Source organism: Leiobunum rupestre, chromosome 3, assembly GCF_980474605.1.
Source record: "Leiobunum rupestre chromosome 3, qqLeiRupe1.1.hap1, whole genome shotgun sequence".
In the NCBI taxonomy this organism is placed as follows: domain Eukaryota; kingdom Metazoa; phylum Arthropoda; class Arachnida; order Opiliones; family Sclerosomatidae; genus Leiobunum; species Leiobunum rupestre.
Genome location: NC_143386.1, coordinates 34,891,345 through 34,963,433, shown reverse-complemented (window position 1 = coordinate 34,963,433; position 72,089 = coordinate 34,891,345). Strand labels below are relative to the sequence as shown.

General features: G+C 36.9%; 3 protein-coding genes across 3 annotated transcripts; all 3 read left to right on the top strand.

Annotated features, from left to right (window-relative positions):
• Window positions 1-26,044: 26,044 nt before the first annotated feature.
• On the top strand, window positions 26,045-30,037 carry LOC149951588 (uncharacterized). Its single transcript, XM_090169599.1, has 3 exons — window positions 26,045-26,543; window positions 26,644-27,998; window positions 28,100-30,037. Exons 1-3 carry the CDS (start codon window positions 26,045-26,047, stop codon window positions 30,035-30,037), a joined length of 3,792 nt encoding a protein of 1,263 aa, XP_090025725.1.
• A 264-nt stretch (window positions 30,038-30,301) lies between these two features.
• LOC149951587 (uncharacterized) lies at window positions 30,302-30,880 on the top strand. Its single transcript, XM_090169598.1, has one exon. The coding sequence runs from the start codon at window positions 30,302-30,304 to the stop codon at window positions 30,878-30,880; it is 579 nt and encodes a 192-aa protein (XP_090025724.1).
• A 50-nt stretch (window positions 30,881-30,930) lies between these two features.
• Window positions 30,931-31,413, top strand: LOC149951586 (uncharacterized). Its single transcript, XM_090169597.1, has one exon. The coding sequence runs from the start codon at window positions 30,931-30,933 to the stop codon at window positions 31,411-31,413; it is 483 nt and encodes a 160-aa protein (XP_090025723.1).
• Window positions 31,414-72,089: the final 40,676 nt, after the last annotated feature.

Genomic DNA, 72,089 nt, shown 5'->3' with positions numbered 1-72,089 from the left:
TTAATCAAGTGTTTTCGTTAAGACAGTTTCTTAATTTTGCTGAACCCTTTTTTGGCCATTGCCAATTTTCTGAAACTTAAATTTCCACCCATAAAAGTAATTTAGATAAATATGGAAAATTTTCATAATTATTTGGGTTTTGTGCGTACTAGTAAATATTATCGAAAACCTTTTCTCATTCAACCTTTCTAGTTTGGCTGAACACATTAAATGTCAATGAAAACCCGTGCTCTAGAATTTTGGATTTTATTTAAAATTTAAAATTATTTAACTTACATAAAACTCAAAAATTAATCTTTCCCAAAATTTATAGATTTCACTTTCCTTAAAGTGACAAATTAAGTTTGTGTCTTGAAAGTGATATAACTTTAATTGTTTACAGAATGAATTTTTATTGGTCCATATAGAAATCGAATTTTTATCATATCCAAAAAAAGATAATTTAACGTTTCTAGTCGAAGTTTTAAATTTTGTAAAAAATATTTTAAATTGAAATTAGTAATTTAATGGTTTTCACGTGTGTTTTTGTAAAAGCCAAAAAGTATGGCAAATTCGTGATTTTTAATAGTACTTTATCTACTACGCGAGATTAAACAACACAATTTTTATATCGTAAATATAATAGGTTTAATCTGGCTTTAAGAAATAATTTAAAACCTCTGATCATTAACAATTATGCAGTTGCTCCATATCAAATTGTATTGTGTTTATCGTTGGGTGAGTTTTGACAGTTTAAGTAACAGTCTAGGCTTATAATTTTTGATCAAAAGTCCATCAATGTGTGTACCTTCGTTTGATTGAATCCATGGTGTCTATAGTTCAGTAATGTGATATGAAATTAGTTGCTCCATTACCAAAGGATCTTCAGTGAAATAGTCAGTGGCATTATCAATAATAAATATTGTTGGAAGAGCAGCAGCGTTATTTAACTTTAAAGAAAGTTTTATTACGACGCTATACCAGTAAAAGAAACGCTTGTCCCGCAATTAATCAGATTTTATGTTGATTTGTAAATAGCGCTTTCTATTGAAAATAAACAGAAGCTGGTTAAAAGTACCAAATAATGCTGGGGTTGATAAATAAAGAATAATGAAATTAATATTTAAATTTAATTATAAACTTGAAAATAAACAAATATGGTTCTCTTTACTTCATATAAGTAACAAAGTAAATAAGAAGGTTATTAGCCCTACGGACAAACCTTCAAAATTCGAACTTTATCTTTAGGGAAAACAAGATGAGCCCATTTTTTTAACTTTGGCAATCAAATAATTAATTTTCTTAAACTATTATAACGACAGTTTTTAATAACCCAGCTAGGCATTTTCAGCCAAATTGATCGATGAAGACAATTGCACTTCCTACAAAGTCACCGCTTCTGGAGTTGCACAAAAACCCTCCAATAGTTTTTACTTCGTCCTAAATGAGAACACCCTCTTTAGGAAGATTATGATATTCTGGATGTTTAGCTAAATTGTTGGGGTGTGCTAGGTAAATGCCCTTTTTACTTGGGAGTTCGTGAAGCGTAGCTTGTAACGTACGTGAACACTGGGTTCCTAATGTAGTCAACGTTCACATATCTGATCACATCAGACATTTACTCATGATGTGTAACGTTAAGTGTCGAATCTAACAAAATATGTATTTTATTTATTTCACAAATCGAAAAGTTTCTTATTTTTTCACCTAGAAGATGGATAAATTATTTCTGAATATTTGGTGACCAAAACGAAACCATATTTGGATTTCCCTCAGCATTTCTCTGATGGTTTACTAAAAGCCGATTGTATTTAGAAACTAGCTTTAAGAGGATTAGAAAAATGCCCAAATTTTCTTCGATAGTAATATTTTCTACATAACCGCTCAAAGGCAAATTTTGAGTCACTAAGAATCTAATGCAAGTGAGTATTCTCTACACCACATTTTGCCATCTCCGTATCTTATTTTGAATCTGGACTTCTTATTCTTCATCAATTCCTTTTCCCGTGATTCATTTTCATTCTGCTTCTTTCCACGATGTAAATTCTACGAGGTGGCTAGTGCTGTTTCCATGCTGGTTGATTCTTTCATGTTCTATTCATTAAGTGAAGCCTGAGGATATTTCCAATGATGATCGATCTCGAAAACTAAATGCAGCAAAAACAATGAGCAGCTTTTATTGATGGTAAAAAATAAATACGTTCTACCAACTTCCATTCCTTGTTCGTTCACGAGTCTTCGCGTAAACAATCATGCAACTATACAGGGTGTCCACTAAAAACGATCCAGGGCGAATATCTCAGAAACCGTTTTCTCTAGGAATTTAAAATTTGTATGTTAAGTAGCACGTGCAGGGGGCCAAAGAAGATTGATATCCTCGATGACCTTGAACCATGTCTTCAAGGTCATCCAGAAACTATCTCGAGAACCGTAAGTGTTAGAAAGGTGGTTTCAATTAGAAAATCTTTCCCCGTCACGTTTTATGCCTACATAGCGTGAACATGATCGGATTCGACCAATAGTAAGTCGAGAAAATTGGCACCAAAATCACAAAGGTCGTAAAAGGGAAAATTGCAAGACAGCGCTATCAAGGTCATACTAAAATTATCTCGAGAGCAAAAATTCCGAGGGGTTCGTCACTCCACGAACTCGGTGTACACTGTCGTACCTCTGTCTTTGCTAATAAGAGTTCGTGAACTCTTTAAAATCCGTACCTTTAACAGTACTAAGTACGCGAACTCGGTGTGCAGGTCATCCGAGTGTGACTTACACCTCGAAAAATTCCAATTATAAAGTATAATTTAAAGTTATTAATACATAAAATGTGGCGAAGAACAACTTTCGATTTCGAATTTTTGCTCTAAACGTAATGGTTCTCGAGATAATTTTAGTATGACCTTGAAGACAATGGTTCAAGGTCATTCAATTTTCCAAATATTAAAATCTCCTACCATGATGCGATTGTCTAGCAAATTTCGATAATGTAGCACGACTTGTTTTGGAGTTATTAGCTCTATCTTGCAATTTTCACTTTTACGACCTTTGTGATTTTGGTAAATCATTTCTCGACTTACTATTGGTCGAATCCGATCATGTTCACGCTATGTAAGCATAAAACGTGACGGGGAACACTTTTCTAATTGGAACCAACTTTCTAACACTTACGGTTCTCGAGATAGTTTTTGGATGACCTTGAAGACATGGTTCAAGGTCATCGAGGTTATCATTCTTCTTTGCCTCCTGCACGTGCTACGTAACATTAAAAAAAATTAAATTCCTAGAGAAAACGGTTTCTGAGATATTCGCCCTGGATCGTTTTTTAGTGGACACCCTGTATATTGAACGCCTACACTATTATTAAAAAAGGGGGTGCGCGCTAGGTTTAAACGTGTACCTCGGGGTGAAATATGGAACCATTGATGGTTTAATCCTAGAAAAAGGTTCAACCTTCTACCATCTAGATTTTAAATAAATGAAGGGTACAAATTGGAACCATACGAGGTGTATTTTAAAATGTTCATATAGGAACAACAAGTTTTTTTAAACAGCTTAAATGGGAACTCTAAAGGGTATTTCTTAAAATAAAATTGTTTCTACCGAATACTGGCTAGATATATCACAACTTGCGTTATTTTGAAAATCCTTAGATATATTTTAAATATCCACAATATCCAAAATTGATTCAAAGTGGCATAAAATGGTAATATATCAAAACGTTACACTTTAACCCAGATTTTTAAAACATTTTCTAAATTTCTAACATTCAAAAATTTTAAAAATCAAAACGGTCCCTTTACCGAGTAAAATAACCGCTGCTCAGGCGATATATCACGCTCAATGCTATACAAATTGCGTAGAACAATCAAGGCTTAACATTCAGTAGAAATTGCTTTATTAAAAAAAATTCTGAAAATAAACACATTTTGGTTCAAAGTGGTTTCTTCTTTATTCTTTGCGATTTTAAGTTAATATTTTATCGTGTATAGAAGGGCGTTTCTTCACAGTTGTTTTGACAGAATATACAAAATATTTGAACCTTTAATAAAAATCTCTTTTAAAACAATGAATCATTTCAACGTATAGACGAACCATTCGTTTTGGAATTCATTTAAAAGAAACGTTTGAAAGAAACTAACGTGATATTTTCTCATGGCAATAATAAAATTTGACCGCAAAGTAAATGGTCAGGCTCTGTTCACTTACCACCTGCGCTTGGTCGGAATTTGGTATGGCAGAAAAAAAGGAAGGTATTCGCCTTATTTTTGGATTCCGCTGATGACTTGGGTTATCTTCTTATATTTGAACAACGTGACTGAAAGTAGAATAAATTTCATCAAATTCGTACGACAAAACAAACGCCGTATCCAACAAATGAAGTCTAGTTTTGACCAAGACAACTACACCTCTGTCGTAATAAGAGTTACTTCCGGGATTGCATTCTTCCTGTTTGCGATTGTATACGATCTGTTCTTATGGATAACATTTTATCGAAACAGGAGTTTCATAAGCCATTTGACTCAAGAGCTAAAGCTGCTTGGTATCGAAGTAAAGCTGAATGAGAACCAATTACTGAAGCCAGCATTAATTTACCATTCTCTGATTATCATTCTTATCGCAATCTTATCGTTAGTATCGTATAATATTTATTCGCAATTTACGGCATTATTCGGACAGTATTGGCTGGTCCAAGTGTTTCTAGTTAAATTTTATTTAATTTTGCATGGCGTTATTTCCGCGACAGCTCTGGAAGGAATCTTTGCTTTTTATTCGATAATTTTTCAACAAATCATTAAACGATACAACAAAGACTTAAGGCAGTTTTTGTTTGACGGCAGTATCCATCTATCAAACCAAGACATCCAGAACCACAGTCTACCAAAGAGTGAAACAATTGAACAGAAAAAAATTATTTTTCTAAAAATTAACAAAATATTTGGCAAAGCTGCGATGCTTTTATCACCCTTAATTACATTAAACTTGGTTTTTAAGGCCGTTGGTGCTTTGAGTTCCGTAGTTATTATAAACGTTCTACGGAAAAGTGCGTTACCGACTCATAACTATGTAATGTCGTTGATTATTTGCATCTCAAAAGTTACCTTCATTTGTCTCTTTTCTGAAATTATTCACAATGAGGCAAGTTTGTATTAAGATATGGTTCAGATTGTTCGCATTTTATATTTAAAGTTCTGTGAATTATTTAAATTTATATATTTTATTTTCAATTAAAAACTCACTCTTCTGTTATAAATTTTTTATATCACATTTTCTTTTTCTCGTTTCTTGTTTTATCTAGGTCATGGATACGTATAAAATAGTTTCTGAATTCCAAAGCCTGTCAGGGTTTTCCCAATCGCATTTGAAGAATCAAGAGGTAAGAACAATATCTACAGAGTAAGCATTACATAATTTACTCGAAGATTAATGAAACCAACCAAATAAAGTCAACCAATTTAATATTTTTTGATACATCACTGTATTTAAGTTGCAGATACTCAATCCTACTTCATTTCTAATAATTACCGTTTTTCACAAAGTTACAGACACTTTTGTTCTTGTCTTTAAAGAATGTTTTATCCTTTCGTTTTTCGGCGTCTGGATTTTCCGAAATCACGAAGTCCCTTCTTCTGACAGTAAGGCTTAAACATAATTTTTCTATTGACCGGTAATCTTTGTTAACCTTTCAATTTGTTAACAGCTACTTGGTGTTCTTGTAACATACAGTGTTCTTCTACTTCAAAATTGATATGTACTTAAAAGCAATGTAAATGAAAATAGAAAACCTTAAATGCAATTGTTATCAGCAAAATTATAATTAGAGCTAGTACCACAGGAATTTCTGTAACAATATACTCGTCGTTCGAATAAAATAATATTCACCGTTGTTGAAATACGAAATATTTTACTCCAAATCTCTTTTGAGATATTACAGGTTGACAGTGCTTCCGATTTTACTTTTCAAATATAAATATTTGTACATCCATTACGGTGAGATAATATAGAACAAAGGTTAAAAAAAAGGTTTTTCACATGGTGAGGAATTGATGCTAGATCAATGTTAAAGAAACGTACAAAATGAGAAGACAACGGAAGTTTTCTTGATTTGTGTGGGAGTTGAGACGAAGCACTTTGATGATGTGCTGCCAATGTTTCATTAACGGAATTCTTATAGCTTTATCTCACAAATCCTCACACCCGTATTAAATGAACTCAACGGAAAAAGTTCTATATTTCTCGAAATATTTTCAAATTGTCCCTTTTTGAAATTGAATTCCCATTGAAAGGAGTTTCAAACTGGAGGATCTAGACCACTGCTTTTTCCAAGACAGAATTGAGTCCTTTATATCCTGTCAAACATGTTTGCAAGTGAAAGGGTTTTTGTGGACCGTTTATGAACACAACGAGCTTGAAAATTCCCAATAATTTTCGATTATATTGAATTAAAATAAACTAAAATTAATTTAAATGGCCAAAGGTCTAACAAAAAGTACCCTTCTCAGTTAAAATTCCCTTTGTACCACGGAGCAACACTTCTTTGGTCCTTCTGGAGGGATGAAAATTACCCTGTAAGTGAGGCTGCTAAACAGATACTAGGGTGTTGATTTGGACAGATGAATGGCGTAGTAGCGCAGAGGAAGGGGAAGATAAAGGCATAAAGGGACTCTGAATAAATGGTGGTAACAATAGTGAACTCTGTCAGTGACTGATCGCCAAAATCCCTGAATTAAATTTAAAGAAGAAATAACTTAAAAATTTTAAAATTATTGTTAAGCCAAAATATCATATAGAACTCAAAATTCTTTCAACGATCATTTTTGAACAGTGATTTTTTCCTAGTCTATTCTTTTTCAGTTGTCAAAAATAACGTGTTCGAGTAGTTTTCCGTAAAATATTTTAAATTTCTGCGCCCTTAACAAAGAGGGACTATTATTTAAATAGCATCTACCATTTTCTCCTCAAAACGCGCTTTCATTTAAGAAAGCGTATGTACGATAACAAATTCGTATCTAAAAATGCTCAAATACAGTGTGGCAAACGGTTTTTTTAATTAAAAATTCCATAACCAAGCACAACAAATCGGCTAATTTCAAAAATTAGCATAGCATAGAAAACTCAGTTTTTAAAAGTCAAATTTTGAAGAAAAGCAAAGCAAATTCAGTTTTTTGACGAAATATGCAATCAGTGGTGTAGGAACGAGGGTTGCAATAGAGCAATTAACCCATTATAATTTCAAAGGCGCCTGAAACGCGGCTGAGTAGCGATACAAATTATTATTTTAGGAAACAGAAATTCGAATATTTTTAAATCTGAAATGATGGTTTGTTATTAATTATTATTGTTTTATATACAATAACGATTATCATTTGGTGGACTGAAACAAATAATTTGATAATTTTTTATTTACATTAATCTTAATAATAATAATGGTTTATTTCGTGCAAATAAACAGTATATAAAGGCCGACAAGTATTTACACGCGTAAGAAGAGAATTAAGTACTATTGTACTTCGTTTAGGGTTTTAACTTAAAAGGGGGAAGTATGTACAAAAGTTAAAACACTAACAATTATTATAATAAATCTATAGCATTTAAACATATCTTTTTGTTCTCGAATAAATCCAGATTTTTACCAAATCTATTAAAATTATCCATGATGCGACTCAATGGCTGTTACATATTTCTGTATGGTTTATTTTTTTTTAATTTGAATCCAAGTTTTTTTATTAGGAATATTGAAGCGTATTTGTTTAAGTTAATCACTACAGTCAATATTGTTATTGATTAATTTAAAAAAATCATGTCTAACTTAATAAGAGTGTCTTTAATCTAATCCATTGATAATAATTTAAGAGTAGATTTGTATTTATATGCTTTTTTTCGAATCAAATAATAATTTGCCAATTTCTTTTGTACTCTTTCAAGCTTGGTTATCTGGTTAACACTGGAACCGCTGAAAACCAAAGCTCCAATTAAAAGTTTTGGTTTTATTAATGTTAGGTATAACTTCTTCAAACACATTGGAGAATTAATATTTCGAGAAATCTTGAGGGCTAAGCATAGAGTTCGAAAACAATTTCGTTTTTCATCAAAAATAACTCCAAGGTCACGAATACTATTTTCACGCTTAAGCATGTTTCCATTTAGTTTATAGGGAAATGTAATTTTATTTTTCTTGCGAGTATAGGATATAACATAAGTTTTATCCTCGTTGATTGGAATGTTAATTAGGATGCACCAGTTCTGAAGACTCAATAGATCATCATTTAGCTTTTTGCAATGGTTTTCATTTTTAATGTAATTGCCTAGCTTATTATCATCAGCAAATAAGTATTTTTCCAAGTTTTGAATTTGCGAGGGTATATCATAAGTATAGATGATGAAAAATAGCGGACCTAAGGATGAACCCTGAGGTATACCACAAGTAACTTTATATCTTGTTTTCAATATTTCGACAGTAATTATTAGGATATTTTTTCGGTCTCCAAGATAGCTAACAGCCCAATCCAAAAGTTGACCTGAAAGTCCGTAATATTTGAGTTTTTGAATATGAATTTGATGAGAAAGTCTATCAAATGCCTCGTGTCTTTCCTTCAAATATAATTTTCAGTTCTATAAAATATTTATTTAAACTTTGGAGATTCTTTCTCAAAAGTTCTTTCTTTTTATTTAATTACTGTGGTCAAAAGAAATTAGCGCTCGTAAACGCAACATTTTTGTGAAGCATCCTAGTGATGCTTAGCTTAGAGTCATGCACCAAATCCAAAAGCCTAGGACCTCATTTAGGTACTCGGCCAATACCCATTAAAGTTGTTTTACATTTGCTTAATATAAATGCGTCAGTTTTACGGGTGAGTTTGTGGTCAAACAAATGAGACCGACTGCCAAAAGCTAGGGTAGCCCAAGACAAAACTGATCGACTGTCAACCTCGTACGCGATCGCCTGTCAAACTCGTACGCGATCGTATGTCAAACTCGTACGCGATCGCCTGTCAAACTCGTACGCGATCGCCTGTCAAACTCGTACGCGATCGTATGTCAAACTCATACGCGATCGCCTGTCAAACTCGTACGCGATCGTAGGTCAAACTCGTACGCGATCACCTGTCAAACTCGAACGTGATCACCTGTCAAACTCGTACGTGATCACCTGTCAAACTCGTACGCGATCGTATGTCAAACTCGTACGCGACCGTATGTCAAACTCGTACGCGATCACCTGTCAAACTCGTACGCGATCACCTGTCAAACTCGTACGCGATCGTAGGTCAAACTCGTACGTGATCACCTGTCAAACTCGTACGCGATCACCTGTCAAACTCGTACGCGATCGTAGGTCAAACTCGTACGCGATCACCTGTCAAACTCGAACGTGATCACCTGTCAAACTCGTACATGATCACCTGTCAAACTCGTACGCGATCGTATGTCAAACTCGTACGCGATCGTATGTCAAACTCGTACGCGATCACCTGTCAAACTCGTACGCGATCACCTGTCAAACTCGTACGCGATCGTAGGTCAAACTCGTACGCGATCACCTGTCAAACTCGTACGCGATCGTATGTCAAACTCGTACGCGATCGCCTGTCAAACTCGAACGCGATCGCCTGTCAAACTCGTACGCGATCGTATGTCAAACTCGTACGCGATCGCCTGTCAAACTCGTACGCGATCTTATGTCAAACTCGTACGCGATCACCTGTCAAACTCGTACGCGATCGTAGGTCAAACTCGTACGCGATCGCCTGTCAAACTCGTACGTGATCACCTGTCAAACTCGTACGCGATCGCCTGTCAAATTCGTACGCGATCGCCTGTCAAATTCGTACGTGATCGCCTGTCAAACTCGTACGCGATCGTATGTCAAACTCGTACGCGATCGTATGTCAAACTCGTACGCGATCGTATGTCAAACTCGTACGCGATCGTATGTCAAACTCGTACGCGATCGCCTGTCAAACTCGTACGCGATCGCCTGTCAAACTCGTACGCGATCGTAGGTCAAACTCGTACGCGATCACCTGTCAAACTCGTACGCGATCACCTGTCAAACTCGTACGCGATCGTAGGTCAAACTCGTACGCGATCACCTGTCAAACTCGTACGCGATCGTAGGTCAAACTCGTACGCGATCACCTGTCAAACTCGTACGTGATCACCTGTCAAACTCGTACGCGATCGTAGTTCAAACTCGTACGCGATCACCTGTCAAACTCGTACGCGATCGCCTGTCAAACTCGTACGCGATCGTAGGTCAAACTCGTACGCGATCACCTGTCAAACTCATAGGTGATCACCTGTGAAACTCGTACGCGATCGTATGTCAAACTCGTACGCGATCACCTGTCAAACTCGTACGCGATCGCCTGTCAAACTCGTACGCGATCGTATGTCAAGCTCGTACGCGATCGCCTGTCAAACTCGTACGCGATCGTATGTCAAACTCGTACGCGATCGTATGTCAAACTCGTACGCGATCGCCTGTCAAACTCGTACGCGATCGCCTGTCAAACTCGTACGCGATCGTATGTCAAACTCGTACGCGATCGCCTGTCAAACTCGTACGCGTTCGTATGTCAAACTCGTACGCGATCACCTGTCAAACTCGTACGCGATCGTAGGTCAAACTCGTACGCGATCGCCTGTCAAACTCGTACGCGATCACCTGTCAAACTCGTACGCGATCGTATGTCAAACTCGTACGCGATCGCCTGTCAAACTCGTACGCGATCACCTGTCAAACTCGTACGCGATCGTAGGTCAAACTCGTACGCGATCGCCTGTCAAACTCGTACCTGATCACCTGTCAAACTCGTACGCGATCGTATGTCAAACTCGTACGCGATCGCCTGTCAAATTCGTACGTGATCGCCTGTCAAACTCGTACGCGATCGTATGTCAAACTCGTACGCGATCGTATGTCAAACTCGTACGCGATCGTATGTCAAACTCGTACGCGATCGTATGTCAAACTCGTACGCGATCGCCTGTCAAACTCGTACGCGATCGCCTGTCAAACTCGTACGCGATCGTAGGTCAAACTCGTACGCGATCACCTGTCAAACTCGTACGCGATCACCTGTCAAACTCGTACGCGATCGTAGGTCAAACTCGTACGCGATCACCTGTCAAACTCGTACGCGATCGTAGGTCAAACTCGTACGCGATCACCTGTCAAACTCGTACGTGATCACCTGTCAAACTCGTACGCGATCGTAGTTCAAACTCGTACGCGATCACCTGTCAAACTCGTACGCGATCGCCTGTCAAACTCGTACGCGATCGTAGGTCAAACTCGTACGCGATCACCTGTCAAACTCGTAGGTGATCACCTGTGAAACTCGTACGCGATCGTATGTCAAACTCGTACGCGATCACCTGTCAAACTCGTACGCGATCGCCTGTCAAACTCGTACGCGATCGTATGTCAAGCTCGTACGCGATCGCCTGTCAAACTCGTACGCGATCGTATGTCAAACTCGTACGCGATCGTATGTCAAACTCGTACGCGATCGCCTGTCAAACTCGTACGCGATCGCCTGTCAAACTCGTACGCGATCGTATGTCAAACTCGTACGCGATCGCCTGTCAAACTCGTACGCGTTCGTATGTCAAACTCGTACGCGATCACCTGTCAAACTCGTACGCGATCGTAGGTCAAACTCGTACGCGATCGTATGTCAAACTCGTACGCGATCGCCTGTCAAACTCGTACGCGATCGCCTGTCAAACTCGTACGCGATCGTATGTCAAACTCGTACGCGATCGCCTGTCAAACTCGTACGCGGTCACCTGTCAAACTCGTACGTGCTCGAATGTGAAACTAAACAGAGCTTTAGGGACGGAATCAAGTTCTTCGCTAGAACGGGTAGTTATTCTAAGCCAAAGTTGCGCTGCTTTCGAACTGGCAAATAAAACTAAGACAATGGAGTATTATATCGTAAGTTTTATTTTTTAGTTACATTTAAATTTTTTTGGTTTATATCACCTTATGAAAGCTTGATCATTAAATTTGTAATTCCCACTGACACCTTGCAGCAATCCATTATGAAGACAATTTTTATTCTAAAGTACGCGCTAAGCGTCTGCAATATTCGTAATAAAAACCAAAAAAAAATCGGCCATTATCCATCGCTTCAGTGTTTTGCAAAACCATATTTTTTCAATTGAAAGACGTTTTGTCTTTGTAAATAATAACAGGCGTCACTGGAACTTTTTTTGTGAAAATAATTAAAAATAAACTTGGAGTAATGCAACTTAGATTTAATAAAATAGCTATTTGCTTAGCTAGAGAAGTTCAACTTACATCTTCAAAAACGAAAGGAGTTCGCTACTGCTCTAACGTGCCGCGAGGTTTTTCTCGAATGGTGGAATTTTTTATATAATATCCATTTAAACTTCGAGAGCACTGTTGGATCACATGTAATCATAAATAATTTTATCAACATGAATATCCAACTGGCATAACCCATGCCGGATCTCGCGCGCCGCAGAGCGGAGTCAAATCGAGGAGTGAAATAGAAATATTTCAGCCCGTAGCTTTTTCCATACATTGCCGACATTGTGTGTGGATTTTTCAATAAGGAAAAGCATTAGTAACGTCGTCTAAGGTGGGACTGAAATTGCTCTCCTGAAGAAATTGATTGTTACAAAATCAGGCTCGGGTGCGTGTAAAGCGAGAGACGACTCTGCCCTTTGAAGAGCCAGTGCGTACTGTACGGAAAGCTAGAGATGGATATTCATTGGACTTCTAAGGTTAAAATATCAAGAATTTCAATAGACTTCTAAGGTTAAAATGCGACAAAGGCGAAATATCAACCCCCAGATTTAACACTTCAGACACTTCAACTGCTACAGGTCCAGGAGACGGGCCCCGAAGCTGTGAAACAAGACTCGCCACCGGAACAGAGGCTTGTGACCCCTCAGAAACATGGCCAGCAGGAGCAGTTGAAATGGGCGTAGTTGGAGACGCATGTAGGCCTCAGCGTCAGGGTGGGCACAATTTTGCCAATGATGGAAAACAACTCGGTTTTTTCTTAAAAAAACGGGTGGAAAAAACTATATTTTTCCGTGGTTTTTTCCACCTATTGTTTCTGTTAAAAACCGTGTGTAAAATCGTACTTCTATGGTTTTTTCAACCTCTAGTGGCCAAATTCAATAAAATATAAATTATAAAAGCAGTATATTCTTCTATTCTATTCACCAAATTAGTCACTTTATAGATATGTCAATGATTAATTTAGCATGAAAAGAGTTTTTTTAATTTTTTCCGGTTTTTACCAGCTTTTCCCACATGTCCCGGCAAAAACCTGTTTTTGCCGCGTTTTTGCCAACCCTGCTCGGCGTACAATCGGACAGTCCTGGACGACATGTCGACCATGACAACGAACACACCAGGAGCAAGGCATTACTTGCAAAGGCAAACGTAACCGACGGAAACCATTCAAGTGGTATAGGGTCCAGCCGAAAAAGTCCCTTACGGAAATCGATTAGAAGCCCCATCGAAGCCAGAGTTTTTGGATAAAAAATAAGCAATGGTCTTTCTTAGTGAACTCGCCGACTAACATCCGGGACATCTTGTTGTCTGTAGCAGGCCGAACCACCTTCAAATCACAAGAGACAACCAACACCGGAAAACCCATTTTCGCAGATTAAAATGCAGCCTCAGTATCGCTTAACTGATGACGTGAGGCTTGCTACAGTAGACTGGCACATAAATTGACAGCTGGTGCAACCTTAGCTTAAAAGGCCACGGGTATCGGCATCGGATAACCACGGAATTAGCCTTGGAGATACTCAAAGAACGGAACTGGATTAAAAGCATCCTAAAATACGAAGAGAGAGAAAGAAAAAACTAAAATAACTAAACACTTAAAAGTAAATAAAACCATATAAACAGTTAACAAGGTGAAGGGCCCGCAAAGCGTGTAACTTCATTGGGTTCTCGATATAACGGAGTAGCCATATTACATATGAAGTAATCAATAGACAAACCAAGATCCAAACCCTTGCTTTGTCTGATTTTTTATTCCTCACCCAGGGAAGACCGTGAACGAAAAGGTTTCGAATAATCAGGGTGGCGTAAGTAAACGTCAAACCTATGACCATCTTTCCGTTACATCACATCTCTAGTATAACCAGAACGAAAAGGCAATAGGAACGGGTCATCCGTTACTGAAGACTGTGAAGGACCGTCCAAGACAACCAAATTCTCCTCGACCACGTCCGTCTCCCCAAAGAGACTAGGCAGATCGCTTACATCTAAAGCCACTTCCAAAACATCTGGCTCTGGAATGTCTACTCCATCCGGAAATACAGGCAACCTAGGACTTCTTTGATAATATTATTTTAATCCACTGATATGTCATGCACTCACGACTTCATCACGAACCATGTCTTTCAAAACCGGAGACAGAGGGATCCGCATACTTACAACTTGAAATGTTCACTCCCACCGCGGAGCAACCTTTGCACTAAACCCCAGAGCTACATTCGACACTGGGTGAGTTCACCGCCAAACCAGGGAACCAATCTCCGGAACACAATAACTTCGAGACCCGTCGTAGTAACGCTTATGCTTTGCCTGAGACAGCCTAATGGTACAGCGAATGTCTTCAAGCTGCGCTGCCCTCGGGGCAACCACTTCCTCGATATCGGCCCGGACCTCCTCAGATCATGGGTGGTTTTCTACTGAGATGGTTTATATCGTAGTAGTTAAGAGATGTTTTAGAAATGTAAGACAGACACATCTTTCCTCCATACCAAGCACGATGTAAGCCTCACCTCGCCCTTCTCGTAATTCGACTTTTGTTATACCAATCGTAAGTGTTGTTAATTGAAATACCAAACGTTTGTTGGGTCTTATTATGGCTCTTCTTTATTCATTAATGTTATTAAAGCTCCCACGGGGGGGGGGGGGTTAAGGGAGTCTAGGATAACGTTACATTTCCTTTTGCTGCATGATCTAAGGTGGCTTAACATTTAGCCGCGTAAAACTGTTCCTCTCTATATAACTCTTTAAAGATTTCAAACCATTTATGATGTCAAATTTTCGTCATTGACCCGGCACACTGAGTTCCCGCGAACTTCTACATAGCAAAATTGGAAAGTTTAAGATAAGTTATCTTGACAAATTGTGAGCATAATCAAAGAATTTCATAACAATGAATAGGCAGATGATCTTGGGCAATTTTTGGAATGGCTAGCATATAAGTACTTGAGTGATGCCGATATATTACTATGGACAATTAAAAACAATTTGAACGAAGCCGCTACGGGGTTTGACAGCATGCCCTCTAAACTAGGCCCTTAACGGGTTCCGGTGTTCAAAATCTGGTGCCTTTACCTGGGAATCAGGGTTTGGCTCTTGTAACCCATGAGGGCGATTGCGTACGGGATGATGTTAGCCATGGTCAAATAGTCCTATCTCCACCTCCGACTTATAACTGTGTTTCGGATCAGGCTAACGGAGAGGATCCGTGCCAATTGCCTCGGATGACTGCGTAGCCGGCTGAGGGGTGGTTGGTCTCCGAATGAGACGCAGTGGTATTGTTTCCTGGTCTTTTGGGCACACGCCGAGTATCCAGTGCCAGCTGTGCCGGGTAACGTGTGCCGCTCTGTGTCCGTCGTTCCCCTTTAGGATCCCTTTTTGAAGGGTTTGGATCTCTACTTACGTAGGTACGGTGCTGGCTGGAGCTGCTTCAGCATCCTTTATCTATCCCACAGCTGTGCGTGAAGTGGTAGTCCCATTGCTGCGCCTTTTTTCGGGATGAGTGGCCAATTTCCCTACTGTTTACCTCTCCGAGGGGACTAAGTAACCTAGGAGGGGTTTTACAATCACCGTGTCTGTCTGTCTGTCTGTATGCGAATGCGTTCACATTTTTGGGGCAAATAGTAATCATGGCGTACGAAGTTTCTCGAAATCACCGCGTTCGCAGTTTCTGGGAATTAGGGAAAATGTTTTTCCAAAAACCCCTTTTTCGTTATCAGGCGTAGTATAATTTTTTTCTTCGTTTTGTGATTGTTACCAGTATTTGACTTTTGGGACGGACCGACTGCTGAGGGTTGCGGTAAACGCCTCAACGTCCAAATGGCAGGGTTTCCACTAATTTTTTACGGTTTACGTCTTCTAGCCATTATCTAACTTCTACTGGTTATAGATTTTTGGGACGGACCGAGTGCTGAGGATTACGATCAACGTATCAACGTCCAAATGGCAAGCTTTCCACCAAATATTTACGGTATACGTCTTATGGTCATGTTGCGATAGTATCGAGCGGGATTTGAACCTGAGCCCTCCTGCATGACAGAACCGTCGATAAATTGTACGCTTCACTGAATATTATAAACTCAGCTTAAGTGGAAGAGTATGTTAATAAAGACTTACCAAAGTTTACAAGGCATAGCAGTTTAGTAAAGTTCTCTTGAAGATATAATAGAAAAGATTCGACTGGTTAGGTCACACTACGGAACCAAAGAGGATGATTCCAGTGTCCCAACGTCCCTTATATAGCGGGCCCCTCGGAGGACGGTACCGGTCTCCAACCTAATTGGCTGGAGAAGAAAGCCCGCCAAGAAATCTTTCCGGACTCACTGTGGTGCAATAGTAAGCGTCACCGGTAACTTTACCCTGCTCTTAACCCTTCGGGTCAGAGGTAGCCACTTTTGGAGAATTACGAAGGTGGACGACGTGAGCGAGGATGAGTCACCACAACCTTCCTCAGCAGCTTTGTCCCAATACAACGAGGGCTATAAGTCGCACTAAGACTTGGCTCTCTAACCTCTATTCATCACGCTTAAAAAATAAAATAAAATTGGAATTTTGAACTCTCTGAAGTAAAGGGAAAGGCTGTTAGGGACAAAGCCTACATCTGCGAATGCAAATGCGGGCATTACATTGAATAACACTTCATTTCAAATATAACGGCTTAGAGCTGTAGCATCTCCATGTAAAGTTGTCAGAAATTGTTTAACGCAATAACAATCCTTCATTGGAACTTCGTTGGTTTCTATTTGTTGAAGTTCGCAAAATGAAATCCCATAAGGTATTGAAAGCAAATGCGCACTCGCTTAAGGCGGAGTGCACTTTGTTCCATAGCTTTGAACGAGATCGAGTAAAATGTACGGATAACTGAAAAACTTAAAAAAGTTTCCAATCAGATTGGGAATTAATACTAGGTTTGCTGACTTGGTCTTACCTGAACCCTACCCGTAAACACGTACAGGGATAGTTGGGACCACATTCGTCGATTTCACATGAACTACCCCAAAATCAAAATTATGACAACCAATAATTCTGGGTTAAGAAATTAAACTTTTACCCGGCGGAAAGTCCAAATAAAACAAACAAAAAGGGTCGTGTTCCTGGCTCTAAAGAAAGATTCTAGCAGCACATCCTATAAAATAATATTTGTTTCTCAAGTTCTTGTAAACTACTTTAATTGGAAACTTTTTAAATAACTTATTTTTAACTATAGTATTGAAACTTTAGGATGCCGTGTGAACGTAGATTAAGTTAGGCTACAGTGTAATATTTTTATTAACGCAGTCTCATTTTAAATAACGCTCTTAATGTTCGTCCTAGTGTACATTAATATTTTGGTCTTATTGCACGGCCACCTTAAGTTTCTTCTCAATTTTAACGCCAAATCGGGGGCTTGAAATGTCCCCACCCGTCTCGCTGCCCCTGATTGTTTCGTATTTTCAGACCAGTGGATATTTTACTTTAAGACGTGTAACGAAATCACTCGCTAGAGAGCTATTGGATGGACAAACGTTGTTTATGGTCCACAACTCAAGGAAGGAAGAAATCTAAAATTAGAGTTCCAACTGCGCAATTGGACCCAAACCGACCTCACGTATTGATTTTCTTGACAATTTTGATACATTCCTTAAAACTGAATATTTATGCCGTCCAGGAATAGAGCTATTTAGTTTTAATCAAAATGCTCGAAAATGAAAGAATTCAGCTTTACTATCCTGATAAACTAGGATGCCAGCTCATACGCCAGTTTCCATTTTACGCTGCCAGTCGCGTGAATACAAAATTCGTTGGGACTCCTAATAACTTTAAACTTTAAGTCAAACATATTAGGTATGCACCGTGATTGATGGCACGAGTCCTTGCTAATTATTCTAATCAAATCGAGGGTTCCTTGTCTGGCTAATTTAATTATTATCAGGAAACCTTCGTTTTCCGCAGGGGCGTTGAATTTTCCGGCAGTATCTTTGTAGAACAAGTTTTTAAACATGGCCTTGCAGGGATAATTCTGCAATGATGGTGTTACAGACCTTTCCCTTAATGACACGTGTATTTCGCTGAAAAGACTGTAGTGAAACAGATTTCCAGTCGCAACCACGACCGCTGGCGTGATGACTGTCTTTCCGTGCTTAGAATCATCGCCGCCACCGGAATAGACTTGCCGGATCGACGAGTCAAACTTGACGATGGAGTAGCGTTTTTGACTTTTGAATTTCCGGACTCGTTGAACGTAATTGTTGATTTTAGTTAATGTTAGAGAAGGAACTGTACCCAAATCATTATCCAATCACGATACTAGTATTAGTTAGAGGGACATTGAAAAGGACGGCTTGGTAACTAACCGATCCTTGAGAATCCGGATAGATGTGTGCCATTTTATTAAGAGACAATGTCCGAGGTATTAAAACTGATTTGGTCAAGACTGAACTGACTAGTCTTTTCCGTTTACAATTTCATTTATGCCAACTTATGGAAATTTTTGGTTTAACCACATCATTCAATTACAGTAAAGTTTCTTACCACAATGAAGTTTCTATATCCTTATGAGAGTCCTTAATCGACAATAAACGGTCGACCCCAGCCGTGTCTTGCGCGCGGATTTTCAGGAATTTTTCCCCTAAGAACACGTTGAAAGGCGGAAGCATTGAAATGACCAGATTTTACGGGGCTAGTTAAAGTTAACGAACACAAAACTGGCATATTGATCCAAGTGTGAGGACAACAAATGTTCGCTTAAGCCATCTCGTAGGGACCTGGCAGCTTGATAATTTTCAATTAATAGGAGTTTCTTAGAAAATTGGCCACCCTGAATTCGGAATAATAATGAAGAGTCCCAAAAATCTATAATTTAAAGAAATTCTCTAATGCCCGATAAGTAAAAATATTAAGTAAAGAAATCTAAGCAAATCCCGAAAACACAACAGTTGGCTAGAGCGGAATGGGCTATAGAAAAAGGAATTTCTGGTCTACGATCTAACAAAGAAGTGACAGCGCAAGTTTAATGTATGAGCTCAACACGCGTCAACATTTCCCGTAATATGAACACAAATTAATTGATATAATCTTAAGTAACAGATGTGGAATAGTTTACAAATTAAGTAAGTAATAACTAGACGAATTTTAAAAGTATATAGAAGGGGTCTGATTTGGATCTGACACCGAATTTTTACTCAAAAAAAACATAATAAATTCTTATTTTCAGAAAAGTCTTAAATTCTTTCTAAAATGAATTTTGTGACAGGTAGGGGATAAACGAAAACTTTCAACGGCAGAGTGATAGTGCAAACTCTAAAACGTACAAATAAAGATATTTCGGTCGAAATACGATTTTTAATACTGATATATGAGGTTTTTAAAATTAAAGTTTGGTCATAGAAGGAAACATAGGAGGCAAAAACCTTTTTTGGGCACTGTAAGTATAACAGAAATCTACAAAGATTGATCTTTTATTCAATCAACACGAAAAAAAACAAACACCAACCATTTACAAGTTTCCTTAGGCAGTTATTAAAACAAAAAAAATCAGGATTGTTCAAATTTTATTTTGAGTAAGAAAAAGTATTTTACATTTTCCATATTTCTTTTATTTTGAGCTGAAAAGCACATTTTATATTTTGCACTTAGAAAAACCAATTTTCAAAATGCATTTTGTATTATTCATTTTAAGATGAAAAAACCATTTTACATTTTCCTTTTTGCATATAGAAAATTTGTATTATGCATTTTGAGTTTTGAAATAGGAATTTTGCACTAAACATTTTGCATTTTTGAAAAATAAATATTATTTTTAGCAACCCTTTTAAAATAAATTACGTTTAAATGCCCTAAAACTGTTATATACAGTTTGGTTTATTTAAAATGGGATAACATAACAAACATCTTCAAGTCAAATTCAAAGAAACACGAAGCAGATTCCATTTCGTCAACATCAATCAAACTAAATTCATTGAAAATAAATGTAAAGCTATCAAATTATTGATAAATTATTAAAGGGATAATGAAATCCCTATTAAACGTATATTTATTTTTTTTCTAATTTTAAAATAAGTACGAAAATGGTACTTACAAAATTTTATTGATAAAATTCAATTTTTAATTAAATAAAATCTTCGGTGAAAACTGGCTGTAGCAGACGCCGGCCGATTTCCACTGAATTTTGCCACCGTCAAGATTCATATAGGGGAACCAATTGCCGCTCTTTTCGCCCCTCGAGTCTAGCCGCCAATAAGAGATCTCAATTCCCAAAACCGGAATTTTGGCATTCTTCCCTCGCTTATTTTGCTAAGCCTACTTCAAGCAACTTCAGAATTTTCGCTTATAAACGTAATAAGTGCTTTTAAAAAGGTTATTAAATAGTAATTGGAGGCAAAACTGAAGATGGAAGAGGAAAATTTAGGTGCGCAGCCATATATGTTTGAGCCTAGAGCAGCTGAACATAGAAATAGAGGTAGAGGTGTTGACTCTGATGAAGAGCCTGAGGTTGAGAATGAAGTTGGTGTGAACCCAAATAACGAACGAATTGGGAATACTAACTGGTTAGTAGTCTAATCTATTGTTATGCATTAAACCTATATAGTTCTTTGATACCAGAAATTAACTAAAAAATAGGTGCAGATGTAACAACTGTGTTATAATGCCAACTGTGTCAGAAAGTTTTTGCTGCCAGGAAGTCAGGCAAATCCGAGAAAAGGCTGTTGGTCATGCATGTATACAGACAGACCTTTCGTAAATTTGTGATTAATTGTACCGACATGGATGTCCTAGAAAACAATTACCTATATCATGTTCAGCAAATGAACGATAGAAATGATTTTAACATTCATGAGTACGTTTGTCAGTAAAACTATAAGTCTATAATATTTTTCAATAAGTGTGTCATTGTAGAAATATTTTACTGAGAGCTATTCATAGTGACGCCATAGTGGTAAGAAAATCGCCCCCTAATGAAGCGCTGTTAAAGGCTATAAGAGGTACTATAACAAGGGGATGCAAAACAACGCAGAAAGCCCATTATGATCTCTTGTGATTACCTTTTGGTAAATGTTTGGAATACAAAAAATAAGAAGTGACAGACTTAAGAAACAATATTGTAAACTTATGGTAAAACCATATCTTTTCCCCCACAAAATTAAACGTTTAGAGGATCCTTATAGGAAATATAGGTATATAGCCTACAGAAACTATATATGTAGTTCATGGAAAAATGGGTTTACGTAGGAGGACACCAATTCCCAGCTGCGCAGTTGTAAAGATCCGGGAATCTTTCCCAGATTAATCTGGTGAATACACCGGATTTAGGTATCCCCGATACCAAGGTTTCTGAGTTTTCATAGTGCTAATAATACCTATTTTTTTCATAATTTCCGTAATTTTTGTAAATAATTCCTTTGTATTATAAGTCAGTCCGATGGTAATATCATATTGTGGCATTCATAGTATTTTTGTAATAACCCCTTCATTATCCTTAAATAATTCTATTATATTTTCAGTATTTCTTAAATAATTCATAGTATTAGTTAGTGGAATTATTCAATTTTTGTTATTGTCCCATTTTCATATAATTACAAAATATTTTGCCACCGTGATCAGTAGTTATTGTTTAGAAAGGTAGGCCAAATAAGTGGGCTAAAATATATTATTAATATTCTTAAACCTCTTATTATCCTTAAAGGCCGCCTACATGATAATAGGCAATATTTTTTGATATGTGATGGATTCTCCATATGAAATAATATTTAATTGGATTACATTAAATACAAGGTGTTTTATGGGACATAAGGAGTAACAAGAATGTATTTATTTATACCTTGGGAGAATGTCTATGCCGAGCCGTTTTTTAGCGTTTCTCTCAACCGTTGCGCCCCCCCCCCCTTAAAATAAACCCAATCGTTCCATTAATTCATTTGCTCCGTAAAATTTACGTCACCCGATGCGGTAGAATCAAAAGTGGGTGACGTTTTGTCTTACCCTCCCCAAGGCATACCCTCCATTCTCCCCTCCCAACTTGTATGTCGCTTGTAGCATTCATTATGAAAAAGGTTCGAATCAGTGGGGTAGCCAGGTTTTCGCTTCAGGAGGGGCACACAATTAAAATAAATAAAAAAAAGTAAAAAATTGTACCCCCCCTGTGCCCTCCCCTAGCTACGCCACTGGTTTGAATGTCACACTTTGGTAATTATGCTACTTTGTTATAACATATTTCTTACCTCTGCTTATCCAATATCTCTCATCCTCAGTTGATATCTCATCATGCAGACAATTTGGAAATTCTTTAGTGTGACCCTTATGTACGTCGCAGATATGGTTAAGTAGGGAAATCCATTTACCAATACGTTCATCCTTGGTTTCTGACGAGCGAGCTACCCAATACACGTGATTGATAATCGACTGTATCCAAAACTCCAGGTCTTCACAACCCTTTATTTTCAATACTGCCCTTAGTTTCTTCTTTAAATCTAAAAAAAAAGTATTTTTTAAAAATAACTTAATAATGGTTGAAAACTTGAAACCATTGAAAAATATCTACTTTTAGCCACATGTTAGTTGTCAAATTCATAGGTAATTTCTAGGTGTTTTTTCCTTATATATGCTGTAATTGCAATGTGTCGATCTGTTACTAATTTTCCAATTTTAACACCTTTGTCACTGAAAAATTTTAAGCCTCTAATTAGGCCTTCAATTTCCATAGCGTTAGAGCTCTTGACTTCAGTTGATTGTACAAGCTCAATATGAATGATTTTTCTAGTTTCTCCAATCATGAAGTTGTACATCTCGTATTTAGCAGAGAAACCTAAATGTACAATTTAAATATTTATATTTCCATGTTCATTTTATCAAAGAATTAAATAAATTAATAATTAACAACCTGGCGAATCTGCCCTTCCATCTGCGCAGACATTTAGGGGTGTTTCTTTCACTTTTTCTAACAGTTTCTCCTGTTCACTATGAAATTTAAAAAGCAAAATTCATATACAAATAAAATTAAATAAAAAAGAATGGATATAGCTTATAATTTTTCTATTATTGGATGAAACATTCTTTGGTAATAGAAATACATTCTCAAACTGAAGCACTGGAGTTTAAATTGTTTCAAAACCATAAAAAATTTAGTGGGCAAAGCTCCAGAAAAGAATATGCACGCAGCGAGTAAATAATTTCCCCAAGCTGTTTCACCAAATTTTGGCTGGCTTGACCATTTCAATGCTCAGAAAAGAACCAGAAATTCTTCGTTTAAAATTTGATACTGGACTTTTATGGCATACATGGCAAATTTTGAAAAGTGCGAAGAGACATGATGAAAAGACAATAAACATATCCTCAAGATGAGGATCAAGTTCAGATGGAAAGGTCTCTCTATATATAAAAATAAATATAATACCTTGAAAAATTTATTCAAATTTAATATCATTTCAAATAAATTACTCGGAAGATTCAAAGTCCTCATCAGTCTCTTGACTACCAGTTAAAGTCTCACTGTTCGCTTCGTAAGTATAATCAATAAGGTGCGGGTCACTTCTAGTTGATAGAGCTCCTTGGGAAAAAGTAATAGGCTCTGGGAAAGGTTCTTCAGGAAAATCTTCTTCTGGTTCGGACTCGTAGGTATCAGGTTGATCCACAATTGGAGTAGAAAAACATATAGGGGAGGGAAATGGTTATGTAAAACCTAAATCTAAACAAACTAAGTTGTTATGAATTGTACATTCCAAGTTAACTTTATTTTTACAAATTGGAAGGACCATGGCTCCTATGTCTCTTCTCTTTGGTTCTGAGGTTTGAACAGCCATCGATTTATTAGTTTTCTAAAATCAATTCCATTTATATCTTAAATAAATTTTACAATAAAGAAGAAAAAAATTTCTTACCCTAGAGGCATAGGAATGAAACTCTAAAGCCTGCACTGAACTCTCAGCATCGCTAAAACTCAAGTCCAATCCGTGTGAAAGCAAAGGCAGTGGAACATTCTCTATACTTTCTTCTACATTTAATGCTTTTGGATTTTCCATTGGTTCGGGGATTGGAGCCTCTACAAAGCTTGGTCCAGCATCAGGGTCACTAAGTCTCAATCTTTTAGACTGGTTAAGATCATTATTTAAATGTGGTACTGATCCACGTTTAAGACGTTGTTTTTAACCAGCAGCATTAAAGTTATAACAGTGAGGAACCCAATCGTCAGATCTCCCTAATATATTAATCCACTGACTTTTAATAGTAGGATCATTGGGAAATCCATGAAACATTACACTATGTCCTTTTGTGTTCCAGCAGACATCTGTAGGTGTAGAAAGTTACTGTTAGACTGATTTGTTCGGCAACTGTTAAATAATACTCATAAAATTAATCTCTTACCGATGAAGTTGAACTGAAACAGCTTAAATTACTATTCAATAACCTTTATAAGCTTTTTAAAAGCACTTATTATGTTTATAAATACAATTTTGCTTGAAGTAGGCTTAGCAAAATAAGCGAGTGCCAAAATTCCGGTTTTGGGAGGGTAGTCTCGAAGGTCGAAAAGAGCGGCGATTGGTTCCCCTATATGAATCTTGACGGCGGCAAAATACAGTGGAAATCGGCTGGCGTCTGCTACAGCCAGTTTTCACTGAAGTTTTTATTTAATTAAAAATTGAATTTAATCAATAAAATTTTGTAAGTACCATTTTCGTACTTATTTTAGAATTAGAAAAAGAATTAATATAGGTTTAATAGGGATTTCATTATCCCTTTAACATCTAAATCTTAAAAATAAAAACTTTGATCTGATAAGAAATGCCTTCTTCGCATATTGATTTTCCTTGACAAAGTGCGCTTGTACATTTACTCTAAAAAATCAACTGTTTTGTTATTTTGAGAATAAGCCATGAACATTTCAATAAATTTCATAAGAATTTCAAGCAAAAGAACTACAATCGATCCAATTAAAAACCAAAACCAGTAATAGAATGCCATTGACAGATCTTTCGTTGTCAGACTTTGAACCTCTTCCTTCGGCTTGCTCCATTTTATGATAATTTTTAAATTTTGTACTCTGAAAAACATCTGGTGTGAAAGAAAATTTGTATCGAATAAAGAAAAAACTAATTTAAACTAAGGGTGTTTGGAGTGTCATTCCATAAATCTCTCCATAGAGGAATAAAAGGCTTAGCTTATATTCAAAACATTTCAAATACAATACTGTCTATTGGTAAAAGCTTGACAAGGTCTACTGTATTTTTGAACCCGGTCATTGTACAAAGGTTTTCTTAAAATACCTTCTTTTCGTAATTTAAAGGACAGAGGTCATTGACACCATATAAATGATTATTATGAAAACAATTTTAGCTATTAAAACGGAATTAACCTAAGTTCAATAAGATTAATAAATAATAATCAGCTAGTCTAATACCACCACCTTACACCTAAGCCATCAAGTGACTTTTAAAGCCATGCGTTGTAGAAAAACCCATGAGGTTTTGACCCAAATTGTTTTCCCAAAAGAGGGACATTCGAACATTTCAAGGTCGTTGTAACGAGAACTTTTCTCATCGGGAATAGCCTTTTTTCGCGTTTCTTTATTTCAAAAAAAGCGCGAAAAGGACAGAAGAAGAATAAATGTCGGGACGAACGAAGGCCATTTTTGTCAAGTCGGATTTTTCATTTAACTTGTAAAATTTTGTAAATAAACCTTTGGTTTCGTTAAGTTGTAGCATAATTTCTCGTGAAGAAAACTTTATTGTGCCGAAAACCCGGGAGTACTTTAGATTAGGACGGAATTATTTCGCGTAGTAATTAAAAAAGACGTGAAATAACGGACGAGAAATACAAGAAGGTGCTATGGCTGACGGACAACAGGGCGAAGATTTATTAGTAGAAGATGAAGATCTGAAACGGTTAATAAAAAAGAGAGCGGCGGCTAGAGGACAAATTACGAAGACGGCAAATAAGTTGAAAGAGGAATATGATAGACCGGAGGGTGTAAACAAAAATAAATTAAAAGCCTGGCTTAAGACACTAAAAGAAAAAGCGGAAGCCCTGAGAGGAATGGATACTATGGTTCAAGACGAATTGGATATGGAAAAAATTGAAGAGGATATATCACAATCCGAAGAATTTCAAGAAACGGTATTAATTTGGTCATACCAGATTGACGAATCGCTCGAATCGACTGTTGTTGCCTCACCAACCGTGATTAATCAAACAATCAGCGCTGGACTACCGGCTACCTCCAATCATCCAGGATCTGTGGTAAATAACCCAGTTTTAATATCTAATCCTAGTTTACCGTCTCAAATCCAACAATTTGGGCCAAGTCAAGGAACCCAGAACCCTATCGGTCGGTCCTCCTCAAATCACGAATCTCCCGAAACTAGAAATCACCAAATTCAATGGTGACCCAAACAAATGGTAAAATTTTTGGTTCCTATTTGAGGCAGCAATTCATAACAATTGTGGAATAAACCCCATCAATAAGTTTTGCTACCTCAGATCATATTTGGAGGGAACCGCGGCGAATGTAATAGAAGGTCTAGAATTAGGGGAAGAAAATTATAAAAATGCCATTGAGCTACTGAAGAAGCGATTTGGAGGAAAGAACGATCGGGTTATAGTCCACATTAATAAGTTAAGACACATAGAACCGATAGAAAATTCAAAAGACGTAGTGGGGCTGCGAAATTTCTTTGACAAATGCGAGGTGGAAGTAAAAAGCCTACACGCACTGGGAGTAGCAGGTGGCGATAGCTATGGAACGATATTATGTCCCATGATCTTAGATAAATTACCAGAAGACATTAATTTGGACTATACCCGAACAAACGAAAATGATAGCGAATTAAACCTATTGGATTTGATGGAATTTCTGAGGAAAGAGGTACAAAGTAGGGAGCGAGCCAGATCCTATAAAAGCACGAAGGCAGCGCAAGCTAAGGAGGGGGACGATTCGAAGAAAAAGAATGACGCGCAAGCGCAAAGGTATAAAACCCGAGGCGCGGGAAATTCAAATTACAAACGGTCGGACCCACCGAAAACGGACCTCTCGAGTACGCAACCGAGCAGAGCGTCGGCCGCTAGTTTAGCTACGGGTACAGAGTTTCCATGTTTATTTTGCCAAAAGATAAATCACAAAAGCGAGGCCTGTTTTAAGGTAGCTTACGTAGAAGAAAGGAAGGGGATTTTGAAAAAGTTGGGTCGTTGCTACATATGCGTATATGGGCGCCATCTAGCGACAACTTGCGCAGAAAAAATAAAGTGCCCACGATGTGAGCGCAGGCATCAGGAAGCCGTATGCCAAGACCCCGAGGCAGAAAAAAGGAAGAAAGGGGAAATACCCCCCAAAACAGAAAGCAGCGTCACGAGTAACAACTCGGTGGCGACGGAGGAGAATGAATGGTCCGATTCCGTTCTCTTACAAACGGCTAGAGTAAAAGCGGAGGGGGAAAATAAAAACCTTCCCGTACGGATTTTGATTGACAGCGGTAGTCAAAGGACGTTCATTTTAGAAGCTTTATCTAAGAAGCTCGACCTCCCCATTGTGGGAGAAATAGATCTGGAAATACATACGTTTGGAGAGAAGGCGCCGAAAAGGGTGCGAAGTAAGAAGGTTCTACTGACTTTAAGGAGCCTATTAGATCATCAAAAATGGATTCAAGTAGTAGCTTTGGAAACGCCCTCTATTAATACGGCAGCTTTCAATGTTCCAGGAACGGAAATAAAGAAAGCGCTTGAAAACAAAAGGCTACCAATGGCTGATAAACCATTAGACAAGAACGACAGAAAAGACGGATTATCTGTACTAATAGGGTCAGATTTTTATTGGAGACGGGCCGAATAGAAAAATTAAACGAAGATGGGCTAACCGCCGTAGAAAGCACGTTTGGGTGGGTGGTTCAGGGACCCACGGAAATCTCGAATCAGAATGTTGGAAATAGAGTTAATACAGTTTGTGTTAACTTCATAAATACCAAATTTATCGAACAAGAAGAAATATCGAAAGATTTACGAAAATTCTGGGAATTGGAATCATTAGGAATAGCGGATTCCGGTTCAAAAGTAGGTGCACTGGATGAAGAAGCGATAAAGCTGTTCAATGGGTCGGTAAAATACGAGAATGGCCGCTATACTGTACCACTTCTGTGGGCAAGACCTCCTGAAGATTTATCGCTCAATTACCTGGCATCTAAAAGAAGGCTTATGAACCTCATCCCTCAATTCAAGAAAGACGAAAAATTATTCTCGGAATACCGTAATACTTTACAACAATATCTTGAAGAAGGAATTATCGAGAGAGTGGAAGACGAAAAAGTAAATGGGCCGATTAGTTATCTCCCACATCGGGCGGTAGTGGACCTAGGACGCGCGACGACGAAGGTACGATTAGTATTTGACGGGTCAGTCTACGAAAAGGGAAAATTCTCGTTAAATGGGTGCGTTTTAACGGGACCTCATTTAAACCCGGACATTCAGGACATATTGGTCAAGTTTCGCGTTCATGAAGTGGTAGTTACGGCGGACATCGAGAAGGCCTTCCTTCAAATCGGATTTCAACTAAAAGACAGGGACGCCGTAAGATTCTTGTGGTTCCAAGAACCCATTAATTTGCAAGAACCCATGAAGATAATTCAACTACGATTCACTCGAGTTCTTTTCGGAGTCTCGTCCAGCCCTTTCATACTTGCAAAGACAATAAGATACCACGCGGAGAAGTACGTCGATCAGTACCCAGAAACTGTTAAGATAATCAACGACGATACTTACGCGGACGATTTATTAACGGGAGGAAGAAATGACGAAGAAGCCTATCGCATCGCGGTAGAAGCCAAAAGAATTCTCAGAGAAGCAAAAATGAACTTGAGAAAGTTTCAGTCGAATTCGCAATCACTCTGCAAACGTTTAAAGGAAGACGGCATTGAGGTATCGTCCATAGAAGAATACCCAATCCGGAAGATACTGGGGGTTCCTTGGAACCCTCAGACGGATGAGTTTTCGTACGACGCCAAAGAGCTAATAAAATTGTCGTTAACTTTAGAAGACACCAAACGAAGTGTATTGAAAACCTCCGCCCAACTATTTGACCCGTTAGGTCTAATATCACCCTTTGTGGTAAGGATCAAGATTTTATTTCAAAGAATTTGGCAATACGGAGTAGATTGGGACGATCCATTGCCCGAAGAATTGTCAAGTGAATGGCGTGATTGGTGCTTGGAACTTGAACTTTTAGAACAGGTGAAAATTCCAAGATGTTATAGACCGAATTCGAATGAAGAAGAAACCAAATGTCAATTACATTGCTTCTCGGACGCCAGCGAAAAGGCGTATGGAGCGGTCCTTTATGTCAGATATGTCACAACGACGGGACGGATAATCGTAAATATGGTTTCCTCGAAGACTAGGGTTGCACCACTTAAGAGGGTGACACTTCCTAGATTAGAGTTGTTGGGAGCGTTGGTTGGTGCTCGACTAACTACTCGACTAAAGAAATTATTTCCGGTTCAAGAATCCGATGTTTACTATTGGAGCGACTCAACAATCGCAATCAGCTGGGTAAGAGGTTCGCCGGAAGATTGGAAGCCCTTTGTCGCCAATCGGGTTTCCGAAATTCAAAATTCAACGGAACCAAGGGCTTGGAAACATTGCAAAGGAAAAGAGAACCCAGCGGATGTTTTGAGTCGAGGCCAGGGAATAAGGAAACTTAGAGAAAACGCAACCTGGTGGCACGGACCCCAGTGGCTCAGTCAGCCTCGTGAATTCTGGGTACACCGCTCTGAAATCAAATCAGACCCGGAGAAGCTGGACGAAGAAAGAAGAGTGTCGCGTCAAGAGACAATTTAGAATAGCGTGGAAATCGAACCGAAACGAGAAGACTTGTTAGATATTAACAAGTATGAAGACTTAAGAAAATTAATCAGGGTGACGGCTTGGGTAAAGCGCTATACTCTAGCAGCAGTCCGAAAGAAAGTTGGGAATCTAAAACCCTTCAGAGACGACGACAGAATACTAAGAATAGGAGGCAGACTACAAGACTCGACCTTCTCGTTTGAAACCAAACATCCTATTCTCCTTCCGAATGACCATCAACTTACTCGAATGGTAATCATGTCCGCCCATCGCGACGTAATGCATTCGGGAGTGGCGGCCACGCTTACAGAAGTGAGAGAGATGTTTTGGATTCCAAAGGCCAGACAAACAACAAAGAAAGTCTTACGAGATTGCCTTACCTGTAAGAAATGGAGATTAAAGCCCATGGACGTAGAGTGGGCTCTGTTACCAAAAGATAGAATAAGCGAGTCGTCTCCCTTCGAGGTAACGGGTGTTGATTTCGCAGGGCCCGTATACGTTAAGGGAGTAAATGGAAAAAGGGATAAGTCTTACATCGCATTAATCACTTGTGGAACCATTAGAGCTGTACATTTAGAGTTGGTTTCCAAGTTGACAACCGAATGTTTCCTATTAGCTCTACGGAGGTTTGTTTCTAGAAGAGGTCTAATAAAAACGATCTATTCAGACAACGCTAAAACCTTCAAGAAGGCCGATAGAGAGTTGATCACCATTTGGAAGCATTTGGACGTGAAAAAGATGGGTGAATTTCTAGGCTCTCGAGGCATCCAATGGAAATTCATCATTGAACGAGCGCCGTGGTACGGAGGATTGTATGAGCGACTGGTTAGACGATAAAGACAGCTTTGAAGAAGACGTTGGGAAATGCGTTTCTCAATTTTGAAGAGATGGGCACTGTCTTAACGGAGACAGAGGCTACCATCAATAGTAGACCAATTACCTATCTTAACGACGATTCTATTGATCCCGAACCTTTAACCCCAGCCAATTTCCTTATTGGGCGCCGATCATCTTCTATCCCTTTCCCACTGACGGTTCGAGACGTTAGTTCCAGTGACTTACGGAAAAGATGGAAGTATCAGAACACTATCCTGAATCGCTTATGGCAGAGATGGAGTCACGAATACTTGCTGGCGCTGAAGACGGCACACGAAAGCAAACGTGTGAAGAAAACAGGAGAACTGAAGGCCGGAGATGTGGTCATTATATCTGATGACAAGTTACTTAGGCAACAATGGAAGATCGCGCGAGTCATCGAATGTCATGTCGGTTGCGATAAACAAATACGGTCTTGTTCGTTGAGATTACCTTCGGGAACGGTGATTAGAAGAGCGGTTAAATTGTTGTGCTTATTAGAAATTAATAACTGAGAAAAAAAATTCCGTGATGAGCAAGCTCATGGCCCGGGAGTGTAGAAAAACCCATGAGGTTTTGACCCAAATTGTTTTCCCAAAAGAGGGACATTCGAACATTTCAAGGTCGTTGTAACGAGAACTTTTCTCATCGGGAATAGCCCTTTTTCGCGTTTCTTTATTTCAACGGGGAGTGGTACTTTCTTTTGTAATGGCAGCCCCGAGCCTGGTACTGAACAGTTTTCAACGAAAAAAAAGCGCGAAAAGGACAGAAGAAGAATAAATGTCGGGACGAACGGAGGCCATTTTTGTCAAGTCGGATTTTTCATTTAACTTGTAAAATTTTGTAAATAAACCTTTGGTTTCGTTAAGTTGTAGCATAATTTCTCGTGAAGAAAACTTTATGCGTACAAGGGTGGTGACAAGACCTTAATGACACGGGAGTCAACAGCGCCCTACACTCACTATAACCGCTAGCCTCCACAGGTTTTTATGAAGGGGAAACCAAAGAACTCGAGTCAAACCCCTTTAACCAGCGGGGATAGAACTTGCAAAGTCATCGCAGAGTGAGTTGTTCATTTCCATTTAATTAAGATCGGCCAACCCATGGTGGCATGCCACGGTGAATCCATGTGGAATAGCCCAGCGGATAAAATATTTAAATAAAACCAATTGTCTATCATTAGCGAGTAGAAAACGAGACCGAATTTCTTTTTAAAAAACATCAGAAATTCACTCAACGCTCCACAAAGGTGAAACTCAAAAGCCGTCGCAGGATTTCCCGCCTCTGCCGTCAAAAACGGTTTGGAGGAAAAAATCTGCGCTTTGCGACAGATGCGACGTTTTTATTTTATAGAACCTGCTTCGTCACTCAAAAACATAACAGGATTCTCCAAATTTACAACTTGTTTAAATACGTTTTCTTAATTTAAAACACTTTTTCCAATGTGAAGCTGTGAAATTAAGTAAATAACACTACACATCAACTAACATTCAATCACATCTGCCTTGGAACTATAGTGCTGGCGACTATAACTCAGGGATAAACCTTTTTACCTCTCCGAGAGGACAAAGTCCCCTAGGAGGGGTTATACAATCACCGTGTCTGTCTGTCTGTGTGTCTGTGTGTCAGTCCTGCGAACGCGTTCGCATTTTCCGTGCAAAGATTAATCATTGCGTACGCAGTTTCTCGAAATTTCTGCGTTCGCAGTTGCTAGGACTGTCGAAGGGTTGGCAAAACCACCGTGCGACGGTGAGCGTCAACGAATAAATTTGCGATTGGGTTTGGTTTGGATGGTGTTTTTTCGTTAACGCTCACCGTCGTGATTGGATATTTCATAATTGTAATGTTTATGTGTAGGGTGTGAATTTTATGACGGTTGAGGTTGTTGTGTTTATGTTATGACGGCTGTGGGTGTTGAATCTGTTGAGTTTGATTTTGTTGAGTATGTTTGTGTTTGTGTTTGTTGGTTTGTACCGGCGTTTCTCTTCTTAATGACTTTGGGATGGACCGAGTGCTGAGTGTTATGCAACCTCTCAATGTCCAATGGCAGGGTTTCCACCAATTTTACACGATAATCGTCTTAGTATCATTTTGCGATTTATTTAATACATTTTTTATTGGTGTGGATATTTGGACACCTACGATACCTAATGCAGTCATTGATTTCCTGGGTGTGCGAGTCATTATATGATATGGCAAATTGGATGGTATTGGTCTTTTTCATGCGGTATGTGTCACAACGGCAACAGGAAGTCTACGAGTCGTCCACTACCAGAAGTCGAATATATTGCTATTCTACGGTATCTTCATCAAGGGCGAGTGTTGAAATAAAATGAGCGTTAAAGATGCGGCAAGTATTTCGTAAGCGAGAAAAATACAAATACCCTCTGTAGATATTTCTTTGATTAAAATTGGCTTCGTATTATATTTAACTGATAAACTTGTACTGTAAATAGGGTTAAATTCAATTGTGCATTGTTTTAGTACGTCTAACTCGCTGTTGTAACTACCTAATTTATATTATTCTGAATAAATTTAACTCGGTTGTTTCGTCTCAATTATTTTAATTAAAATTAAAATTTTATACCGGGCGGGATTGAACCGGGATTACGTTTTTAGTAAATAACTCTGAATTGCGGAGATATATCTCTAAGGGTCATCTCGAGAAATTAATACCACTAGGGACATTTCTTCCGAGGATAGGTATATTTTGGCTTGCCAACTTGTTAAAGAAACGTTGTAAGGGTTAACGAACCTACGACATGACAATTTCATATTATTTTGCTTTGATTGTAAAGATAGTTTAAAAGGGGGAATTCATAAAACGTAGAACGTAGAATTATTGCGTCCGACTTCAATGCAATTGAATAGGGAGTCGTGCGCAAAATATTTTGCGATGGAGCAAAATCGCGATTCATAAAAATGTTCAAACGGCGCTGAGCGCAGGAAGTAAAAAAATATTCTACGTGCGACAGAGACTATCTAAACGGAGAACAGAACGCTTGTTTCAATTTATATTGGCAAAACGGAATATTTGACTTGTACTGAAACCTTTAACATTGCTTGAGAACGTGTGGCAATAGCATTTTATCTGATATTTTTTTCTAGATATTTCTTCCGTAAATTTTACAATTTACCAACAAAATAAAGTATAGCAATGTATTATTTTTGTAAATTAAAGTAAACTCAGCGAAGTTAGCGTATATGATAATCCGATCGTGTATGAACGTGAAAGAAGACAGATGATTCTATAAAATGAAGTTAACACAAAATATCAACATCGACAACATATAAGTACAATCGTAGAAAGCGCGATTAGCATTCGCGGTAGAAAGTTCAAAATTCCTTTATCACGTACTGGTAGACTTATAAATAAAAGAGACAAAGATTAACTTAATTACTCTACTTTGTGAACTTCGACCTAAAGTTTGTAAAACCAACTATTATTAAAGTAATTGATAAATTTAAAAACGGGCCAATCAACGTGAGGGTACTTTTAAGTCCAGCCTTTTGGGTTAAAATGTAGATTTAGCAATTTATGGTAGTTTCGACGATAACGAAATCTTTTGAAAAAAGAGCTAATTTACTAGGGATGCAACGGATAACCGGAACCGGAACCCCGAAGAACCGAGTAAATTCTAGGAACCGGAACCGATAATATGAAAATTTGATAACCGTATCCGGAACCGGAACCGGAACCGAGTTTTACATTGTTTTAAACGGTTTTTAAACGGTTCTATAACTTTATTTACCAATATTTAGCGCATTTTGAAGTTTAGTAATTTAACTTCCTAATTTACTATTAGCAGGATGACCAGACTCCCTATATTTCCTATATTTTCCTATATTTTAATGCTTTCCTATAAATTCCTTTATTTTCACCTATTTTCCTATAATTTCCTATAAATTCCTTTATTTTCACCTATTTTCCTATATTTTCCTATAAATTCCTTTATTTTCACCTATTTTCCTATAAATTCCTTTATTTTCACCTATTTTCCTATATTTTCCTATAAATTATTGCTCTTTTTAAAATGAAAGAACTTTTTTTTGTACGTGTCATAGAACATCTAGTTCTAACACTGCCACTTTCGAACAAAATCGTGAAATGTGCGGGCTTTGTAAATCCGCTAAGTGATCCAATAATGCAAAAAGCAGTGTACCAAAAATTATCAATATTCTAGTCAAAGTATACAGATATGCAATAACTACCTTATTTTTCCACCTAGATTTTCCTATTTAGTGTCATATATTTTCATATAATTCGCTGGTGCAGTTTCCTATATTTTCCTATAATTCGCCTCTAAAATTCCTATTTTTCCTATAAAACTTCCAACGCCTTTCCCTGGTCACCTTGTATTAGTTTTTCATATAAACTCATCTTCATCCAATCTCAGATAACTGTTAATGCCTTAATGACATTCGCGACCGATTACTCATTCTACATCGGGGGCTAAGCTCCTAGACCCCCGTTTCGTTCCTCTTTGCCCCCTCAAACTTCTAAAACGTTCCTACGCCCCTGAAATGAGGAGCGGAAGGGAAGGCAATGGCTCCCCAAAACTTGAAAGTATATCAATTCCCCCCCCCCTCCATCTTGAAACTATGAAAGCGTGGGAATTTTCAAACCGAAGATTGCATAACGCGCTTACATGAGTTCCCTACGAGAGAATAGTAGCAATAATTTGTTTTAATTATTTTACATTAAGTCATCTAGATCGTGATTCTGGTCGGACTTGGGAGTCTGAACTCCAGACGCTGATTGCCGTGATTTATCTGAATCTTTTCACTAAGTGCTTAAAGCCATTTTTAAGCGTTTTATATATTTAACATGCAATTACGTGTTAGCCCTAACTCTAGATGGCGATAATCGCGACTCGGCCTTAATGATTATAAGGGACCCCAAAAACAGTTTAGCGGGAGGACCCTGAACCCTTAGCTACGTCACTGAGAAAGCTACTATTTTTAATTTTTATATTATTTTATTACAAATTTTATATTCTAAATAAATAAATCTGGTGGATTTTATTTATCTTTAACTTTGATTTGCTTGTGTATTTAACTTTATTTAATACTAAACACACTGAAACCGTATAGGAACCGTTTAAGAACCGGAACCGATAAATTAAAATTTTAAGAACCGGAACCGTAACCGGAACCGATAAAGCAAAAATTTAGGAACTGGAACCGAGATAGTCCAAAAAAGTGGAACCGTTGCATCCCTATAAGTTACGTCCATCCACCTCTTGCTTTAATGTAGCTTTTATTTTATCATATTTATATCGACTATTCTTTTACGAGGATTTTTAATAACAATAGTAACCATTTTCATCGGTTTTCGATGATAAATATATAGCCATGAAGTTTTATTAGTGAAAATATAATTATGAACGACGGTTACAAAATAATAATGATCTGGTTTTAAAGGCATTTGTAACGACTAATGTGGAACCTCTTTAGAGTATCTTTTATAATTCTGATGCTGAAAATGAAGTAATTTCTTTCGTAATCGAAATTTAACTTTTATTCGGCAGTTTATTTGTTTTAACTTTTATTATCGTAAAGTTAGGTCCTTAAGCGCTATGAAGTCAAAACCACTAGAACTGTTGGGAAACAAATTAACGACTATAACTAGGGAGCTATACTTTATGACAATTCGCAGTTAGCTACAAGTTCCATATAATTGAAGCATATTACAATATGATTTTAACAATTTTATTACACAAAATTATCAAACAATCCAAAATTGCGTTGGTGCGCTCCATTTGCAAAAAAAAAGGACAAAATTGATTGTTAGCCCTTTTTACCTATTTAACAACGGTCCTATTGACAATGCTCGTAATCAAAAACATCTATAATATTCCATATATTGAGCCATGTGTGAGTGACATAATAACTATTGTCTTGCTAGATATAATCACCTTCAGCAGGTATGGAAATAGATTTAAGTCAGATATTTATAGGTTGTACTAGATGATACACAAATATTGAAAATTTGGGTTACGGTAAAAGTAACGCCAGCAGTGGATTTCAAACAAATTTAAGGGTGATTTTTGGGCGAGAAATAAATATTTCGCTACACAAGAAAATTGACAGATCGCCTTTAAAAGTGAATTCCACCTTCTTTTTTAGCGTTAATCTAGCTCAAAGACTTAGAGCGCGGCAGGTAAATATATCAGTACGGCGGCTTATTTGAAGTTTTTTTTTGGGAAACACGTTCGAACAACATTCCATGCTGAATATTTTATACAATAAAGAAACTTCCAAAATTAAATCAAAAGATCCCAAGAAATCTTATCGTATTAACTGTTAAAAAGGGATTTAGCCACTAGATGGCGAGGTTATTGTCTGTGCGCAATAAATAGTTTATGGAAATTGAATGCTTCGCAACTTTGGTGTAAATGTAATTATACTTATTTGTCACGTTGAGTTTATATTTTTATTTCGCCTTGACAATATTTCCGAAATTCTTAATCATTGAAAGTTAATTTTAATATAACGCACGTAAATATTGTGATTGTTTGACTCCATTGACCAGATTCGAACGTAAAATTCGTAGTTCATGAATCTGTTGGATATGAACTCTTTTCTAAAATTGTCGATTCCTTGGTAAATTGTAGTCGAGTAAGAACTTTTCATGAATCCCGAGATTTCGTTTCGAACTAGCATTATTCCGCATGACCAAATTGAGATAAGTATTTTTTCAAATATTTTACGATTTTTCGTGTTAAAAGCTGAAAAATAATGAGTTGTTATTGGGTATTAGCCATCAGTAAACAGAAAAAAATAGATGACCAAATAATAATAATAATCAGCTAGGCTAATACCCAAGGCACCACCTTAGGCCTAAGTCATCGAGCGACTTTTAAAGCCATTAATTCAGGTGGCCGGCTTACAATGCGCAGGAGGGTGTTGGCCAGCCGTGCATGCCACGCGAGCCAACAGCTGCCTTCACTAAAGCCACGTTCACACTAGAGCCTAAAACCCAGTAAAGGTCTGTTTGAAGGCCAGTTTTGACCGCCGACGATAATTCTTGGTTCACACGCGCGAAATCGCTTCACCCCGGTTTACTTATAGCCAAGGCTTAACGCCATTTCAAATTATGACTAGAATTTTTAAAATACTAAAATGTATCCCTAAACAATTAGTTTATCATGTTTACTATACATACAATAATATTATTGGACATTATTTAGAATTTTATTCCCATTATTTTGGAAAATACGAGCAATTTGACTTCCCCGCATTTCGTTTTGAAAGCGATTCTAAGCGAGCGGACTTGGACAAGTTGCTTCCCGAACCAACACGAAGTGATTTCTCACGCTGGTTTCGAAAACTAGTTATCTAAACGAAGCGATTTAAGGGGTAAGTGTGAAATTAGCTTAACTATTGCCGTTAACCTAAACAAGTTTTTATGGAAGGGGAAACCGAAGAGCTCGAGGGAAAACCCCTTTAACCAGTGGGGAGAGAACTTGCAAACTCAACACGGAAGGAGGTGTTCCGAATTTTCACAATAGGAGGACACAAAGTGAGGGGCATACTTAATCCTAAAATTTTATGACAACTAACTGAGGAAATACCGGCGCAATGATATCCTCTGTGTCCGTGCTTGATATAATACGTCTGCAAGGAAATTTAACCGCGACTTCGAGGTTAAGATGGTTCATTCCTTCTTGACTTTGAGAATAGGAGCAGTTCTTCTCTCGTTAATCACGAGATAAACAAGCTGCTTTCTTTAGATATTCAGTAAACGGATATTCATTTATTTTAGCTACAAAAATCGGTTTTGCATTTCTTAAAAATGGGATTTTCATATTTTAAAACTATTGACATTTCAACAGCTCACACAGTATATTATTAATTTATGTGGTTTGCTAGCATTCCACCAAGTCGAAATCCGAACAGGGTTCAATCGTCACCAATGATTAAAAGTGGGTTTCTCGCGAGTTCTTCAGTTTCCCTTTTCCATAATACGTCTTCTGTTTAATTTTGCCACACTCCTACGCGATATAACCTTCAGGTGGTGTCTTATTTATAAACGTAGCTGTTTATGTTTGTTATTGTTTAAATGCGAACTTTTATAACTGAAATCGGGAGAACATGGTTAAAAAAATCAATAAGATAAATATTATATGCAAGTTATATCATCACTGGTTTAAGGTGTTTTCTACAGAGTTCTAAGGTTTCCCCTTTCCATAAGAGGTTAACGGTTATAGTTGGTATATGGAACTGTTGGCTCGCGTGGCAAGAAGGACTAGCCACCACCCTCCTACGCAATGTAACCCGGTCATTATAAGTCGTTAGATGACTTGGGCCTAAGGTGGTGCCTTGGGTATTAGCCTAGCTGATAATTATTATAATTATTATTATTATTTAAAAAAAAACTAAATTGCGTCATTGTACTTTATGTCTCCACATCATTGTACGTACAATCTGAAAAAAGCGGGTGTTTTCCACCATTGCTATAGCCACTTTAATAATACCAGGGAATTCAATGAGATAAATAATTTACCACGGTACATTTGAACGACTGGAAAAAACTTGCATTTTGAACACTCCGTTTGTAACAACAGACTAAATTGCGTCATTGAATTTAACGTTACCATATCATTGTACGATGTACTTACAAACTCGGAAAATGCAAGGATTTTGCACCACTGATGTAGTAATAACGACATCTTTGGTCCCTTTTGTTGTGTATGTTGTAATGAATAGATACACATTGGTTAAAGTGATCATTAACAAGTTTATTATTATCACATGGCGGTCTCCGGGAGCGACTGAGCCGCTGAGCTACCTGGGAGGTCCGGGATCAAGGAGGCTCAGTGGCGCCACCTGCCCAAGATACCGTGAGATACAAATAGGGAACCATTAATCTAAACATACAATACCAATACCAATATACAATATATACAACATGCTCTTTTTTAAGTATCTCTGTACCGACTAGGAAGTTTAATGTTATGTCTGGTTTGGGTTGTTTTCCTATTAAGAACTACACTTTGACTCGGTTCCTGTGAATCTTCTTCATAATTCTGGACTACTGGCGAACTTGGGAACGGAATTGGCCCTTGCAACTGTGCTAAACTGTAGAAAGGCGCTGGGGAATTTCCCTGCAACACTCTATCTGGAACGGATAAGCGTGCTGCCATGTAATCCTTGGTATCTTTTCCTGGTTGAACCCGTTCATGTAGTCTTCCTTGACTTGAAATCCCATTTCCACTTCCTTGTTCCTCTATTACCGATCTTTCTCCCCTTGCTATTGACACATCCTTCGGATGTGTTAAAAGATCCATTTCACCCAAGAGATGTGGAATCGCTAGTAGTGAGTGATCCTCATTTTCAGCGCCATCTTCTATGTCAACTGGACCCGATTGGTCACTCTGTGGAGATGGAGGTGGTGTTGCATATTTTTCTTGATTCTTCGAGTGTACGGTGTTTGAACGTGTAGCTTGTATAGGGTATGTGTAAATGATAGACACTGAGGAATCTGCGTTAGTACCTAGTGGTGCCGTAGCGTTTCGCTCCTGTCCTTTTCGATAATCTTGATTTGGGTAGATATCTTGATTGATATATTGATGTTCCACCTTGGGTTTTTTAACCGAATAGTCCACTCTTAACTGCTCACGTGTTCTGCGAAACACTTTACCATTTTCTGCCCTAATCATTTATGAATGTGGTTCGTGAGCCCGTGCAACTATAAATGCCTTTTTCCATATTCTGGGCCCTGTAATATACCATACTGGCATATTAACTTCTAATAGCAGAGGTTTTAGTGGTCGTCGCCCTTTTTGTTGCTCCATCATTGCTTGCTGGCGTCTTTTTAAAGAATTAATTATTGCTGTCGTTGGATATCTTGGTTTCAAAGCTGTTGTCGTTGTTGTTAAGGGTGTACGAATAGGTTGTCCCATCAGCATTTCTGCGGGTGATGGTAACTCCCCTATCGGTGTCGCCCTGTACTCATAAGAACATATTGCAAATCTTTTCCATCTTGTTTAGATTTCTTTGCCAGATTCTTTATGGTCTGAATTGTTAGCTCAGTAAATCCATTTGTTTTAGGATGATAAGGACTTGCTGTCACATGGTTGACACCCCATTGACGCAGAAATTGCTTAAAAACGTATGAATTGTAGGGTGGGCCATTATCTGATATTAAGGTTTGCGGGGCACCGTAGCGCGCAAAATGTGGATTTAAAAACTTTGTCATTGCTGCTGCGTTTGTTGATGAAAGTTCCATTGCCTCCACAAATTTTGAGAAATAGTCCACCAATATTACTACATTCATATTTTCGAGATGAAAAAGATCAGAACCGACTGTTTCCCATGGGCGTGATGGAACTGGAAATGGAATGATGGGTGGCTCATTGTTGGCTCTATCCCTTGCTCTACACGTTGTACACTGTCGTATGAAATCTGTAATTTCTTGAGCCATTCCAGGCCAATAAAATTGCTGTTTGGCTTTAGTAATACACGCAACTATCCCTTGGTGTGCTGCATGAATTTGATTAAGTGCCTGGTGTCGCAAATTAGAGGGGACGAATTAACGTTCGCCTCTATAAATCAGCCCGTCCTCCACATAGAATTCTTCTTAAATTGGCCATAAAACTTTGACCTCTGAGTGACATTTTTCACTAGATTTGGGCCAGCCTTTTTGAATGTATTGTATCAAAACTTGACTTGGGTGGTCTTTAGCCGAAGCATTTTCCATTTCTTTGATTTTGTGCTCGGTTAACACGGACAGCGAATGTATAACCACATGAGGGCCTTCTAATTCAGGTGTTTGAATATCCCTGCTTTTGCATGGTGCTCTTGATAGTGTATCAGCCACGTACATCTTGGACCCTGGGACGTATACCACGTTCATTCGGTATCATAACAATCGTAATAGCAATCTCTTAAGACGAGGTGACAAAAGATGCATTGGTCTCTGCACAATTGAGACTAATGGACGATCGTCTGTCTCTACGGTGAATATCGTGCCGGTGACGTAGTAATGGAAACGCTCGCACGCATAGACTATTCCAAGTAGTTCCCTTTCGATAGGGGCATACTTCTGTTGAGTCTCTGTAAAAGAGGTTGATGCATATTCCACAGGGCGCTGTTCTTGTAAAAGCACAGCCCCCACTCCCAACTGGCTACTATCCACCGAAATTGTGCAAGGTAGTTGTGGGCTGTATTGCGCCAGTACTGGAGAATGCGTTATGAGGTCCTTTAATCTCAGAAAAATGTGCTCATGGTTGGAATCCCACAGGAACACATTATCTTTCTTCAGCAGAGCTCGCAATGGGACAGATAAGGTCGAAAATTGTGGTAGAAACTTGGCTACAAAATTCGTCATGCCCAAAAACCGTTGCAACGTTGCCTTGTCTGTAGGTGAAGGCATTTCTGTAATAGATTTCACCTTATCGGGATCTATCTCTAGTGCTTGTGAGCTAATAATGTGTCCCAAGTATTTAATCTTCGGTTGAGCTAATTGCATTTTCTTAGTACTGAAAGTCAAACCATGTCGTTCAGCTTTTTGCAGAATCGTTACCAAAAGGCGCTTGTGCTCACTCATGCCTTTACTCCCAATTAAAAAATCGTCTGTTGAGATGAATGTGGTCGGAAATTGAGTCGGAGGAAATATTGAGTGCATAATGCGCTGGAATATTGAAGAAGAAACGCAGACTCCTAATGCTAATCGTAAAAATCGAAATCGTCCCCATGGGGTGGAAAATGTGCAAAGTCGGGAGCTGTTATCATCCAATTCTACTTGCCAAAAGGCACTTTGGGCGTCTAGGACGGTGAATACATCAAGGTCACCCAGACTTGCAAAAATATCTTTGGCTGTGGGAGACGGGTGTGGATCCATTCGAATAACTTTATTTAGCTTCCGAGGGTCCAATACCACTCGTAGGGAACCGTCGGGTTTTGTCACAAGTAACATTGGATGTACCCAATCTGTGGGCTCTGTAACTGGCACGATGATGCCTTGTTGTTGTAGGCGAGTTAATTCTTGCAAGACTTTACTTTGAAGAGATTTTGGAACAGTACGTGCAGAGCTGATAGATGGAGTTGCGTTCGGCTTCAGCTTGATAGTATGTTTCCCTGGTAATTTCCCAATCCTATCAAATTGGTCTTGGAATTGCGCAATTATTTCTTGGAACGACATGTCCTCATAGTTTGCTTCCGCTCGGCTTGATCTCACCATAGATGTCGGTGGGTCTGGTTCTATTGTGTCAATCTGTTTTTGTGGCCACTTATGCCGAGTAATCAACTTTAAATCCACGGAAGCTTTAGCGCTCAATATGGGGACGGTCTTACCAGGCGTAATATAAAATAGCTGTCTTGACTTTGCTGCTACCGAAGCGCACGATAAATCCACCACTCCAACAATATCAATACCATGACCCGAGTATGCCCGTACCAAATATGGAGCTTTACGAATGGGTGGTTGCACCGTAAGTTTGTCATATACATGTATGCCGGGGTTAATTATGTTAACTTGTGAACCCGTATCGATTTTCATTCGTATCGGAAAATTGTCAAAATATATTGTATCGAATCATTGGTCTTGGTCATCCTCCACTGGTTGACTGGTAGCATTGCAAAAAAGGGTAAGTTCAAATAAGGTCCAATCAGGTTGCTCATCCTGCTGCATTTGCTGAGCCAGGTGTGTTGAGGTGGTTAAGGAATCAGTCATTTGAGGCATGAAATATTGTTGTGCGTGAGAATGATCCGCAACATCAAGGAGGTTAACTGTTGAGATCGTGCGGTTGAACGGCAAAGGGCAGCAAAATGACCCACTCTCGAGCAGTTAAAACATGGTTCATTGCGGGCTGGGCAGTTTTGTCGTGGGTGTTGTGGTCCTCCACAGTTCCCGCATAAATTGTCAACGGATCCAGCTGATCCTAAGTTTTGCATTGAATACTGAGGCCTCCGTTGCTCATTCTGCTGTGTTTGAGGAGAGTGAGAGTAGGGTTGCTGCAATGAACGAGATCGTACAGATGATGGTGGATGTTGGTTTCGTGATAGCCCTGATCTATTATTAATTATCTGATTATAAGGTCTAAAATGCATTCTACCTCTACGATTTCCCCTTTGTCTGGATACAAAATCAACGGAACGGGAGGAAACAGCCTCTGAGCGATCTTGTGTAAGAATAGCAGCATGGGTACGGGACGCTTCTTTTGCCTGGGCTTGTCGTACCGCTTGTTCTAAAGTGAGGTCGTTTTGAGCCAAAAATTTCGGTCTAAGTTCATCGTCTGAAATTCCACTAACTATCTGCAAACAGATCATAGATGAGGCGAGCTCCCCCACTCACAATTTTTTGCTTGTGTTTTAATTCTGTTAGATAATCATCAAAAGGCTGGTGTGAACGTTGGTTAGTGTGTAGAAATTGATAGCGGCATGCAATTAGATTCCTATGCGGAGCATAATAGGTATCAAACTCACTATAGATGCGATCCAAAGTTAGCTGTTCCTCTGCACCCAGGGGAATAGTGAAGGTGTCGTAAATACGTCGTCCAACGAAGGCGATAGGATCGTGACTTCTGACACCATGTTGTGTATGTTGTAATGAATAAATACACATTGGTTAAAGTGATCATTAACAAGTTTATTACTATCACATGGCGGTCTTCGGGAGCGACTGAGCCGCAGAGCTACCTGTGAGGTCGGGGATCAAGGAGGCTCAGTGGCGCCACCTGCCCAAGATACCGTGAGATACAAATAGGGAACCATTAATCTAAACATACAATACCAATATACAATATATACAACAACTTTAATAATACCAGATAAATCAGTTTTTCAAATTTAAGTATAATTTACGCGCTTCATACAGGTGGATAAAATAAGGGAAAGTCAATCAGGATCATTAATACCGAGAAATGCTACGGCCTTCTATTATCGAATTAATCACAATTATTCAGGTTTGTACTAGGTTTTCCTACATTTATCTAACAAATATTGATTCAAGTAATTTATTTAGCTAGATATAGTTCAGGTGATGATGTTGGTACAAAGCTCAAGCGCCGGCGAAAGACAGCTTACGTGTAATCGTTGTAAGTTTCGACTGAAAGTTTCAATATATTTTAAAAGTCGGTGATCTGTCCTGTCATATCATTATATTATTATTCTTAAGAATTTTAATTTATTTTAGATTTTCTTTAATTGATTTGAATGTTTTTGACGCCTTTGTTTAAAAAAGGTTTGTTTATTTTTTTTCTGTATATTCCGGATTTTTAAAAGTTTTCAAAACAAATGCTACCATCTTTTTAAACTCGGGTAACAATTTAGCTCATAGAAATAACCAACAGGAAGTCTCGAACTTATTGATTATTTTTGTTAAATTGTGAATTGCTCAATCTCTAAACTTAAACTTTTCCCATGGCATTTAAACCTACTTTCATTAAAAAAAATTATATTTGACTTAAGCTAAACAAAAGTTGAAAAGAAACTAATTTTTCAATTGATAAATGGTTCTTATTACGAAAAATAGTTTTGTGATAAATTTATTTCCTTAAAAATCAAGAAGTTATAAATATTAAAACAAAATTTTTTTTTGCGGTTTCTTAGCGCAGCTGCATGGTGGCGTCATTGGATGCCCATTCCAAATTAAGGTCGGGGAGATAATTTGCCAACCTTTTCTTGGTCAATCTTCCGAAATTACCCGCCACTTTAGCTGGCTTTCTTTTTCTATTTAACGATTGAATTAAAATCCATTGGAAAAGGAAGATCGTGAATTTTTGTTTTTGTCTTTGGGTCTCTCACGTTTTTTTAGCGAAATTTTATCCGCCGCGTTAATACTCGATCAGCAGACTGTGGGTTAAACATTTATTTTCGTAAGACCAATCTTGGATGAATAATAAAAGCTAACGCTAACTGGATATTTGACACGTACCTTCTTCAACGCATTCGCGGGCGTCTCTCAAACTTTGGAGAAGACGGTGGGTTAGCGAGGGTGGGGAGGGAGACAATTTAGCGGGACAAGCGTGCGCGAGATTTCATAAATAAATAACGGCAGTTTGAAATTTGAGTCCGGTTTTCGGCTTCGTGTGGGATTAATAGTTAAGTCGTTATTACTTATTAATTCAACGGTATAATACGGTTCAATAATGTTTTAAAATGGTTAAAAGTCAAACATTGTTTATACCCAAATTTTTTATTGTTTTCACAATGTCACCGAAAGTTGATTCCAGCCACTGAAACTCATATCTAAAACAATAAATAATTAATACTTACGTAAATAATAATAGCCATACTATGCGGTACTTACTTAAAAACTACAAACAATAATAATTTCTATACAAGAGAGAATAACATAGAGTAATAATCCACCACGTGGAGAAACACGTGCGTCCTCCTTAAAAAGCTTGTCCCACCGAAACGTGAAAAATCGACAGATGGCGCGGAAAGCAATCCCAAAGTTTGGTGGACGCGGAAAACAGAGAGTGAAATATCCAGTAAGCGTTAGCTTTTATTATTAATCCAAGGACCGATTACCTTGTTAAAAATAATAATAGGAATATTTATGTCTGAGTGTGTTGTTGTTAAGCTTCGTTATAAGATAACTAGCTTTTGTTTTTCATAATAAAAACAATTTTACGCGTAAGACATGAATTATGGTTTATTTACTTCTGGCTTTAACTTAACCTATTGTTAAAGTTTAAATATCGGTGTTGTACAGATTTAAGTTATTGGTATTTAAATATTTTTACAGAATTATCTATTTAAAAATTATCTTTTCTAAACCAAAATAATAAATAAACGATGAAAATAACGTCTTTTTTGCGGTTCATTTTATTTAACCGCCAAAAGAAACTTTAATTTAATTTAATCAGCAGATAAAAATAAAATGCTGCTGTTTTCTATTGTTAAGGTTAGTGAACGTTAAGACTACTTTACGTTAAATTATGCTCCTCCTAGAGAGAAACTAGATACGCCTTAGTCAACAAGTGACTTGTAAAGGCAATAAACGGTTTCTGGGTTAAATTGCGAATTAGCCCTTGAAGCCAACAGCACCCAACCCTTGTCGTTTGTAAGTTTTTATAGAAAGGAAAATTCGAAGAGCTATGGTTAGAGCCTCTCTGACCAGCAGAAATAGAACTTACAATCTCAAAGCAGAAAACATGTCCCGAAATTGAACACAGTGCCATAAGTTGGGATCGAAGTGGTTTCGCTTGCTTCGAGACGGGAGTGCTAACCACTTCACCACCCCACTTGATACTTTGTGTGAAATAACTCTCATTATTCTTAATTTGTATTACACGCAATATTTTTACTTACCTTCATAAAAGAAGGTTCCAAAAGAATCCCATAACATTTTTAAATAAAACTTTCCAATATCCAATAAAGAGTCTCTTTTGTTTTGCAGATATAACTCGCCGGGAAACAGTTTTTTACCAGTGAAACACAAGGCAACGAGAAACCATAACATAAACATTATATATTTAACCTAAAAAATTTAACGATTAAATAAGTTAGTCAAATATATGCTAAAGATGTTGCATCCATCACAGATTTACTATTTCCAAGAATAACTATTGGATATTCAATTTTGTAGGCAAATTGAACCTTGAGCAACTTTAACCATCAATTTCGACCAATCAATTATTTTTAAAGCTTCTTGAAACGTGCTATATTTGTTTTGGTTTTAAAAATAATATTGTTTTTAGAATGTGACGTGTATGACTCTTAAACGTAGCATTCAACGAGAAGGGGCTGGAATTAACTCCGAATGGCAATCTTGCAAATCTATACGTAACTATTTCTGGGCTCTCTCCGTCTCCAGTACTTTAACCCTATAAAAATATCAACGCATCTATTTCTATTTAACGCTTATTTGGTGAAAAGCCTTCTCGATACCTCCAGCGAAGACTATCGGTTTCTCTCGAAATCTAAGCAAACATCAAACAACTCTTGTAGAAAAGAAGGTCCAGTCTCCAGGTATTGATTTAAAGATAAATCGTCCTTTCCGTGTGAAGAAGCGTTGTAAACTACCCTCGATTTAGTAATTGTACTATCTTCTCTCATTACTGCTCTGTGTGAGATATAGTAAACCGGATTATCCGCCCTAGGACATTCCGTACTTGTCGCTTTCTCAATAATTCCAGATTTTCTCTGCTCAAGTATTACTCGGTAATCACGCTAAACAATTTCCGAATTCCCTTTAAAATTTCGCATTAGGTGAGAAAATCGTCTCCCCGCCACCGCGTAGTTAACGGACAAATCAAACCTTCGATCGTTCCAGGGAAGTGCTACTTCGTATCTTCCACGCGCGTATTGAAGATTACGCTTAAATCTATTTAGATGCTCTTTAGCTTCCAAATTCGGCTCGCCATCAGTCAAAATTCCTTTCGAATCAGATTCCCAAGAAGCTCGCACTTGGCTCGATATATCTTCTTCGAAGCTTACTCTCAAAATAGCAACCGAGTTTACTCCAACATCAACAAGCTCTCTGCTTACGATTTCTCGCTCCAGAAAACTCGTAATGTCCTCAAATTTCCATTCGGTGTCGTGGTTCCTACGAGTTCAGCTAAACTCTACAACAATGTCTTCAGGTAGACGAGTTCCCAGGAGGTGACATGACATAACAGAGCACCATAAGTGTCCCTGGGAATACCGAGAGCTCCCAAATTGCTAGGGCTCGGATTTTTTTCAACCGGTAAATTCAGTTAACCATGATTAATCCTAAAAATTCCAGATAATTTATGGAATTCGTCTGCTTAGCGGACGAAAATCCAGCATTTCATGAGCTTCTCGCATTTGACACTATGTGGCTCTATGTAAACTGAAAAGGTTAATTACGTTTCTTTCTCCACTACTGAAATAATATCCTTTTAGTAAGCTATGGAAATTTTACTTCCTTAATAGACAACATAAGTAAGGACTAGTAAACGTGTAGTTTGAATAAATATAGGAGTTATAGTCTTACAAGTTTACTCATTTTCTCCCAAGTTAATTTTTTCTACGCTTAACTTCCATAGTGTGCGTATAGATAATGTCAACAGTAGCAGACGTTGTCGTAGTCAAAGAAGTTACACGTAGAAAGGAGTTCTTCATAGTCCTCTAAAGAAAACAGGTGTCGGTTGCACACAGCAAAGCTATACGATATACACTCCTAAAAGTTGCCGCTGGTAATTATTGTTATATTATTTATGGGCTTAAATATGGGGCGCCAAACCGGAAAAAACTAAATAACATTTCTAGGAATATTTTAACAATTATAGGAATATGTTCAAACTTCTAGGAATATTTTCAAACTTCTAGGAATATTTTCAAACTTCTAGGAATATTTTCAAACTCTAGGAATATTTTCAAACTACCTATCAATTTTAAGAATCCTATATATTTTAATAGACTTTCTATAGACATTTTAAAGCTTTTCCTAGTTATTTTAAGAGAGACGTTTCCTATATATTTTACGGACATAGAATATTTTGCGGCAAAACGCGGGAGAGAAAGCAGCGCTTGTAGTTTCCAATCGGAGAGTTGAGTGTGAACACTGTAAAGGCGAACTATGATGGTACTTGTACCGTTGACCATAAATTATTTTGAGGCGAGAACCATCCTATTAACGGTACAAGAACCATCCCATCAACCTTTCTTGATCTTTGGAAATCTCCGAGAAATCTGAAGTCTTTCTGACGGTTATAATAAAGTCATATTGAAATAAAAAAATATATTCTTTTTAAAAATAAAATAAAATTTACATATATATTGGCCAAGTTATTTGGTATATTAGAAGTCATTAGGGCGCAAATATAAATTTAAATGAAAATTTTATCTATTTCATCTTTTTGTACTTGGTATTTGCATTTTAATCGCGAAGAAGCGATTCAGTTATCAAAAGTAATTCATATCCGTATATAAGCGACGGAAAACTTTCTAGATCGATAGCCACATCTAAACCCCATGACTCATGGCCCTACACTTACTACAACGCCATCAGACCTATTCCTTGTTTTTTGGCCGGATGCCACTTTTGTTTTTTTTTCTTCCAAATAACACAACTCGATCAAAGGTTCAGCTCTGGCCATAGCTGCGGAGTTAAACTTCTTTTTCATTGCGTTGAAATTAGAAAATGAAACTATTCGACCACGAGCTTTACAGACAGTTTATCTAATAAAGTAAAGCATCGTAATGGTAGTTTTTTTCTTGAAATAGGGCATAAAAACTGAATTGAATTGAAATCCCTGGCAGAGAAGGTCAAACTTCCGCCATTCTTTACTCTTGCCGCAATAGTCAAGAAAGTAATTAAAAATGTCGCTTTAAGCTAATATGCCCCAAATATTAAATGTTTAGCTGACTATTGACTTTTCTTACTATGGTAACGCTTTCTTTAGAGGTTCTCTAAATAAATATCTATGTGGCATACTTTATTCGTTATGTTACTCATGTTAATGGGATTTTTCGATTAAAACGCTCATAACAACTTTTCGAAAATAATGAGATATGAATACAATATTAAACAGAATTGTTAACTAGAAAACAACAATTAAATTTGCATATATTGAAAAAGTAATTTCGTATATAACTTATAAGGACGCAAATATCATTAAAAATTATCATTTTGTTTACGATATCTCCACGTACTTTCTATATTATTTTGAATCGTAAAGGAGCCCTGTAGTTGGCATAAGTTAGAAACAACGTTAAGTTTATTGCGATAATAAATAGATAATAATCTATTACATTAGCTTAACATCACCACTGTATCTTCTGAAGTCCTCCAATAACTACTTCGATATGGAAGCTATCCAGTTATATTATTCTACGGACCGCGATGCCACCTACGCTTTTACCACTCAAAATAGGATACACAACTAAAGCCTCTACAATAATTGAGTTGAGAGTAGAAAAATACAAGTTTTTCAAAAATGAACCTTATTGGCGGGATCTGCGGTCAAGAAAATTTACAACTCAAATTAAGGCTAGGCGCCCACTGCCTTCCCCAAGGCATTGTCTCCGTTACGAAGCAAAGGCTAGGCGCCCACTGCCTTCCCCAAGGCATTGTCTCCGTTACGAAGCAAAGGCTTGTGAAAGCTTGGACGGAGACGTTACGAAGAGCAGTGGGCGCCTGGCCTAAGACGTTATTTGAAAGTTGCCAGCATTTTTAGAAGAGAGAAGGAAGCAATTGATAAATGGAGCTTTAACAGTTCCTTTGAAGATTTCAAATACCCGAAAAATCTTCATCAGCTCATTAAATGGATTTTATTCATAAGCCCTTCAATTGAAATCGAAGTATTAAGTAGAAATATAGCCAGTTTCAGAACAGACAGACAAGATCATTATTTAAGTAAATCTGACAAAAGATTTCCGAAAAGAAACAGACCCGCTATGTGTTGGGCTATCATGGACTTCGTTTAAAACTGATCGCCGCAAAAAAGAAAGATATTTTCCAGATTATGTTTCGAATATTATGATGCTTCGAACACGCGCAGACGCGACAAGTTATATTTATTTTTTCATGACGTCATTTTGGAGAGGTTTGTTTATTTCCGACTTTGTTCGTGCCCTAATTGTGGTAGGGCATTAATTTTCCCTGCATATTATTTGCCTGAGGGTATTCTTTCATTGAAGCCCTCATTCGGCTCTCTACCTAAAATAAAAACAAAATGGCTGCCAAGAGAAAACGGCCAGAAATCTTTGATCAGGACTGTACCATGACAATTACCTTTTATTTCTTATACATTTGACTCGAAAAAATAGAAGTGTTATCTGTGTGATAGAGAATATGCGGTGATTCACGCTCTATTAATTAATTTTAGGTGTTACTGTAGTGTAGTCTAAACCTTCAAAAAGTTTTATCCAGAGTTCTACGGTACCATATTTCCGAAGAGAACACTAATATGATATCCGTTCTTTATTGTTAAGTAGTGCAAATTCAAGGTTCGTAGAGAATATGTACACTATTAGGTTGGAGCATTCCCGCTTATCTAAAAACAGCGAAAACCCGATTTTCAAAGTGGGAGGGTAGAAAGTCGTTTCACCCCGTTTTATGACGTCGTACGTTGGCTACGAACAACCGTCGCGTTCGCGACTAGGGTATGGTTCGCGACGTTCCTCTCGTCTCCTATCCCCCCTCTTTCTCTCTCGGCTAGGGAGTAGGGATATCAATGCCGCAGTTTTTCTTTGTCCAAGAAAACTTCCGACGAAACATTCCAATGTGTATTTCATGTAAGTGCAGTGTTATGGGGTTTTTTTTTATACAAAATGTAATTCAGTCAGGGCCGTAGCCCGTAGCTCGACTCCACGAGCCGTGCTCCACTGAAATTATGGTTGTATGTACAATTTTGTTTTAATTGCGTCCATTGCTTACCCCTCCCCCCCCGAAATCTAATCCTGGTTACCATGCAGTATTTAGTATTACTTTCAATCGTTTACATTTGTGTTCAAGAGCTATGTAGATAATGTACTAAATCAAATGAAATATAAGGAAACGGGTCTCGAAAACCGTCAATAATTATGTTAATTCTATAATAATAAGTTGCTTAAAATTTATTAAAATGATCTTTATTTTCTTTAAAAGGTTACTGTGGAATACTTTCTGCCCAAAATGCCTGGAATGTACTGTTGTATACCTGATTGTAAAAATGCATTTGGAACAAGTTGGCAAGCCAAAATATACCTCTCCTCGGAAGAATGGTCCCTAGTGGTATTAATTTCTCGACACGACCCCCAAAGATATCTCCGCAATTCAGAGTTATTTACGAAAAACGTATTCAAACCCTGCCCGGTATAAAATTTTAATTTTAATTTAAATAATTGAGACGAAACAATCGAGTTTAATTTATTCAGAATATTATAAATTAAGTAGTTACAACAGCGAGTTAGACTTACAAAACAATGCACAATTGAATTTAACCCTTTTTACAGTACATGTTTATCAGTTGAATATAATACTAAGCAAATTTTAATGAAAGAAATATCTACAGATGGTATTTGTATTTTTCTCGCTTACGAAATACTTGCCGCATCTTTAACGCTCATTTTATTTCAACGCTCGTAGACTTCCAGTTGACGTTGTGACACATACCGCATGAAAAAGACCAATGCCGTCCAATTTCCAATATCATATAATGACTCGCACACCCAAGAAATCATTGACTGCGTTAGAAATCGTAGATATCCAAATATCCACACCAAATGTATTTACAAGAAGCAAAAACCTTACCATCAACAAAGCACAGAGAGCCACTTGACTAACCGCCAGCTTTTAAAGCAATTAACGTTAAATTATCTCCTTTGAATTAACAGAACTATATATAGGTCGTTAAGAAAGTGGACCACCCACAGGGTCTACCCTTTAACCCTCTAATCTCGGCTGACTGCGCTAAAACAAGATTTAACCTTTAAAAAATACCAGATTAGGCCTTCATAAATTCATTAATAAAAAAAGACTTTATTACCTATTATGCTTACGATGCCTGTCTTAATTTCAGTGAAACTAAGCAGCTATCGGTGGTTCTGTGGTAGAGCGCTCGACTGCCAAGCCGAATGGTCTGGGTTCGAAACCTGGGTGGCGCATTTGTTTTTAATCAATAGAGAAACGCTAAATTAGAATTTCTTCGATGCAATAATTTCAATTTCAATTCTATTTCAATTAAACCAAAATTTCGTACTCTATTAAATACGCTTCCGATAAAGCTGAAGGTCTAATTTTCAATAAGGCGTAACAAGTGTCGGTGGTTCTGTGGTAGAACGTCCGCCTGTCAATCAGGAGGTCTCGGGTTCAAATCCCGCCCGATGCGATCGCAAATTGATACTAAGACGAATACCGTGTACAACTGGTGGAAACCCTGCCATTGGACGTTGAGAGGTAGCATTACACTCAGCACTCGGTCCGTCCCAAAGTCATTAAGAAGAAGTTGGAGAGAAAACGCCCATATAAACACAACAGACTCAACATGCACATCCATCAGAACACAAACACAACAAATTCAACACTCACAACCTACGCATAAACATTACAAAAACCGTAATACACCAAACCGTCACGACGGTGAGCGAAAAAACACCATCCAAACCAAACCGCAAATGCATCCGTTAACGCTCACCGTCACACGGTGGTTTTGCCAACCCTTTGAGAAACTGCGTACGCAGTGATTACACTTTGCACCGAAAATGCGAACGCGTTCGCAGTCCTGACAGACAGACACACCCACAGACCCACCCACAGACAGACACGGTCGTTGTATAACCCCTCCTAGGGGACTTTGTCCCCTCGGAGAGGTAAAAACTAAAGGAATATCCTTCCATTGTTTTCCTAAAACAAAAATGTACAAGCACTTTGGCTCAAGAAATCTCCCCGTAGTATTACAAATCTTAAAAATGCACGAATATGCTCGGCTCATTTCAACGCCGATGACTATGAAAATAACTTAAAGTCTGAATTACTCAAAATTAAAACCAAAGGGTATTTAAGGAAAAGTGCTGTACCTACTAAGAATCTGGGCAGTCAAGGTTTAAGTGAATTCAATGCAGAGAACAGACCTTCACGTGTTACATTTAAGTCTCTAAATGATAATTTCCATTCGGTGAGGAATGTAAATAGTCCAAATTTTAGTCCGCCTAAATCAACATTGTCTAGTCAAAGGCAACACCAATATGATTCTGATGTTATAAAACCAGTTGGAAACAACCAGGATACTCCAGAAGTTACTAAAATTCTAAATCCTAATGAGTTATTTAATATTTTGAATCTTGGTTTGATACCTTCAATAGTTACAGAAAATTTTATAAAAATGAATTTAAATGTGCCTTTGGGATGCATTTGCATAAACAATCCAAGATTTTAGAAAATATGTTGAAAATGACAACGGAAATGAGGTGTGTGGGAAAATCTGAGAATTCTTTACAAGTTTTTCAGAAAGGGATAATTATTTCAACAAAATCTTTACAATCCTTATATTTTGATTTAAGAAGAAAATATGGCATCAAATATGTCTTGACACACCGACTCAATCAAGACTGCCTCGAAAACTTTTTTTCCCAGCTACGCTATTTACAGAGTGCGGATGATCATCTTGGGAAAAAACCCTGGCATTGTACAGTCGCACTCGAACACTACTTCTCAGGAATCAGAAGAATTCTTTATAACAGATATATACAAAAAGGCTTTGGAAGAAACAGATTTGCTAGAAATAAATGAAGAATGGGAAAACAACAAAGGTGGTAATTGCAAGTTGACTGTGGAAAATGAAAGTTCAGGACAAATAACAATTTCAAATACATGTTCATCAAATCCCAAAAAGCATTTTAAATTGGCATCCAATATACAAAAGGACAAGATTGTTTCAGAATTTGAAGAAGGAGGGTTGGAATATTTATCTGGATGGGTGGCTCGCAAATTTCATGAATAATATCCAGAATTAGAATTAAGATGCGCTAATCTTTCTGGAGACCATAATTACCAAGTATCATCGTGGGTCTCGAAACTCAATCTACACAACCGAGTAAAACCCTCAACAGTGTTTTTAAACGAAACTAAAAAATATGAATCTTTTTTTATTGAGGCGCATTACAATGAAATGGCTCATAAACGCTTGAGCAATGAGAGAGGAATTGTTAATTCGGTAGTTGAAAAAATACCTAGGGAAGGGGAACCATTATATCCCTCGGATGTTATATATTTCTTTATTAAAATGAGAACAATAATAAGAATGAATTATTTGAACCAATTAGCTGAGGAACAAAAAAAATGAAAAAAATAGAGCTAGTCGTAAAAAAATGAAAAATATACAAGCTAAGATAAGTAATTTGTTTAAGAAGTGCCTTAAATTTTTTTTCGAAAAATGTTTTTAAAGTGACCCAAAAAAATTCAAAAATAGAGCTTGTCGTAAAAGAAAAAATGAAAAAAATTACAAATTAAAATAATTAATTTGTTGAAAAGTGCCTTAATTTTTTTTTACAAAAAATGTTTTTAAAATGACAAAAAAATAGAGCTAGTCTTAAAAAATTAGAAAAAATACAACCTACTTATAAAATAAGTAATTTGTTTAAAAAGTGCCTTATTTTTTTTACGAAAAATGTTTTTAAAATGACCAAAAAGAAAAATAGAGCTAGTCTTAAAAAAGTAATAAGTAATTTGTTTAAAAGTGCCTTATTTTTTTACGAAAAATGTTTTTAAAATGACTGATTTCTTTTTAATTAAATATGTTGGAAACTTAGGAAACTTCCGTATTACGTATGTGATAAGCCTACTGCAAAAACCTAAAAATTATATTTGCATTGGTAAGCTTATTGTAGATTAGTAGAGGTCGGCGTTTGGATAAAATCGTTTTTATCCATGGATAATATCCATAAATAAACGGTTAACTACAATTTTTTGATTAATCGAAATTTTGTCATGGTTAATTTATCTGTTCCGCCGAACTCTATAGATTAGTCAACTTGTCTATTGAATGAAACTTCCAAGATAGTTTTAAAAAAAGTATAATATTTAGGGTAACGTAAATAAATTAATATTGAGAAAAATATACATGTAAAGAAAGCTAAACCAACTAGTCCTCCATGTTTAAAGGCTTATTTTGCGTCTGACACACATCTTATGGTTAATATTAGCTCCCCAAAATGTGAGTCGCCCACGTACGACGTCACTTCTCTCTCTCTCTCTCTCTCCGAGTCGTTTCGGAAAATCGTCCAAAACTCGTTTATTGAATGCGCCCCCTTGGTGCAAATTAAGAATTGAAATTATAAGCACGAAGGAGTAATTTTACATTAATATTGAAAACATTCGCTATAAGTAATCAAAAGGTACATTCTTAAAAACTAATTTCAATTAAAAAATATTTTAAGAGTTTAATTTCTTACCATCTAGTTCTTCCTCATCTAGCAAAACGTATTCAGTTAATATTTCACACATGCTTTTCAATATCTCGTTTGCAAAATGTTTTTCCTTTTCGTTAAACAAATACGAACTTTCAACGAACGGAGAGAATTCTAATTCAATTAACTCTTTTAAACACTGCACAACATTTACTGGATTAACATCCATTTTCACATTTGCCAAATTCGAAAGTCAGTGACTTCGGTACCGAAACATAAAAAAAATTATAGAACTAAGTGTATAAATATACCATTTGACTCAACTATCTAATGTTATTTGCACAATATTTTTGCAATGGAATTCTATTTATTATCTATTTTTATCCATTTTGATCAAATTGACAAAAATTGATCAAAATGAAAGCTCGGATTTAAATAAAAGTTTTTAAAGTCGTGAAATAGCAGCTTTTTATTAAAAAAAAATTCATAATTTACCATAGCTCCATGGTACCATAGCTACCATGATTTAATATCTATACCTCAAAATTATTAGAAATTTTCAAAATCCCATGTTATTTTCGGTAACGAATTTTCCATTTTGTGTTATCAAAAACATTTTCAGTTGCCATGGCAAAACTAATGCCCGTTGAAACTTTTCCTTTGGGGAATTTTCATGATTAACTAATGCCTAATTAACCCTCGAGTTTGAACCAAATCGGTGTGTTACACCTCAGGTAGTCTCCTTGTTAGTGCTAAAAATTATAAGGTTCTTTCCAGAACTTTTAGTTATCGCAAATTTGTAGCAGAAATAGATCAAGTGATCCCAAATCACGGCGAAATTGAGCCATAACAATTGGACACAGGAATCTAAGACATGAATTTTTTTTAGACATTACCACAGCTTTAATAAGAAAGAACCCATCTGGGGAAGGTTTGCTGGTCCGCTTTTAACTCTGCGAAATAGCTAATAGGTCCCACGAAAAGTCCCACTGAATATCCGGTTCTTGGACAATTTAAGACACATGGTAAACATTTCTTATCTCGATGGCGATCTCTATGGGAGGGCACTTTAAATTCATGATTACCAAAAACCTGGGTGTATAAGGCTCGGAGCATTGCAGCGGGCTATTGCCCCAGAAACGTGCCTCGGAAAGTACAAAGAAGGAAATGCGATTGATCTCTCTTGGGAAGCTTGTGATCTAAATGGATCGGCTTATGTCAGTCAAGTCATCGAAGGGCGTTTGAAAGTGAACGATACAAGCATTTTTCGCAAAAACTAGGTTTTGTAGAGAGTAGATAAACGAAATATTTAGTGGGTATTCGATGACTAGTACTCACTTTAAATTTTAATGGTTTTGGAAAGAATTTTCAACGGTAGGTTGCAGGCACAAAGTTTCAATAAGAAATTGACGGAGAGCACTCTCAAAGGTAAGAATGCGTCGATTTTTCACTGAAATATGAGTAAATGAGTTAGAGACAATAGCTTTTTATTCCATTTATTTTAATCGACAATAACAAAAAATGTTGCTACATGTTAAAATTAACCACTTGGGATTTCCATAAACTAAATTTGATGACAAATGTCCTTTAATTATACCATCGTCACTTACGATACACAACTGGGCATAGTAAAAACGATTTCAAAAAGAGTCTTGGCTCATTTCTGAAGTGACAAAACGACAGGAGCGCAACTCGTGAACGGTGGCTTTAGACGTACAGTATACATGGTCTTTTATAAAGCCTCACAAGAAAAAATTCCAGTTCTGTTAAGTCCGGGTATTTAGGAGGCCAACGAACCTTCCCATTCATCGATTTGGGAATTCGTTGTTAAGGTACTCCACGACATCACGTGGCCAGTGAGCTGGCGCTCCGTCGTTTTGAAACCAAAAAACGATTGAAACCCATGCAGGCGGAGATCATTCAATGCTTCCACTTTCTCATTTGGAAAAAAATGCAAGAAATTCTGGTCATTACGGCGAGTCGGGAAAAAATTTGACCAATACGTCTATCTCCTACCAGACCAGCCCACGCATTGAGGCGAAACTGTGCTGATGGTGATGAGTGAATCCCCAGTGAGGATTTTTGTTCAACACAAGTGATGCTATTGGTGGTTAAATGGGACAACCTTTGAGAAAGTGCACTTATCGGACATTAGCAACTGACGCTGGAAATCCCGGTTTTTGTCAGTCATGATTTTAAGCCAGTTTCAGAATTCATATCGATGCTGCATGTCTCCATTGTGTAGTGCTGGATGAATTATAGCTCGGTAAAAATGATAATAGTGACTGTTTAGAATTCTCCAGAAGACGCTCGATCTAGGATATGCAACGAAGTATGCAAGGACAATATCTTCCAAGTCAAAATGATTTCGGCCTTGTCCACGGAACCTCGTATTGATATTGCTAAAATTGTTTCAGTCTCTTATGAATGTGAAACTAATAAACTGGCTTACTATACGGGCGTTCCAATTAACTACACCGCGAAATATATAAAGTATACGGTTGTACTTCTCCAAAATATAACGACTCATACTTTACTGAAATTGATTATTTCAAATAATCATTTTATTTGGTAGTGATACCGCTTTAAATACAAAATGGCAACTTTTTGAGAGTAAACTTAAGTTAAAAAAACTGAGATAAGGTCTACGTTTAATCTTCATATAGTTTAAAAATGTAAAATGTAATTTATTTTGGTAATTCCAAGTGGTTAATTTAAACATAAAAACTGTTATGACAATTTTTGATTAAAATAAACGGAATAAAAAGCTTATGCATCCTACGAAACTGGTTGTATCGATCAATTTAAAACACCCTTTATATAGTATTCAAGGCTCATATCGTAACCTCTTTATAGCCTTGTTTACCTTATTTAGAGAAAGATTTTCAAAAGATCTTTAAAATGCTATTCAAACGAGTCTGGCTAATCTATCAGAAACCGCTCCAGAGTTGAAATTTATGCTTACCGAAACACAGAAGTCGCTAGACGACAATGGAATTACAGGTTTCGTTATCAACTACAAACAAGTGCTGAACTTTTTAAATTTTAGTGGAACTACTAGATATCTTAATTGGAAGTTACACTTAGCTGCTTTTCATAAAATGTGTAAATATTTTTATGCATACGACCAATTCAATTATGAAAGTTGGGCTCGTTGTATTTAGCCGACATGTTCGAAATGCAAAGCACTGATACGGAATCTTTAGAATTTTTCATAGAAGTAAATTTTGTAGTTTCTAAAAAACGAAATTACTTTTATCGCTATTGACCCAGATCATATTATTGAGCACAAACATAGGAAAATAAGAGTTAAAGGCAGATTTATTGGGATCACTAGCAAAGATATAGCTTTAGAAAAACATTTAATTTAAGGAAAGATTATATCGTTAAGTGCGGCACGCTATTTTTGCTAGCGGTTTTATCGGTATTTTTTTAATTGTATGTCGGGCGTGGTATTATTTGTCCATTCCTTTCATGTATATTTTATCTTATTTTTTTCATTAGTTTCTTAATTATCTCGTATTCTAAGTATTATTGTTCCTCGGGCCTCGGCTAGTTTTCTTATTCTACCACCACAGTGCACCGCTGTACAATTTTGGATGTCGCTGGTCCCGCAAGTTTTTTTAAGTAGCGTTTTACTTACGAGGAGACGACCCGAGGTGGTTCTCACCGATTTTGTTCAAAGTTGGGGGATTGTTAGACCTAGATGTAACATGAAACCAGTTAAAGGGAAAAGTTACGCTGGGCTTCCGTTTTGCCATGGCAACCAAAAATGTTTTTGACAACATAAAATGAGAAAAAGTCTATGTAAAATAACATGCGAAAATGATAAATTCTCTGCAAAACTTCAATAAATCAAAAAAAAATTATTTTTAAAAAAATTTAAAAAATAGTAAATTTTACATTTTTGGATTACTTTGGACAAATAGGGGGAATAAAAACCATTTTGGGTGAACTCGAGCTAATTTGAATAAATAGGTCGAAATTTTAGGTATAATACAAAATATTTTCACTAAATCCAATTTATATAGTGTAAGTTCATTTACCATTGGGCGAATTATAATTATTTTGGTAAGTTTATATTATAATATATTATTTGGTTAAAATAAATATCGGAAAAATGTATATTATATTTTGTAAACATACGAGTAAAGAAATCAGCTATTAAATTTTTGCAACGATTTTCCTAGGGAATTGTGGGAAGGAGAAGATATAGTGATCAGCTATTTCAGGGGTCTACACATAACCTTACTACTCTTTAATCAAATAAGAAAATATATAGACCAATATTACGCCTCCTATAGGTGATACTTTAACCCTACTCTTTTGCTCTAGTGAAGTCCAAACGTTAAAATATTTTTAATTAGTTCTACCTTACCTTGGCGCATAACTGATTTTGACATATTGGAATATAATATCCCAAATTATCAATAATTTCCCGAGTTACCAATAATTTCCCGAGTTACCAATAATTTCCCGAGTTACCAATAATTTCCCGAGTTACCAATAATTTCCAGAATAACAAATTATTTCCCAAATTACCAATAATTTCCCAAATAACCAATAATTTCCCAAATTACCAATAATTTCCCAAATTACCAATAATTTCCCAAATTACCAATAATTTCCCAAATTACCAATAATTTCCTAAATAACAAATTATTTCCCAAATTACCAATAATTTCCCAAATAACAAATTATTTCCCAAATAATTTCCCAAATTACAACCATTTTCTGATTTACCAAACATTTCCCGAATTACCAATAGTTATACAATGCCAATTGAACTAATTTAATAATATTTCAATTTACCCAAATTATGCTTAAATGATGAATTTAACCATAATTATTTTACATTAATCCAATGATATAAGAACTTACCCAATATTATAATGATCAATAACAATACGGAATTTATCGCACCAAGGGATACATTGATATTTTGGAAAACAGCGTATTTCTCTCAAAAGAAATAGGACTAATATACTCGGTCAGAAATAGAAAATTTCAGAATAGTTGACGAAAAATTACGGATCTTCTCAGACATGCGCCATTTTGCAAAATGGCTTCGGAATTCTTTCAAAATAGAAAGGTCTTATTTATTTGATCATTTAATGAAACAGAAAAATTCAGATTTATCGTCGAATAATTACGGAACTTATATGACCGTGAGACATTTTGACATCCGCCATTTTTCAAAATGGCTTCGAATTTTATTAAAATTTATAGGATTAATTACCTTTAATGGGTAATGAAAAGTAGAAAATTTCAAGTAATTGGACATATTATTTTGGCAGTTATCGCATTATGATATCTGCCATTTTGTAAAATGATTATAATTCGCCCTATGGTAAATGAACTTACACTATATAAATTGGATTTAGTGAAAATTAATAGACTGTAAACAAAATTATGTGAATTGCACAATATTATTGGAATTTTCTCAATATATTCAAATATACACAATATTATTTCAATTTACCAATGTTATATAAATATACACAATACTATTATTTCAATTAACCAAATATCATTGGAAGTTACTCAATATTATTAAAAACACCAAATATAGTTTGTATTTCTCCCAATTTATATGAATGTCGACAATGTAATTTGGACTAATTTAATGTAATTCCATTTTACCCGAATAATAAGTATTTACCTAAATGATATAAGAACTTATCCAATGTTATATGAATTTGCCGAAATATACCCATTTTAAATAACTTTTCCGATAATTTTTCTAATAACAATCAAGAGATAAATTGTTATGCGCTATTTTGCAAACGGCAGATTTCAAATTAATGGACAAATAATTTCGGCAGTTATCACATTATGAGATATTGATATCTGCCATTTTGTAAAATGGCGTCAGATTTCTATCACAGTGTAAAGGGGCTTATTTATTCGGTCAGATAATGTAATGTTGAAAATTTCACGAAAATCGACAAATAATTTCGGCAGTTATCGCATCATAAGTTATATTTATATCCACCATATTTCAAAATGGCGTCGGATTTTTAGGTCTAATTAGCTCGGGCAGATAATGAAACGTAGAAAATTTCTGATTAATCGACGAATATTTACGAAACTTATCGCACGATGAGTTTTATCGATATCCGCCATTTTACAAAATGGTGTCGGATTTCTATTAAAATCCATAATACGAAAACATTCGGGAAGATAATGTAATGTAGAAAATCTTAGGTTAATCGGATACAAAATACCTAACTTATTGCACCATGATTTATATTTGTATCCGCCATTTTATAAAATGGCGTCGTTTTTCTATCGAAATCTAAAAATCTGTTTACATCGTTCAGATAATGTAACGTAGAAAATCTCAGGTTAATCGGATACAAATTACCTAACTTATTGCACCATGATTTATATTTGTATCCGCCATTTTATAAAATGGCGTAGTTTTTCTATCGAAATCTAAAAATCTGTTTACATCGTTCAGATAATGTATAATGTAGAAATTTTAAGATTTATCGGCGAAAATATATGGCAGTTATCACGGCATACGTTTTACAAATATTTTGTATTATACCTAAAATTTCGACCTATTTATTCAAATTAGCTCGTAAGCATAATAGGTAATAAAGTCTTTTTTTATTAATGAATTTATGAAGGCCTAATCTGTTTTTTTACAGGTTAAATCTTGTTTTAGCGCAGTCAGCCGAGATAAGAGGGTTAAAGGGTAGACCCTGTGGGTGGTCCACTTTGTTAGTTTTTTTGTTATTTATTTACGGGTATTCTTAACGACCTATATATAGTTGTGTTAATTCAAAGGAGATAATTTAACGTTAATTGCTTTAAGAGCTGGCGGTTAGTCAAGTGGCTCTCTGTGCTTTGTTGATGGTAAGGTTTTTGCTTCTTGTAAATATATTTGGTGTGGATATTTGGATATCTACGATTTCTAACGCAGTCAATGAGTTCCTGGGTGTGCGAGTCATTATATGATATTGGAAATTGGACGGCATTGGTCTTTTTCATGCGGTATGTGTCACAACGTCAACTGGAAGTTGAAATAAAATGAGCGTTAAAGATGCGGCAAGTATTTCGTAAGCGAGAAAAATACAAATACCATCTGTAGATATTTCTTTCATTAAAATTTGCTTAGTATTATATTCAACTGATAAACATGTACTGTAAAAAGGGTTAAATTCAATTGTGCATTGTTTTAGTAAGTCTAACTCGCTGTTGTAACTACTTAATTTATAATATTCTGAATAAATTAAACTCGATTGTTTCGTCTAAATTATTTAAATTAAAATTAAAATTTTATACCGGGCAGGGTTTGAACCGAGAATAAGTTTTTCGTAAATAACTCTGAATTGCGGAAATATCTTTGGGGGTCGTGTCGAGAAATTAATACCACTAGGGACCATTCTTCCGAGGAGAGGTATATTTTGGCTTGCCAACTTGTTAAACATAAAGACTGCCTCGTGTTTCAGTTTTGGATTTTTAGTGTATTCCTCTACGTCTGTCTTAACTAATGGTTACTGTTTCTAATTATAGACAATTTTTTAATTAACGGGAGTTTAGCTGGTATTTTTTTTTCGCTGTTGTAATGTTTTGGTTCTCGACTGTGATGTACGATACAGTAGACCACGCGATTTAGGGAAACGTTTTGTGTTAGCTTTATGTAACTAGTAGGTGCTACCTAACTGTTTGAAATTCGGTATGTCTTCACAGTCCGTCTACACGCCCTGCCTCCAGTGCGGTAAACAATTTAAGAGCTTAAATAGTCAACACAGTAGGTCTTCAACGTGCGAAAAACCGTCGGACAGCTCAGTAGTGAGTGCTGCTGTATCCTCTTTTACGGATGTCTCCCCGGCCTCGATCGTGAGCCTCCTTGCCAATTTAAAATACACGCGTCGCGTTCTACGTCGCGTACCACGGGGGGCACGAAATATGGCCGCCAGTTGTTTATCTAGTATCATTAACAAAGTTGTCCGCGAAAACTCTGTAGGTACTTGGAACATTTTGTTTTGTTTCCCGGCGGCATGCCTCCAATCTCCGGGCGCAGGCGATGGGAAAACAGTCTCGCTTGCTTCTCGCGTTAAAGCCAATATCGGTCATTTTCAGGAAGGGCTCGTTCTTCCTTCCGTTTCGCGTCCCTCAAAACCAACCAAAAATAAGCCGTCCACCCGAAGCCGGAGGTGGAGATAGGACCATTTGGACGGAGCTAACATATCCCCGCGCGCTACCGCCTGTGGTGGGTTACAAGAGCCATCCTTCAAAGACAACCAGCCTACAAGAAACACAGGGCTATGAGGTATAATTTTAAAACTAACAAATGTAACGTTACTACAATAGATGAGACATTCATGGCGGATCTATTAGATCTTCCAGTATTAAAAGCGTATTTTAACGAAAGGCGATTTAGACTTCTCGTTGAAGAAATTTTTCGCAAATATACCTTCAATAATCAAAGGACTTGTTAGAAGGGTTAAAAGTAATTATTTATAAGTTTTCCTAAAACCAGTAATTTTCATTACGTTAAAAAGTTACCACTAATTGCGCAGTTTTAGAACTCTAGGGTTCACTCCTCCGCAGGTTTGGCACCCAGAAATGTCAATAAAATCAACGATTCGGAAATTTGGGAGAAAATGTAAGGACATAGTTTAGTTGAAGGAAAGCCAACATTACAAGTTGGTAATAAAGTGCGATAAGTGGTGGCCAAAGCAGCTTTTAAAAAAAGCATATATGGGGTATTTACAGGCGAGCCTTTCGTAATACATAAAAGCATTACGAGAGATCCTTGTAAAGACGTAGTTAAAAATATGTCGGATGATATTAAAAAGGGGCTTTCTATCTAGAGGAAATGATTAAAATTGGCATATGATCAGACACCATAGCTATTCAACCCTCAGTAACCATGCGATACATACCAGTTTTCAATAATGCTGCAATTATTATTTTTGGCGTGGGCGTCACTTTTTTTTCGACAACGTTTAAAATGAAAAAAAAAAGATCAAGAAAATAGCTTAGATATTGGAATCTGCGATAAAGAATACGACCTTGGACGAGATAAGTCTCTTGAAAAATGTAAAAATGATACTGAAACAAATTATAATTGACATGATTTTCATTGATGTGTATAGACGCAAGGTAACACGTATAAATTTTAATTATAAAATTTAAAAAATTAATTTTAGAAAATTGTATGGTAAAAAAGTAACTTTCTTATACTGAGACGTTCCGAACCTTGCCCTTTTTTCAATTATTCATATCTAGACGCGTTATTTTGAAGTTAAATTGGACAACGAACTATTTATGAAACGGATCAATATATCATAACTTTTATTTTTTCCTAAGTTTTTTATTTTTTACATGATTTTTTGTTTTTGTTTATATTACCTTATAAATTGTTTCCATTAAATTCGTTTTTCCCACTGACACCTCCGGCAATCCATTTTGAAGAAATAGGTTTAATGTACTCTAAAGTACGTGATTAGCGTCTGGGATATTTTAAATGAAAAACAGTAAGATATAAAAGGGGCCATTATCGCTCGATTCCGTGATGTGCAATTGAAGGATTAACATAACTTAGAAAGACGTTCCTGTCTTTGAAAATTTTACAGGCGTTACCGGTACTTCGTATTGTGTAAATAATTAAAAATACACTTTGAGTAATGCAATTTAGATTTTATAAAATAGAAGTTTAACTTACATCTTCAAAAACGAAAAAGATTTCGCTACTGCTTTAAGATGCTGGAAGTTTTTTTTTCGAATGGCGGAATTTTTTATGGGGAGCTGTCACCCAAGCGCGCTATTAAATTAAACCAAATTTTATTTTAAAGTTTTCCATTTAAACTGTCGGATCACATGTAGGCCTAATCATGAATCCCCTTAGCAACATGAATATCTAACTGGCATAACTCATGCCGGATCCCGCGCACCGCAGAGTGGAGTTAAATCGAGGAGTGAAATAGAGATATTTCAGCTCGTAGCTTTGGCCATACATTGCCGACATTTTGTCCGGGTTTTTCAATAAGAAAAAAAATTAGTTACGTCGTCTAAGGCGGGACTGAAATTGCTCTACTGAAGAAATTGGTTTTTGTACGTAATCAGGCTCGGGTGCGTGTATGCGCACTGTACGGAAAGCTCGAGATTGATATTCATGTTGTTTAATTTATTCACGATGTAATGTTTCTTTAAAACATTTAATTGGATTGTTTTGAACTGCAACAGCTTCCCTTAACGTTTCTGAAAATGTAAAACATAAGTTACATATCCATTACTGTTTTTCAAGTTGGTTTTATTAGTGAAAAGAGTATTTTCGGTCACAAGGGCACGTGCAACTTGCACAATGTCATCATGCGACGGTAATCTATAAATGTAAAAATAACATCTATCCTTATCAATATTTTATATTTAATGTAATGTTCAATTTCCAATTTCTTACAATTTATATCGGCACAAATCTTACAGTTTGCGCAAGGTCTTACTCTTATATAATCTTTGGAAAATATTAATATTCTTTTCTGCTCTCATTTTTTCTACATCTACGTCAAACTTTCGGACGGTGTCATTCATCGGAAGTGTCTTTTCTTGGTCTTCTATAGTTACCATTTCTATATCGTAAAAACTACCTTGAGCTGATAGTAGTGAGCTATCTGGTGAATAACACCTGCAAGATGAATTTAAGCTAATTAAAGGCACTCGAAAGGTGGGCGCGAGGAGAGAGATTTAGTTTTTTCAAACTTAAAATGGCAGGCAGTCATTGGTTGAAAACCAATGAAAAAGTGCGGGTGGAAAACGAACTCCTCGGAGAAAACGCTATGATTGGCTGGGTGGCTGGATTGGAAAGTTTTGCATTGTCCAGCTTTGAAGTCGCTTTAATTCTGATACTTCAATCGAATATTAATATTGGTTAAATAGGAATGTAAATACAGACTGGAGGATGTTACTTCACTAATAATTCAATATATTTAGCCGTTTTATTCGCCTAAAGGGAATAAAAACGTTTTCGAAATTTGGGCCTAAAACCCGATCAATTACTCCCTTGCCCCCCCCCCCCCCCTCAGCTAGGAAGGATTGTGGAAGCTACTCGGTATAGTCTAAGCGCATCCTACAAAACAAGAGAGGTTATTTCCTTTAAAGTTACTCAGTAAAGCTTCACTTTCCATAGGTGGATTAACTCTTCGCGGGAAAAGTGTACATTACCGAGGTAAAGACTTCGCTTAACGAACAACAGCACGAACTCATAAAAAATTGTAAGGTTAATCCTACTTTAGGCCAAAACTATTCGCTCGCTTTTGGATAAGTATGCAATAAAGATATATTTTTACTTCGCAGAAAATTAATAGTTTACAAAACTTTACATTCGTTACATTTTATTCTCTTCTCCGCATGTTTCCATGAAATAAAGTCTACAAAATCAAATGCACCTTACGATAGATATGTACAGTCCAGACAGTTTTCTGTTTACCCTTGCATGGTGAAAATGAAAACATTTCATTGCTGAATGACGAGATACGGAAGTGTTATATTTGTATTCTACGCTACCACACAAGTAGCATAAAAAAATCTAAAAAAAAAATCCAATTCTGGGCGAGGACCTTTCAATTATTGGGTGAATATACTTAAAATAATTCAACTTTACTAAAACTTGATTATCGGATTCATATCGTTACGACACCTTATTACGCATTCTTACTCGGCAAACCGGTATAAAGGAAGTATAAGTGATATATCTTTAGCCTGGGGTGTTGCCTTTGCCTATAACAGGCTCGTGATATACAATATACTGCTTTATTCTAACTTTGTACGAATTTTTCAAAATCTCGGTTATTGTTGGTATTAAAAATTGCATAAAAAATAAGTAAAACGTAGAAATTTACACGTTAAAACGGGGTACTCAATTTTGTGCTACCTTCAAATAGATCTTCTCGACGGCCTGTTGAACACTAACCCAGCTACAACTGCTATAGAAACTCGGAAAAACAAGAAAATGTCACAATATTGAACCTATTATGCAGCTGTCAAAGAATTGCCAATACTACGTGAAATAATTTCGTGGAGAAAATAAGAACCATAGGGCACGTTGCAGTCCATCTTTTTCATTTAACCGAGCAGCGGTGAAATTACAGATAAAAAGAAACGTCACCAGAGTGGGTAAAACCATTTTCCAATCAGTCACATTTCTGCACCGTATTTTCCAATCAGTCACATTTCTGCACCCTATTTTCCAATCAGTCACATTTCTGCACCGTATTTTCCAATCAGTCACATTTCTGCAACGTATTCTCCTATCAGTCACATTTCTGCACCGTATTTTCCAATCAGTCACATTTCTGCACCGTATTTTCCAATCAGTCACATTTCTGCACCGTATTTATCAATCAGTCACATTTCTGCACCGTTACACAAATGGCTCAAATCTCAAACGTTTTTTTCTTCCCTCCTTTTAATCCTTTTCATGTGGGGGGAGAGCTTTCAAAATATAGAATAATAATAATAATTAATATTAATTAATTTCATGAGTAATTTTAACTCTCCATTTTTTAATTGTTTGTGTAATCGCACGCGGAAAATTGAGTTTGGCCGAGAGTAGTGGCGTTCTTCTGTAAATCGTACGTCTCGATGCAGGAGGTCACTGCACAGCAACTGCCCACCCCCTGTCCTGTGCATTCGATTGTCCATCTGCGGGTGTCGGTCCCTTTCCTACTTCTCCCCCGTCAGGTGTGACCATATCGCATTAGTCGTCCCGATTAGTCAAATATAAGAGCGGACTTAATGATGTCCTACCGTGTACAATTCCCCGACGAAATACTTCGGCTCCGTTTTAGAAGATGATTCGCGATAGAGTGACGCTTAAGCGTCTCACGTGTTCTAACTGTTGTATATGTTTTAGTACAACTTGGCAAGGTTCGCGGATAATTTTGGTACCCATTTTGAATAGTAGTTTAAAGAGCATATCCTGTAAGCTTTTCACAAAAGTAAGTTTTACTTATTCCGATTAAACGAATGTACTAATTCTACTAAAAATAAATAATTTTGAATGAAGAGTTGGTTTCATGTGACTTATGTGCGGAAGGAAATCGCTAAAATGCTATTTCTGGGGCGCTAATTAACTTTCGGAACTAAAATAAGAATTGGAAAGCTGGTGCGTTAATAAAGGGCGAAGAGAGCGCACACTTGAGGAGAAATAATACTTAAATTGCAAAATGAATAAGCGGAGTAAAATCGCTAAAATGCTATTTCTGTTGCGCTAATTAACTTCCGGAACTAAAATAAGAATAGGAAAGCTGGTGCGTTAATAAAGGGCGAAGAGAGCGCACAATTGAGGAGAAATAATACTTTAATTGCAAAATGAATAAGAGGAGTAAAATCTACGGTAGCTTATATATTAATGGCCGTGGGGTTAAAATAGTGATTTGTATATCCATTAATTACGAAATTACGAATAAGCAGACGATGGAAACCGTTCTCACACGCGGACTTTCATTGTACATTTAAAGGCAGAAGCTTCTACTCCTATAGTAAATTTTCTTTTGTCTAGCCACCTCACTCATTTCTGCCGTCGGGACGCATCGACTGATAGTAGTTCGTCAATTTTTCCAGTTTTAGCTGTTGCTGAGAATCGAAGATGCATGCAAATTCAATTTGTTAAAAAACTATTGTTTCTTTAATACTTTGAAAATTACTGTACATAATAGGCCGTTAGCTAGGCGATACTTTTAAGTCTAATGTTAATTATATTATTCCAAAAGTTAACGTCATTGTGTTTCTTATATAATTGAAAGTTTAACCTCGAAAATTCTGGCTCGTGGTCCTCTAGGCCCATCCAACTCTTTTTATTTCAGAATAAAAATTAATAATATATTTTTTTCAATAGACACGTCAATAAACTCTGCTCTCCCGGGTTGCCACATTTCGGTGTCTAGCTTTTACCACTTTTAAACCAAGAGACAAGGACTATTTAAAGCAGGTAGTCCAGGTTAGGAGTTTTAATTTTTCTGGAATTGGTTTTATTGATGTGTCTATTACTTAAGCGACTTCATTACAATATGTTTAAGGATCCACTTCTATTGAACAGTCTAGGAACATGCATTTTAAAGAGTGTAGTAGATACCTAACTAGGTTAAAATATGGTTTAGCTAGCCTTGTGCTCAAATATATATTTCATGAATAACTCAATTGATTCGTTATTATGTAGTTTTTTCTTTAACTGGGTTGGAATGGTGTTCCGAATTAAGATGCACTCACATACAAATTAAGTAAAGTCTAATGGAGACAAATAACATAAAAATAAACTTGACGTGACCTTTTATAGTTTTTTAATAGATGATGTTGCTAATCATTAATATTCTACCGTTAGTTTTTAGAAAAGTGCTCGGTTTCAGGTTTAGCTTGTGATGCCAATTCGATAACACGGAGGGGATGAAATTTCGGTTTTACTGAATTTCCAAAGATCCTATCGAGTGGGATCGTATATCGTAGTGACGCGTATTGAAATCGAAACGGATTTATTTTTAAACAATAACTTTAATAAACAGGAGGGCAATACTTACAAATTACAATAATCTTACTATTTATTCTCCAAACTCGCGGGAAGGAAAATTGGGCGCGTGTGACCCGTTGGAAGTGAGAAAAGAATCTGTTTTATTCTTTACTAAACGAAAAAAGGTAGTGCCGGAGAACGACCGTTACTTTTTTTTGACATCCACACATCGGTGTCGACCCAAGGCCTTAGACACCAGCACACAATAACTGATAAATCAGGGCGAGATATGTGTAACGGCCACGCCAACGGTTGGATACGTGGGGGATTGTTGGTCGTCCTCACATGGCCATCCACAAACTCTGCCTCCCGGACGCCTGAGATTACAGGATTGAGCTACTACTCCCGGCAGAACGACCGTTACAAAGAATGTAAAAATGGGGGGGGGGGGGGGGCTGAGTAGGTTTTCCAAGAACAGATTGACCAGCGAAAGCGGGCTAAAGTTCATAAGACGGTGGGAAAAAAAAAGGGGGGGGTTTCAACCAGCTAGGAAGTGGGGAAATTCCCACAATGACAAATTAAAACGACCTTGGAGAATATTGGTGATAAAAAGAACGGAAAAAGATACAAGATGTTTGAAATATTGCCGTACACAAGAAAACGAATTAAAGTATATGTTTAAACAAAAAAATTAATTTGTAACATTAATATTAAATTGAAATATGTAAGGGGAACTGTTGTGATTTAACATAGCTTTCAATAAAGATTCATAATTACGTGACAACATTATATTTTTTATTATTTTTCAGTCAGCTTAGTGTGCGCATCTTGATTCAGAATTGGTCAAAGGTCTAACAAGAAGCATGGTTATCTGTTCCTCCACCAATGCTATCCCAGGTAGCAAAAGCACGTGTATATTAAGTTGATATTAAGAATTCATCATTTATATTCCGTTTTGTGTAAAATATATACGTCAATCCAACG

Excerpts from the sequence above, each read along its gene's own strand:
- LOC149951588 (XM_090169599.1), top strand. The coding sequence starts at position 26,045 with ATGGCTGACGGACAACAGGGCGAAGATTTATTAGTAGAAGATGAAGAT. Across the intron at positions 26,544-26,643 it reads AGGAACCCAGAACCCTATCG|CAATTCATAACAATTGTGGA; the intron begins GTCGGTCCTCCT and ends TATTTGAGGCAG. Across the intron at positions 27,999-28,099 it reads ACAGAAAAGACGGATTATCT|GGACCCACGGAAATCTCGAA; the intron begins GTACTAATAGGG and ends TGGGTGGTTCAG.
- LOC149951587 (XM_090169598.1), top strand. The coding sequence starts at position 30,302 with ATGTCCGCCCATCGCGACGTAATGCATTCGGGAGTGGCGGCCACGCTT.
- LOC149951586 (XM_090169597.1), top strand. The coding sequence starts at position 30,931 with ATGGGCACTGTCTTAACGGAGACAGAGGCTACCATCAATAGTAGACCA.